Source organism: Phaseolus vulgaris, chromosome 1, assembly GCF_051622355.1.
Source record: "Phaseolus vulgaris cultivar YP4 chromosome 1, ASM5162235v1, whole genome shotgun sequence".
Classification (NCBI taxonomy): domain Eukaryota; kingdom Viridiplantae; phylum Streptophyta; class Magnoliopsida; order Fabales; family Fabaceae; genus Phaseolus; species Phaseolus vulgaris.
Genome location: NC_143498.1, coordinates 25002127 through 25074215, shown reverse-complemented (window position 1 = coordinate 25074215; position 72089 = coordinate 25002127). Strand labels below are relative to the sequence as shown.

General features: G+C 35.0%; 1 protein-coding gene and 2 pseudogenes across 7 annotated transcripts; all 3 read right to left on the bottom strand.

The window, feature by feature from the left end:
• Nucleotides 1-14027: 14027 nt before the first annotated feature.
• Nucleotides 14028-44434, bottom strand: LOC137813774 (uncharacterized). Of its 7 annotated transcripts, none has more exons than XM_068616195.2 (9): nt 44218-44401; nt 43894-43989; nt 39394-39511; nt 37295-37542; nt 28518-28670; nt 28257-28413; nt 16763-16914; nt 16649-16684; nt 14028-15299 (listed from the first exon to the last, which is right to left on the bottom strand). In XM_068616195.2, the coding sequence occupies exons 3-9, from the start codon at nt 39470-39472 to the stop codon at nt 14523-14525; spliced, it is 1602 nt and encodes a 533-aa protein (XP_068472296.1). In that variant the 5' UTR covers nt 39473-39511; nt 43894-43989; nt 44218-44401; the 3' UTR covers nt 14028-14522. The 7 variants fall into 7 exon arrangements, with proteins under 7 accessions (XP_068472296.1, XP_090157369.1, XP_068472298.1 ...); XM_090301243.1 differs by having other exon boundaries at nt 44163-44370; XM_068616197.2 differs by having other exon boundaries at nt 37295-37585; nt 44218-44370.
• A 2505-nt stretch (nt 44435-46939) lies between these two features.
• LOC137815665 (uncharacterized) lies at nt 46940-55631 on the bottom strand (annotated as a pseudogene).
• A 4999-nt stretch (nt 55632-60630) lies between these two features.
• LOC150029572 (uncharacterized) lies at nt 60631-62358 on the bottom strand (annotated as a pseudogene).
• Nucleotides 62359-72089: the final 9731 nt, after the last annotated feature.

The following is a 72089-nucleotide window of genomic DNA, read 5'->3' as shown; positions in this document are numbered from 1 at the left end:
TTTCCATGGTGTCTCTCAACAACGAGGTGGTGGACGGGAAGGTTGTTCCTTCTGAAGACTGATTGCTTCCCTCCATCCACGATTCTTATGCTTTCTCCTTTAGATATACCTACCTTGTAATAAGCTTTCTCTTTTCTTGTACTTGTATCTTGAACTGATTATACCTTATGATAAAGTCTTTATACTTCTTCTTATAACTTCTCTGTCTGCTTTATCTCTTCTTGTATAATTTACTTCAAAGAAATTAACTTAGTAACTTCGTAAGCGCAATTGTATACTTAACTGCTTCGAACCACCGACTTTCGAACAAAAACACTCTAACAATTTGTAACCTCAAGGTAATGAACCTTAGCGTGAAATCGCTCTTCAAATAACGAACTTCAACTCAACTAATGGCTTAAGACACCGCTCATCTGATCTGCCTTATCAAAACGGGTCTTGACTTTCTCGCTATTGCTTGAATTTCTCCTGGTCGCCAAAGACTCTTGGCGATATCAGCTTCCTCCTGGCTTCACAACTTGGCCATTGTTCCTTTATCTGGGGGTAGAGGCGCCTTTCGGATCCTTCTCTACCTCCCTGAGCTTCAGGACAAGAGACCGGGTGGCTAGGCGTTCTCTTCGAACCTACCTTAGCCACCCTCCAAACTTCTTCCGCCCTTTACACCATACCTGAACTCGTTCGAGACGAGAAGGATTTTATCTTGCCTGAACTCGCTCATCGGCGAGAAGGTCTTTAACTCGCCTGAACTCGCTCATCGGCGAGAAGGTCTTTATCTCGTGCCTCTACATTGCCCCAGGGGTTACATCTCCTTTCCCCCAGAAACACTGAGGACTTTTTGCTGGTGCCTCTACATTGCCCCAGGGGCTACATCTTCTCTCCTCTGGAAGCACTGAGGACTTTTCACTGGTGCCTCTACATTGCCCCAGAGGCTACATCTTCTCTCCTCTGGAAGCACTGAGGACTTTTCACTGGTGCCTCTACATTGCCCCAGAGGCTACATCTTCTCTCCTCTGGAAGCACTGAGGACTTTTCACTGGTGCCTCTACATTGCCCCAGAGCCTACATCTTCTCTCCTCTGGAAGCACTGAGGACTTTTCACTCTTCCTCGCCTGCACTCGCTCGACGGCGAGGAGGTCTTTAACTTTAACTGATGCCGCCAGTCGCCGAAAGACGATGGAGACTTAGAAACTTTTTAGAAAGCATGCAATATATCTTTAACTTGCCTTAAATCACATATAAGTGACAAGGTCTTTCTTCAAAACTTTTGGAAAACAACAAGCATGCAATCTGAAACACCTTAAACTTCGAAAACTCTTCTTTATTGGGTGGCCTCATTAAAAACCCTCCTTAGGGAAAAAAGAGTGCCCCCTCCAAACTGTTTTAATAGAAACATTGTAATATAACTTTGTGTTCGTCTTTACTTACAAAGTTCTTAACTGTAATATAACTTGAGGTGCATGGCGTTCCAAGTGCGAGGAATCGCCCCTCCTTCCAATGTTTCTAAGCGGTAGGCGCCGTTCCCGAGCGCCTCGGTTATTCTGAACGGTCCCGTCCACTTAGGCGACAGCTTATTCTCCATCTCGTACTGGTGGGCCTTCCTCATCACCAGGTCGCCCTCTCTAAACTGTCTTGGCATCACCTTCGAGTTATATCTTCGTTCAATCCTTCTCTTCACCGCCTCAGCTTTTAATCTCGCCTCTTCCCTGACCTCATCCAATAGGTCCAGTTTCAACCTTCTCTCCTCATTCGAGTCTTCCTCCACGAAGTTTTGGAATCTCGGCGAGCTCTCCTGGATCTCTACTAGAATCATTGCGTCGCATCCATAGACCAAGCTGAACGGGGTCTCATGGGTTCCTGACTGCTCGGTGGTGTGGTACGCCCAGACTATACGGGGTACCTCCTCAGCCCAACTTCCTTTGGCTTTCTCTAGTCTTCTCTTCAAACCTCTTAGCAACACCCGATTGGCTGACTCTACTTGGCCATTTGTCTGAGGGTGCTCGACGGATGCAAACACTTGTTGAATTCCCACCCCTTCGCACAGCTTCTTCAACAGGTGACTTGCAAACTGAGTCCCATTGTCCGACACCAGGCGCTTGGGCACACCAAACCGGCACACAATGTTCTTCCACACGAAACCTTCGATCTTGTGTGCGGTGATCTGGGCCACTGGTTCTGCTTCGATCCACTTGGTGAAATATTCAATCGCCACCACCAAGTACTTCATCTGCCTGATCGCCAGCGGGAATGGTCCCAGGATGTCGATTCCCCATGTATGAAACGGCCAAGGGCTGTAAATCGACTTCAACTCCTCAGGAGGCGCCTTGTGCCAATCGGCGTGCTGCTGGCATTGTTTGCAGCATTGCGCATACCTCTTGCAATCTTCTCTCATTGTTGGCCAATAGTAACCTGCACGGAGAGTCCTTGCGGCCAGAGCTCGACCCCCGACGTGGCTTCCGCATATCCCTTCATGGAGCTCTGCCATAATTCTTGTACATTTTTCCCCGTGCACACATTCCAGGAGTGGGTGAGTGAACCCAAACCTGTACAACTCGCCATCAATCATTGTGAACTTGCTAGAATTCTTCTTTATCTTCCTAGCCTCCGTTGGATCCAGCGGGAGAAGGCCATCCGCCAGGCATCGCTTGTACTGTGTTACCCAGGTGTCTGGCTCATGGGTCGTGCAGACCTGCGTCATGTTCACCTTCTCTCCCCGACATGCTCTTATTCTTGGCGACCTCAAGGTCTCTTGAGTCAGGGATCTGTGACTCCTCGCCGCTTTCTCCGTCGACTTGCTTATCTGAAGAACCAGGTGGTCTGCTACAAATGCTCTCGGCGTCTTCAGAGTTTCTTGAATCACCGTCCTCTGCCTACCCCCCTTGCCTGAACTGGCGAGCTTAGCTAGCAAGTCAGCTCGGGCATTCTGCTCTCTGGGCACATGCACCACTTCAAAGGAGGCAAAGGAACTCTTCAATTCCTGTACATACTCCAGGTAAGCCGCCATTTGTGGATCTTTAGCCTGGAACTCGCCTGTTACTTGCCCCGTGACTAACAGCGAGTCACTCTTAGCCATCAGCACCCTAGCTCCCATCTCCTTGGCCAGCAGGATACCGGCGATCAGCGCCTCATATTCTGCTTGATTGTTGCTGGCCTTGAAGGCAAACCTCAAAGATTGTTCAATCAGCACGCCGTTGGGCCCCTCCAAGATGACCCCAGCACCGCTACCCTGCTGGTTCGACGATCCATCCACTGAAAGCACCCAACGAAAGTCATCCCCCTCAACTCGTGTCGCCTCAGACGAGAGCTCGACCACGAAATCTGCGAAGATCTGCCCCTTAATCGGACCTCGGGGCTCATACTTAATGTCAAACTCCGACAGCTCCATTGCCCACTTCACCATCCTCCCAGCAACGTCAGGCTTCTTGAAAACCTTCTGGATGGGCAAGTCGGTCATCACTAGTATCGTGAAGCTATGGAAATAGTGGCGTAACCTCCTTGCCGAAAAGACTACTGCCAGTGCAGCCTTCTCCAGGGCCTGATACCTCGTTTCGGGGCCCTGCAGTACCTTACTAACAAAATAAATAGGCTTTTGAGCCTGATCTTGGTCCTGGGCGAGCACCGCACTCACCGCCCTCTCAGTTACAGCAAAATACAACCTGAGAGGGGTTCCCACCAGCGGTTTGCACAAAACCGACGGGCTCGCCAGATACTCCTTAAGCTTGACGAGGGCTTCCTCACACTCCTTCGTCCATGCAAATTTGTTATTCCGCCTTAAGCACTGGAAATACGGATGGCCCTTCTCTCCACTAGCTGACACGAAACGAGACAGGGCGGCCATCCGACCGGTAAGCTGCTGCACTTCCTTCACGGTAGTCGGGCTCCTCATCGCCAAGATGGCGGCGCACTTATCAGGGTTGGCTTCTATTCCTCTCTCAGTTAAGAAGAAACCCAAGAACTTTCCAGCCTCCACGCCAAAGATGCACTTCTCAGGATTCAGCTTCAACCTACACTTGGCGATCGTAGTGAACAACTCCTCCAAGTCCGCAACGTACTTGCTTTTCTCTGGCGAGGTCACGACCATGTCATCCACGTACGCTTGCACATTCCTTCCCAGCATCGGTGCAAGTACTCGATCCATCAACCTCTGGTACGTGGCCCCCGCGTTCTTCAGCCCAAAAGGCATCACCTTGTAGCAGTAGCACGATCTCTCGGTCATGAAGGCAGTCTTCTCTTCATCCATGGGATGCATCTTGATCTGGTTATACCCCGAGAAGGCATCCAGGAAACTCAACAACTTACACCCTGCCGCACTGTCCACCAGGGCGTCTATGCTTGGCAAAGGATACGAATCCTTTGGGCAGGCCTTGTTTAGATCGGTGAAATCGACGCACATGCGCCATTTCCCATTGCTCTTCTTCACCAGCACAACGTTTGCCAGCCACTCAGGGTACTGGACTTCCTCGATATGGCTTGCAGCGAGGAGCTTCTAGGTTTCGTCTCTAATCGCCTGCCTCCTCTCCTCGTTGAACTTTCTTCTCCTCTGCCGCACTGGTCTCACCAAGTTGTCCATCGCCAAATGATGGCACAAGAAGTCGGGATCGATCCCGGGCATGTCCGAAGCGGACCATGCAAACGCATCCAGATGCCGCTCTATCACCTTGGCGATCTGGTCCTGGAGCTCGACCTCCAGAGATCTTCCCAGCTTGAAGATCTTTCCTCCGATCTCTCTCTCGAGCCACTGCTCGACAGGTTTTGGCCTGGTTTCTCTGGCGATCACCGCCCTGGCGATTCCCAGCTCCCTCGCTTCCTCAGGGCGATTCCTTGCCTCTTCTTCCTCTAAACCGGCGTTTCCCTCCCCCAGCTCAGCATCCACCATCACCACATCTTTTCCGGCGGTCTCTTCTATTACCGTCGATCTGGGCTTCACACCAGGAGGCGGGGTGGTTGTCACGTAACTCACCGACCTCTTGTTCTTCAGGCTATTCTCATAGCACTTCTTCGCTTCTTTCTGGTCGTATTTGATGGTGATCACCACCCCCTCCATAGACGGCAACTTCACCTTCATGTGCCGGGTCGACGGTATAGCGCCTATTCTGTTGAGCGTGGGTCTTCCCAGCAGAATGTTGTATGCTGAAGGGGCATTTACGACAAGGTATTTGATTTTTTCTGTTCTCGAACCCGCCTCATCAGTAAACGTAGTCCTCAACTCGATGTACCCCCTGACCTCCACCTGGTCACCAGCGAAACCATACAAACACCCTCCATAGGGCCTCAGCTGGTCAAGGGGTAACTTCAACTGCGTGAAAGTCGGCCAGAACATCACGTCTGCCGAGCTCCCTTGGTCCACCAGAACCCTGTGGACCTTCCTTCCTGCTGTGATCAGCGAGATGACTATGGGGTCGTTGTCATGAGGCACAACGTCCCGAAGATCTTGCTTTGTGAACGTAATGTCCACATCCGGCGAGTGGTCTTCAAACATATCCACCGTCATCACAGACCTCGCGTACTTCTTCCTTTGTGACGCGGTGCATCCACCACCCGAGAAACCCCCCGCAATGGTGTGGATTTCCCCGTGTGTAGGCATCTCGTGCTGCTGGGCCTCTCCACCTGCTGGTTGGGAGCTCGACGCGCCCCCCGTCCTTCTGTCCAGCAAGTAGTCGTTTAGGAACCCGCTCTTGACCAGATCGTCGAGCTGGTATCCTAAAGCCAAGCATGAATCCACGGTGTGGCCAAAGCCCTGGTGAAACTCACACCAGGCGTCTGGCTTTGGTCCCAGCACCTTGTCGCCCACCTTCTCGGGCGCTTTCAACCTAGCTGATATATTGGGAATGGCGATCAGGTCCGCCAATCCCATGACAAACTTGTGCTTTGGCGGGCGATTGTACTCCCGGCGTGCTGGTTGCGGGCGCCCTGGGCCCCTGCCCTTGTTCTTCCTTGGATCATAAGGGTGGCGAGTCCTCTGATCCCTCCTGGCCGCCGCTGTCTCCAGCACCCTCTGTGGCTGGATCCTGGTCTGGGCACGTGGCCTAGCGGGAGCCACGCTTCCCCTCTTCTCGGCGACCTCACTTTCATCGGCGATGTGGGCCACCGAAAGTCGCCTGACCTCAGCAAATGTGGCAGGGTGAGCCCTGATCAATGCCTCGCAGAATGGTCCCGGCAGCACGCCCTTCTTGAATGCGTAGACCAGCATCTCTTCATCTTTGGCTGGCAATCGGACCATCTGCGCCCCAAAACGATTCGGGTAGTCCCTGAGGGACTCTCCCTGATACTGCCTTATGTCAAACAAATCATAAGACACCCTGGGCGGTGCCTTGTTCACGATGTACTGCTCGACGAAGATCTTTGAAAACTGTTGGAAGTTGGTTATGTGACCTGTAGGCAGGCTCACAAACCATTCCAGCGTCGTTCCCTGGAGTGTGCTTACAAACATCTTGCAGTACACGGCGTCTGATCCTCCTGACAGCATCATCTGCGTATGGAACGTGGTGAGATGAGCTTCAGGATCCTCCACGCCGGTAAAAACAGCCTTAACAGGTACCACACTCGCAAGGATAGGCATGTCAGTAATCGCCTGAGCGAAAGGCATAGGAAAAACGCGAGGCGGCGTCGACGGCGCGACCTCTTCAGCGACTGGGCGCCCTCGCTGCTCCTGAAGAGCTTGACGCAGTTCTTCAGTCACTCTGCTAAGCTCATCATTCCTGGCCCGAGAGGCGACCAGGTCCTCGTGCATTCTCGCCTGCTCTATGCGCGAGGCTTCCACATTCGCCTGCAGCGAACGCATGATTTCCACCATCTGCGCCATAGTCATGGCGCCTTCAGCAGCAACGGGCGCAACTGGACTTGAACGGTTGCTTCTCATTTTTCTCATGAAAACTTGACGAATCACAGAGTGCAATGAACAACACCTTCTTCAGCGACGATCGATTCAGCGATCAATCGGTCAGAACTTTGCGAAACTTCGAAAGAAACCTCAAGAACACAGAAAACCTCCACAGAAACCCGCACCTCCACCAAAAACCAACGCTTCTTCCACGAAAAACCGAACGAACCAAAGAACTCAGATCTCACCGAACAAAACTCGCGTAAGCAGCAGAAAACTTCACCTCACCAAACAAAAACCGAAACGAACGGTGGAAAACGCGAAATTACCGAACAAAACCTAGATGAACAGCGGACAATGGTTGCTCCAGCACACAACCACACAGAAAATTGCAAAAACCTCCAAGAACTCACGCTGTGGATAGGAACAGGTTTTACACGGCCCCACGGTGGGCGCCTGATGATCCTGCCTGTTGACCAAAACGCTGGAGCTTTGCCTCGTCAAACTTGGATCGACGTATGCACCGTGTTTACCTCCGTCCTTCTCCGCGATCCACCTCAAGAACCTGCAAAAGACGAAACGGCGCCGCTGCGGCCGATCGCACTCCAACGCCCAAGTCAGTGACTGAACCACCAATTACTAAGAGTAACACTCAAGAACTAAATTTTGTGCTCACAGATCAGTGTGGAGCATTCTAATCCATGTATGTCTTCAAATCAGTTTGGAGCTTATGTTGCATGGCCTGGGGACATGTACTATAATTCGGGGGGTAGGTCGAGCAGATAAAGTAAGACCATCTAAAGTCGTAGATGAAAAAATTTAATACAAAAGCTTGTTGAATTGCTAAGAAGAGAAGATTGAGCATAAAAGAAAAACAAAACAGATATGACACTTATCTGATACACATTTAGGTTTTAGGAAATCTGAGAAGAATTTTTTGGAGGGTTATGTGATAATAGGGAACGATATTTGGATTTTGAAGGAAAAGATGAAATGATTAAAATGAGACCTAAAAATATGGAATAATGAGGTCTTTGGAGACAAACAAAAGCAAGCATACGAAATTGTTAAACATAAGTCATCTAGATAGAATAAATGAAAAGAGGGGTTTACACCAAGATGAGAGAGGGGAGAAAAGAAACTTGTTTGCAAAATTAAGACAAATCAATTTTTGCCAGGAGGCTCTAGCAAAACAAAAAGCAAGATATAAATGGTTAGAGGTAGGGTATATCAACACAAAATACTTCCATAGGGTAATCAAATGGAAAAGAACGAAAGACACAATTAAAGAACTACATATATAATATGTAGTGTGAGGAGTCGATTAAGGTTAAAGAGGAAATTAAATATCAATATGAAAATAGGTTCATTGACCACAAAAGGGTTATAGTTAGGATGGATAACATAGAGTTTCCTAGAATAAGTGAGAAGGAAATGAAGGACTTATTAGGAGAATATCATAAGAAAATGTTAAAGACGTTCTGTGGGATTGTGATGGAAGTAAGATTTCAGGACCAAATGATTTTAACTTTAATTTAAAAAAACAAGTCCTAGAAAGTAGTGAACGAGGATGTAATGAGAGAAATAAAGAAATTTTATAGTTATGGAAGTTGACTAATAAGTGTCATATTTCAGTAACATTTCGTATTAAAATACAGACACTTATGGATATTAATTAATAAAATAACTATAATATATCCCATAATTTATGAATTTAAACCTTTTTATATATTTTGTGATTATAATTTGAAAAAGAACGATTTATTCCCAAATTTGTGTTAATTTCAAGATTCTAGGGAAGAATAGAGATGAAAGGACAAAAGGAGAATAAAAAAAGATAAAAAGGGAAAGTTGGAACACTCCAACACTCGCCCAAGCCAGAAGCTCCCAGAAGATCTCTCCCAGGCGAGATCACTCAAGAGACATTAGGTCTATTTTCGTCCAACTCGCCCAGGCAAGCCAAATCATGTCTAGGCAAGAAGTCACTTAGCCAAAGCCCAACTAGGTTAATAATGAGGCATGAGGAACAACCCTAGACATCAATTGGGAGAATAGAAGGTGTTAGAAAACCCTAGAGGAGGCAATCGTCAAGTAGAAACATCCTAGATCTTCTTTTCTTGCTTACCATGCTTGTAATGGCCAACATTAGTGGCTAATTCTACCCTTTGGGATTAGGAGTAATATGTTCAAAATCTTATGTATTGAGGTGATATTTAAATATAATAATTTGTTTTTGATTGATGATTGGTATTTTCATTTTATTTGTAATGCTTGTTTATCATGATCTAGATCCTTAGATTTGACTAAAAAGTATCTATAGGTTTCTGACTCAAATGATAATGCTTAATATATTTGAATGCTAGGAGTATATTTGAAATGTAAATTGCTATCAACATTTAATCGTAATGCTAAAGAGTTTTATAAATATGCGAGGAATCGATATTTAGGAGACTCTTTTAATTATTTTATATGCAAGGAATCGATATAAATAACTTTTATATGGGTATCAACATCAATAAAATGATAGAATATTACTATGCTTTTCAAAATACAAAAGAGTAAGAAGGATGAATCTCAATCCCAATTTTCCGAATTGAACCAACAAACTCTTTGACTTGCTTTCTTTATAATTCTTGCAATCATTATAATAAACTCCCAACAAACTTTATTATTTTGTTTTCTATTTAGTGAATCTTATACTTGATAATTCAAATGTTTTTTGTATGTTCGATATTCGCCCTTAAAGACAAATTATTACTTCTGACGCGGTACACTTGCCATAAATTGTTGAACAAGATGCTTTTATGCCTCCAAATCTGTATGGAAAGCTTGAAGACCTTGTTGATGTGTGTGTATGTTGTCTAGTAGTTTTTAACTTGTTAATTCACTCCTTGAAATGATCCAAGCTCATTTTAATTTTATCTCTTTTAAAAGAAATGTTTCTTAAAAACTAAGAAATTTTTATTCAGTTGTTTTTCAAATCAACCAGTTGAAAAAGCTGTTACTCAAGGATTTGAGGCTAAGGCAAGTTTTTCAACCTGTTGAATTGTCAAAACAACCTTTTATTTGACACTTAGTGGTTTTATAATGATTTGGAAAAGCTTTCCTTATTTTGTCTTTGCTGTCAAGCAGAAAAAATTGGTTATTTCGATAAAACAACTGGTTGTTTTTATCAAAACCTTAACAGAAAAGTTATTTCAATCCATTGTTTTGGAAAACAACTTGTTTTTATAAAAAAATTATGTAAAGTGGTTTAAACTGGTTTTAAATGATTCCAACCACTTCTGGTTTTTGATCTAACAACTTTGACCACTTCCTTGAGTTTATATAAAGACTCCTTTATGTTCTTTTAAAGACACTAAGAAAGAGAGATTACTTACAACGTTTTTCCAGAATTCAAGAGCTTTGGATAATCTCAAGTGTGTGGAATAGGATTGGGTTTTGTATAATCTCCTTGAACATTGTATTTCTGTGTGTTCTTGTATAAGGCAGTTTCAGAAAAGTGTTTATGGAAATTGTAGTGTTGCCAAGGGGTGGTGTGTGTTCTTGAGGGGTTCAAGATCATCACTCTTGGTGTGTGTTTTATAATCTAGGTTTGATTACATAGTGGTTAGTTGAGGACTGGATGTAGCTTTTGGTTAAGAGTGAACCTATATAAACCACTTGTGTGATTCTCTCTATCTCTCCTCTTATAAACTGTTTTAATTTGGTTTTATATTCTATTGGTATAAACAACTGGTTGTTTCGTGAAAACAACAAGTTGATTTTCTATAAATAACCTTAAAACATAATTTTATTGAGTTGAACAAAAAATCAATTCGTTGATTTTTCAAAACATTTCACTATACTTCCAAACTTTGTGAAAATTTTGTGAAAACAATTCACCTCCCTTTTGTTTAGGCCATTAATTCTAACAATTGGCATCAGGAGCTGAGTTCTTGAAAATTACTCAAGTTTCGATCCTAAAACCTTTTTAAAATGACTGAAAAACTACCCTTTGGGGAGGGTGCTTCTAAAAATAGGCGACCTTTGTTTTATGGACTGAACTATCAATTTTGAAAGGTAAGAATGAAAATTTTTGTCGAATCAATTAATAGAGGAATATGGAATTCTATCACAAATGGCCCTTTTGTACCTAAGCTTGAAAAAGATTATGTTTTCATTGAAAAACCTTAAACCAAATGGACTGAGATTGAAAATAAAAAGGCTCCATATGATTACACTTTACTTCCAAACTTTGCGAAAATCTTGTGAAAACAATTCACCCCCTATTGTTTAGGCCACTAATTCTAACATAAAATCGTCATCAATTGTCGGGGAACAATTTAATTTAGAGTACAAATTCCCAAATATTGTGAATATTTTAATTGTTTTTAATTTTTGTTTATTGATTTAATATTATTTTATTTTATTTTAATTGGAGATTTGTTTTATTTTTTTAGATTTTTTTTTATTTTATTTTATTTTATTTATTTTCAATTTTCAATTTAAAAACTTTTATTTTTTTACTACTAGTGAAATTTTGTGTTGACCCTTGATTTAGTTGTCTTATATGATATTAAAAGGTCAAATTTTCAAAGACCAATTATTGTTTAAATTGAAGATTGAAAGGGAAACTAAGAGAAACAGGAAGACAAAGAAAAAAGAAAGACAAAGAGACACTAGAGCAGAATCCTCAACCACTTCTTCCCTTCCCATTAATATTTTTCAGGAGGAAAGCAACATCATAGAAGAGCAAACACCACCTCCTAGGAGAACACTTGGATATTATGCCATGCTTCAGGGGCGAAGGCCTTTTTTTAGTATTGCAATACCTACTACCACCAAGGCCTTGGAGATGAAACTTGTTTTCCTCAATCTTGTCAGTACCCATCAATTTACAGCAATGGACCATGAGGACCCATATACACATTTTTTCACATTTTATGAATTGGTGGGAAAGGCTAAAGAATGACTCAAATAACATCTAAATAAGAACCTCACTAGCTGGAAGGATGTAGAGGAGAAATTTCTACAAAGACTTTTTCCAATATCTCACTACATCAAAGCAAAGTTTGATATTTATATGTTTAGACAAAGAGCAGATGAAGCCTTCTGCAAGACATGGGAGAGATTTAAAACAATGTTGAGAAAATGCCCAAACCATGGGTTTGAAGACATTTCTCAACTGAGCCTTTTTCATAATGGTCTCAGATCTAATACCAAGATGCTCCTAAATGCTGCAGTTTGTGGAACAATGATAGTTGTTGATGTGAAACAAGTGACAAAGATTATTGATGCATTGCCATCAACAGATTATCAAGCCTAAGATGATAGACAAGATATTCAGAAGAAAGGGTTGTTAGAGTTGAATACTTGAGATGCACTATTGGCTCAAAATAAAATTCTGACACAACATATTGAAGCATTAACTACACAAATGGCTAAATTTTCCCAACATTTATTATGTGATTTTATTTTTAGATATTTTCATTTAGGTGACACTTTACTTTAAGATTGAGATTTTAGGAGTCAATGGTGATGACCTTAGGAAAATTCCTACTAGACACTAACTTAACCAAATGGTTAAGTAGGTGTGAAGGTGCATTTCACAAAGGCAAAGATAAAAAGACATTATATGGTGACATGTATGCAATTGTCGAAATAAAGAAGAAAACTAGAAAACATGAAGGAAATGGAAGAAGAAACTTTGGAGATGGTGGTGGGTGATCACGCCACTTGATGGGTGGAAACCACCAAGATAAGTGTTAGGCCAACGGTACACCGTAAATAATAACAAATAAATTTGTAAAATTAAAAAATTAATAATAAAAAAATTAATGATAATAAAACTAATAACATTAAATTTATAAAACAATAATAAAAAAAATAAACTTATAAATTAATAATAATAAATTATTATTTGATATTAATTAAAATTAATTTTTATTAGTAAGAGTAATTTGATCAGTCATAAATATATCAAGCTATAATTTTTTAAATATATTATCAATAAAATTATTCATAAATTTTCTTTTCAGTCTTCTCAACTTTCCCCTCTCTTTCTTTTAATCTAAATAATTCTACTCTTCACTTTTTCTTTTCTTTTCATTTTCTTTTTTTTTCTATTCCTTCAAATTTACTCCATAGCCATGCGAAATGGAGGAAACATATAGATAATTTATCTCATTTGCCATTATGTTTGTTTGGTCAATAGATGCCTTGTATGTAGAAAAAATTAATAGATAGAGGAGTTGACCCCTTATCACCTTTAGTGTTTCATATTTCTGCACAAAGTTTCAATATGATTTTTAATGAGGCAATGGAGAGAAAATGTTTTGTAGGGTTTTATTGATTAAAGTTAAGTAGGGTTGTTTAACAAGTTTTGCCGTTAGAGTAAATGTCTTAGTATTGATAGCATGTTATGAGAAAAAGGTTGAATAAACACTAATAATGTGAGAAAACTATATCCTACTAACATTGAAAAGTTTTGTAACAAGTAACTGGCAAAGCACATGCAAAGAATTTCTTAACATAGATTTTGAGATTTTGAATTAGAAATGATAAAGGTCTACTCTGTTTAGCTTGCATTAACTCATCAGACTCTTTTTGTCATATAAAAGTTCAAAATCTAGTTGTTTAATAAAAGTTTCAAACTTTCAAAATTATTCAAAAATATGAGAATACATTTTTTAATTGATAAAAGAGTTTTAATATTTTAAAATATCACGTTACACTTATTACATCGTTTAATGTATAAAAAAATATTTAGCAAGAATTAAACATTAATCATTCATAAAAAAACATAATTATTGAAATTTATGACTAATAAAAGTCATGACTATCATATAAAAAAAATCTTCTATCAAATGCACCCTTGATGAAAGATTTAATTCTCAGTCGTATTTTTTACCACTAATTTGATAGACATTTTTAGATATTTTCTAATTTTTTAAAACTTACTTTTAAAGTGGGGATACGCTCATTTACAATTAACTATAAAAAACAATTAATAATATTGATAAAACTATATATATAAATATAAAATACACTTCCATACGGGAAAAAAAAAATCAAATCCATATTCTCTACAACTTAATCTCAACTTTTATATTTCATTTCTATTTGTTGAAATCATGACTCACTAGTTTAGGCCGCACCAAATAAATCACTCATAACTAGTCTAACGTGAATTTGGTCTAACAGGACTGAGGGAATAAGGAAGGGAATATTAAAGTGTCAATAAATTTTCTCTAGCATAAACAAAGATCCTAACACACCAATCAGACACTAGCGGACAATAACAATATCAACATTTGTCAATTGGTATTAATCTACATAAACATTTCAACCTCCAAGGCGTTAGAAAGGTGAAGCTCTGGAAAATCATCTGCTAATGTTTATCCCCATGGGCAGCTTCATACAAACAAGATGTCCACATGCACAGTAACAAGGGCTCCGTGATGTTTCAGATAATACTCGAGGCCCCAAGAGGTTCTTCCTCTTAACAGTTAACACTGCTGAGGTAGATCTCAACTATTGCTATCAAAGACTACTAATACTCATACTTTAAACAGTAGGCGCAAAAGGGCAGAGGTGTAAAGACTACAGATTAATTCTGGCCAAATCTAATTCTAACAATTTACATTATTACACAGCAATTTCCCAGGGATGATCTTGCTACAAGGTTATGCAACAATGTTGGCCCAAGATCTTCAAATCATGCTCACTGCCTAGGTACTGGTGGCGGTGGTGTTGATGGGTGGCTTTGCCCATAAAACCCTATGCCAGGTGGCCTGTAATATCCCCCAGGAGGAGACTGCTGTTGCTGCTGTGCCGATTGATTACCAGGCACTGACAACCCTATTGCCACATGTGGAGGCAAAGGAGGTGGAGGTGGTAGGCTATTTGGTCCATATCCATAAGGAATTCCCCCAGCCATCAAACCCGTTGATTGGACATATTGGTTTGATGGTTGATTTGCTGAAGAATGAGGCGGGGGAGGGGGTGCTGAAGCAAATGCAGCTTGCAACTGATTGGGTTGAGACCCAGTTTGCATGCCAACTGACGGTGCAAGTGGTACATTAGCCAGTGATGGCTGTTGTATAGTGGCAGCATAAAAGGAAGAGCTGGTCATATCAGAATTGTTAACATCAAGCACAGGCGTTGGTTTTTCAAGTTTGGGTCTTTTCTCTGGGTTGAAAATAGGCAATCCTGATGACAATCCTGTAGAATTTAAGCTACCATTCAAGGAGGCAGCTTCTTCAGCAACAAAAGAACAAAAAACAGATGTAAGCATCTGGGCAGAGGATGCAGAGGCAGCAAGCTTAGCAGCAACAGCAGCTGCTGCTTCCTTCGCCTTCTTGTTATCATCTTCAGTAGTTTGGAAAGGTGCAAATGGTACTGATTGAGCGAATGCAGGCTGAGATGGATCTGCAGCTTCTGCTGCTTGGTTAAGCCGTTTCTTTATACCAACTGCTTTCTCGATCTGCCCTCGTGCAACCTTCAGAATATTAAAACCATCAATTTATATTAAATAAAATACACGTGAATCAGTTCATAGATAGTAAAAGTTCAACACATTTAAGCATCCGATACACCCTTTCGATGAGTAATTAATCTGTTGTGCTCTATCTTAGAGAATGACTAACTCTGTTTACTTTTCAGATACAAAATCTAACGCATCAGATGTTAACCATCTACAATTCTTTTTTGATTGATTTATCTACAAACAAACCAGCCACAAATAGCTGAACAGAAAAAGTTTCAAAACTAGCAGAACATAGAACCTCAAACAATTGTGAGAGGTAAAATATATTCAAAAAGGAAGATTAGTTTATCAATTTGTGATTTTTGTTTTTTCTTTATATATAGGAACCAGGAATCCAAAACTAATTTCACGAGCCACTTATTCAAATAATAATTTCACAACAAAAGTTTGACATTCCTTCGGACACATTTTCTGTTACAGTTAATATACAATTTGGTCTCTAAAAGTGGCAATTTGTGTTAATTTAGTCCCCAAAAGTGCATACTTATACAGTCTGGTCCTAAAAAGTGCCACTCAACAAAAAGTCAAATGGTATAAAACTAGGAAAGTTGAACATCCTATAAATGTATCTCAATGATATTTATCTCCCTTAGATTTTCCTAACAGAATTTAAATAGATTGGCTCAATAAACCCACCGACTGTAATAATCTTTATAAAAAAAGTATTTTTTATTTTGGTCCTTAGAAAAAAATGTTTCTCTTCCTTTTAAAATTTAAAACAATTGTTTTTATTTTCCTATAAAATGTCTAAATTTTGGTTTTTTTTCCTATATATATTTTTCTTTGACTTTTGTCATTCCAAAATATGAAATTACTTCTGTTCTATAAAATTTCTTTTCATTTTAGGGATCTATAAAAAAATGTAAAGTATTACATGTTGACATCATTTCAAAAACACTAACTCGTGTAAGGTGGATAGTCACCTAAATTTTCATCAAACACGTAAACATATAACTACTACATAATAGTAGGAACCAAAGTTTTTTGAGAAATGAAAACTATAGAAAACATATTTAAACCTATATATTTTTCATCATCTCTTGCTAATAAATTAATTGTGTTATGTCAGTTACCAATTGACCATATTGATGAAATCTACATGTCTTCAGTTGAAAATTGAACAAATGTTCACCTTTCTTAATCAGTGTAATATACTAGCCAAATAAAACGGAAATCTTATGAATGCTCAAAATGAATGTTATTAAGTGGCAACAAACACTTAAAATTATATTATAATTAGGCAAAGTAATACTGATAGACACCGAGAAGGCAAATACAGATTAAAGTCAGGTTGTTCTTACAAGCAGCTGGGCATGAACAAGCTCTTGCCTTGATTCCTGAAAAAGCAGTTTAGATTAGTGAACATTCATCAATTTCAGTCTTTAACATAAGCATACTTGTAGAAACAATTATACTTGTTCCTGAAGTGCATGTTTAAGCTGAGAAAGCAATGAATCCCTTGCAGCCTCAGCATTTTCTAGTTGCTCCATATACTGCTTAAGCTTTTTTTCCTGCTCTTGTAAGTCATTGAGAAAGTCATTCACCAAAGTGGATCCTAGCTGGTTTCCTGATGTGATATCCAACTAATTGTCAGCATAACTAAATTTAATAAAGTATTATTGCTTCGGTATAGCAGTAGAAATAATAAAAAATCTATACTGCTCTGCTTAAAGTACAGAAGTGTCATCAAGTAGAATTGACCATGCAAGTCTTCACATGCCTTAAAAACCAGGTCTTGCAATATACTAGCACAAATTGAATCCTTTATATTAAGTGTTATAATGACAATACACTCATGAGAAAATCCATATTCACAATCCAACACTTGCAAGATATCCATACTTGTAATTGTAATGATCCTTCCAAGGAATAACTCCTGGACACCAATGATGGATATCTAAAATAATATCTAAAATCCCCAAGCCATGAGGAATAGGAAATCGATAGTGTTTCAGGTGGCGGCATGATAAAAAAATAATATCCCACATTCAACCCAAACAAGTTTTTTTTTTTTACGTCTTGCATGCTGATATATAACCCAAAGCTACTAATTGTTGCTTCAACTTTTTCAATTCTTCAACATGATTTAAGGGACTAGATATCAATTCTCCAAACACAAAATGATAAAAGAACTACAGGTAAAAGCATAAAGAAAGATTAAGAGCACAAGCTATGATGTCCAGATACCTACAGACATAACACGAATAATGTATAACAAAAATTTATAAAATGGTTTATATAGATGCAAAATATTGATAATTTCTTATCAGAAGTGTTATAAATAGCAAAGTATTAGGATAAAATAACCTCAATATCTCCAAATTGATTAGGAAATATCTTTAGAATTGTCCTATTCATATACATATATTTATATTTCCTTATTCTAAAGAGTTGATTGTTACAAATGGAGGTGATGAAAATGTAATTAATGTAATTGTTATTAATAAAATAACTTTTTATTGTCATACATAGTTCAAGTTCATATTAGAGTATTTGATCTTGAGAGCTTTATTTCCGGTACAACATAAACAACTGCCATCACCATGCCATTGAGGTCCGTAATCGGGTAGTAAGGTGCACCTTGCATCAACCGATCACAACTCTAAGAGTTGCGTCACTAATGGAGTTACCACATGCGACCACTAGCACTTGTGCATGTAGCCCACACACCTACCTCCAACAAAGCAGAGGTTTTGCCCACCACAAACAAGGTCATGAAGACCTCCCGAGACCATTCCAAGGGGCAATAACGTCTCATTTGACTATGATTTGGATAAATATGAGTTTTTTGCCAAAATGATGTTAACTTATAAGAACTTTCTTCACATACAAGGTGCACTTTATTACTTTCTTCACATACAAGGTGCACTTTATTACTTTCTTCAAATTTAAGCTCTTTAAGTTGTTTTAGTCACGAGTTAACAAGTGACTAATGTCATTGCCCTTTATTTTGCTTTACCACCCCATTTTGTTTCTTACTTTTACATGATATTAGATTACCCCTAACAAGAACATGGTACCATGAAGTGGAGTGTCTATCACTTGGTGACCATGTCCAAAAAGTTGTTTTAGTCACGAGTTAACAAGTGACTAATGTCATTGCCCTTTATTTTGCTTTACCACCCCATTTTATTTCTTACTTTTACATGATATTAGATTACCCCTAACAAGAACATGGTACCATGAAGTGGAGTGTCTATCACTTGGTGACCATGTCCAAAAAGCATCAGAATAACTACAATTTTTATATTTCCCACACATTCATAAATGAGGCCACTTAATATACTTTAGGATCTGTTCAATTGCATTGCATTGGTCTTGACAAGGAGAATTTAAAAATTGACTTACTATACCATTGCAAAGGCAATGTCAAGACGACTCACAATGAGATAATTAAGCTTATTGTATCTCCCAAGATTAGCATAAGTTCTCATTGGTCAGGAACAAGTTTGACATTTCGATCCATTGATGTTTCCATAGTCTTAGCATTTATCATCCTTGTGTCGTTTATGAGAGCATATTTTCTTTTATATAAGATCAAACCATCCTTAGATGACTCCCCCTTGACAACAAATCCAGGAGAAAACCCCATGTAAACTTTTTTACCGTGGTCACCATGTAGAAATGCACTTTTGATGTCAGTATAATCTTGGTCTTTCATTTGTACATATTCTTTGGCAACTACTTGAGCTTTATAATGACCAATACCATCAAGTCATATATTAAAAGGAACGAACTTTCAAGGGCACATATAACATCAATCATTGTTTGTTGCCACTCTAGATGTGATAAAGTTTCACTTGGAGAGTTAGGAATAGGAATAGGAGATAACAAAAGGCAAACAAATATATTGTATGGTGGAATGTCTATGATGACTGAGATTTGTATGGCAGGGAAAAGGATCATGGGTAGAACAAGTACCTTTTCGAATAGTTATAGGTAAATCATTTTCAAATGAGATTGGATTTGTTACGAGAGATGGTGTTGGGAAAGGATCGAGCATGAACACTACTATATCATCATTTATCAAGGATAGACTTTATGGTTCAATATCAATAGGTCAAGAACAACATTGATAAACGTTAATTGGTGTAAGAGAAGCATCCCCAATACTTGATCAGTAAGGATAGATAATGGCATTGGTTAATGAGATAACATGTTGTAAGGACAACATCTCGCCAAAAATGAAGAGGATGACTTGAAAGTGTCCACATAGTTTCGATAAAAATTCTATTTTGTGTTCGGTACACCATTCTTTTTAGTAGAAGGATACGAAGTTTGATGAAGGATACTATTGGCTGTCATTAAGTGTTGAAATTGGTTAAACAAATATTTAAGAGCATTGTCACTATGAAAAACATGTATAAATATACTAGATTGTGTTTTTATTTCATTAAAATATGTTTGAAATATAGAAAACACTTTTTATCAATTCTTCATTAATGAAATCTAAGTACATTTAGAATGATTATCAACAAACATTACTATATTTAAACCAAAAGGAGTAGTACCCGGAAAGACCCCAAATATCAGGGTGAACAAAAGAAAAAGGAGAGAAAACTCATTTATCAAAACACTTTGAGAAAACCATTGACAAACATGTTTTCCTAATCAGCATGACTCACAATTCAAAGTAGACAAATGTTTTAAACTTGGCACCATCTTCTGCAATTTTGCTAACTTGCATTGTCCTAATTGTTCATGGCTCATCCAACATCAACCATCTGACTCGATATCCAATCCTATAAGTAACATTAACTTTAGTAAAGGTGATGGGATTGGATTATTGAAAGGGAAATTAAGGACATAAACAATAAGGAATGAGAGGAGTTAGATAGTACTAATGTTGTAAGCTTGTATTAGCAAACCATTAGAAACAATTATAAAAGGCAAATTGGTAACAATAGTAAAAGGGTAGCAAAAAGAACGATTATGTAATCAATTGCACCAGAGTAAATAACTCAAGGACCAAGAGAAAGAGATTGGGAGAGATAGGCAGATAAATTACTAGTGTGTGCAACTGAAGCAATGTTACTTATGGATTAGCTTGTTGCACACCATTTTATAAAGTCTTCAAATTTTTATTTTTTTTATTAGCATAAAGTCTTCAAATGTTGTTAGAGATAGATCAACTAGTAACGTAGGAGTCACATGTGACTTAACAATAGATGTCTGAACAATATTGTATGGATAAGGGGGTTTCCCATGTAGCTTCCAACACCTGTCAATTGTACATCTAATGTGGTGGCAATGTTCGCATTTGGACGACTTTTAAAATTACTTGTGCAAGAGCATTATTACTCTATAATGCAAATGCAATGTTTCAACTTGTAGATGAATTATGTCTTTGTTTTTTTGAGGAATACAAAGTAATGTAGATGATATGGAAGTCATAGTAGGGTTTATTGTTGATCCCAAAATCTGATCACAAGTAACAACATACTATTGTTGCAAGTCACAAGCCCAAGGTCATAAACAACATATTGTGGTTCTCAAGTTCCCTTCTTCACATCTGCAAATGGTTGAAGAAGCTCATTAAAATCATGTAAGGTAGCATGAAGCCACCCAATATAAGCAAACATAGGACCCTCAAAACGTCGTGCAAAAGGAAATGCTAAGAGATCCTACGCATGTTGTTTAGATGTTGTGTGTCAAAGGTATATCATGCACGAGCCTCACTACAAACTGATGCACCCATCTAATGGGGATGGAAAATAGGTTTAAGTGAGGTGTGGATAATCGTTTTAGTAACATAGCTCATGGGATTAGTAGTCCAACTTATTTAACTATAACTGTACTTCAAAAGCCAAGTGGAATAGTTAGACCCATCCATTTTATCAATTCTAATAATATGGTTACAAAGAGGTTCATATGGTCCTCGAAAACAATTTTTTTGGAAAGTTGGAATTAAAAGAAAAGAAAAAACTAAAAGGGGAAAGTAGATCAAGCCTCCAAACAAACTTTGATGGAGCCATAACAAGTGTAGAAGCGCACAGAGTGGGCGATCTAGGAGAAAATGGGTGGTCAACCATCAGGAGCCGTCACACATTAGTCAGAGTTAAGGTAGTCAATGTTTGGACAGTTGCATAGATCAGCGCACAATCCCAACCCTACAAGAGAAAAAGGTGGCTGCTTGAAATTTGCGAAAAACTTGCTAGAGGTACACAAAAAAAGTGCTTTAGAGATGGTGGGTCTACCAAATCAACACAGTTTTGAAGAAGTATCTAGATACCATGCTAAACTCTAGAGAAGAGAGAAAGATTTAGCTAAAACCTTGTGTTTCTAAGACCACAGGGGTAGGGATGCCAACCAAGCGAGGCGGGTATGGATTTGACTAGCCTCATTCCCATCCCAAAAGTAAAAATTCATCCATATCCCTATACCTAACATGGTAAGAAATTTGTCTCATTCCCATCCCCATACGAAACAGATATGAAACTTTTGCCTTATGTAATCCCTGTCAAGTTACGGGTATATCCATACCCATGTCCACCCCTTTATTGTTCCAAAAATTAATTAAGTAATTTTTTACATAAAGAATTCAGTAAAGTAAACATGATATTATACTTGAGAATAATACAAAGGAATTAGAAATTTAGAGAGGGTTTTAGGATCTCATATTTATAACAACTTTAGATATATCAGATACAATGTATAAGAGGGAAGAGAAGAGAATTTGAAAAGATACATCTAGTAACTAGGTGTAACACAAAGCACACAACACCTTTATAATGAATTCAATTGAAAATTATTTAATCTAACAATTACGAAAGACTCAATGTCAAAAAGATGCATTTTCTTTTCTTCAATATCAAATATAAAGAAAGAAATATTGCATAAATCCCAAAACAAAGAACCAAAGGATTTGAACACTAAATTGACAGTTAGAGATTCTCATGTGAAAAAGACAAACAATAAATAAAAATAGGTTAAATACAGTTTCTAATTATCATGCTTTTTTCAATTTCGTTCCACTATGTTGGTTGTTCCCAATTTGGTCAGACTTTTTTTAAAAATTTAATCAATGCAGTTTCTTTTGCCAAATTAATAATAATGAAGTTACAACAAAGACACGTGGCATGAACAATGAATGACACGTCATCAGTCATAGTTGACTTGTTCACAAAAGTTAAGCATGGCATGAGCAACAACTGTCACGTGGCATTGCACGAACATTGTCACTATGAACTTGCTAGAAGGGATTATATTGACTCATTTCTAAAAAAAGGGGGAACAAATTAAGAACATTCAAAATAGGGGGGACAAAAATTGAAAAAATTGTCATAATACTTCAAAAAGCCTATTTAACCATAAAAATATTAAAAAGAACTAGAAATAATATACATGTGTCCTAAAAACTATTTGATTCAATGAAATTGAGGTTTGTTTTCCTGAATTCCAATACACCATTTGATCAAAACCACAAAGGGAAAAATGTGTAATCAATGTTGTTATAAGAGGGAAACTACTTTAGGGATCTGAGCAAACTTTGTAGATATTGACCAAGTCGAATAGTTGAAAGAGAGTGAAAAGTTGAGTAGAAAAAGAAAGCAAAAGAGTTTTCCGAATGAAAAGAAATTAAGGACCAAAGAGAACAACGAAGAAATTCCTTTTAAGTTACATAATAAACTATGGGTGTAAGAACAGGCACGGGCCAGATATGTATATACCATTACCATATCCATAATTGTAGCCGATCAATGTAAGGATTTCCCATCAAAATCAAAACAGGTTTATTTGTCATCCCTACGCAAAGGTGCTTTATTTATATTGAGAAAAGAGAACCAGTACAACAAATAGAAGACATTCAATATCATCTAATAACAAAGATATGATACGAAATAAACAAAAAAGTTTAAAATAATACATTTATAATTTAGATATTCCATATTATATATAGAATCATGTCCTTATTTATATAATTAAAAGAACTTCATGATAGAAGACGTAGATATCCCTCATTCAACCCTTTCAATCTTTGTTCCCTCATTCCAAGTCTTTCAAATATTATAGTTGTCAACTATAGAAGCATCATGATGCGTCTTATCCTACTAGTAATAAAGAGTACTTTCCTATTTCGGAACCTGTTTTAGAATCTATTTTTGGAGCAAAATGGTTTGTTACTTTCATTGACAATTGTACCCATATCATATGGACATATGTCATGAAAAGTAAATCTGAGGTCTTTCAACTCTTTGTTAACTTTTTTTGCCTTGTCCAAAATCAATTTGGAAAAAGCATTGATAGAATTAGATCTAATAACGGTACTGAATATGTGAATCATGATTCTACAAATTTGCTTCATAATAGTATTGTTCATGAAACTAACGTGAAAACATTCCACAACAAAACAGGGTTACAGAAAGCATGAATTATCATCTTCTAGAGGTAACAAGAGTTCTCTCTGCCACAAACCACACTAACAACTTACCCACACAGGTATTAATGCAATTGAATCCATTTTGTCTTTTTTGTTTCCATTTCTCCCCTAGTGTTACGTCTACCTACTTGAGTCTTTGGGTGTGTGTCATTCCTGTTCACTCACAAACTAATAACATTAAACTAGATCCTAGAACTCTTAAAAATGTCTCTATTAGTTATCCTTCTAACAAATAGGAGTGCAAATATTATCATCCTTAGAGTCATCGTGTCTTTACCACCATGGATATCACCTTCCAAAAAACAAAATCTTTTTTGTCAACCCTCCACTTCAAGGGGAGAAAGCACTTGAAGCAGTGAACTCTTTTTCCTATCATTTGTCTTTTCAAAATGTCCAAGATCAAAGTGATAAAGACACAACAAATGTGATAAAATCAGCCCACAATGAGGAAAAAAGATGAAACAGACAAATTCTTTAGCAAAATATATCAAAAAGGGAAGCAACCCACTTTGTCTTGAAAGCAAGAGTTGTATTAAATGAGGACCCCTAAGCATAATAGTGAAAGGTAAAAAGATAGTGTATTAAATCCTATTTCTCAACAAGTCTGCACAAATAATCTCTCGAATAAATATTGAAATTTTATTGCCAATGATGCCACAAAAAAAACATACCATAGTCTAAGATGCCAAGAAAAATGAACATTAGATTCAAGCCATGGGAGAGAAGATGAGTGCATTAGATATAAATTCAACATGGAAGATTGTTGACAAACCAAGAGACAAAAAGGTTGTCCAGTGCAATTGGATATTTAAGCTGAAATATGATGCAGATGGGTAAATAAATATAAAGTCAGATTGGTTGCAAAGAGATATACTCCAACTTATGAAATTGACTATTAGAAGACACCTTCTCATACAATAGAGATGAATATAATTCGATTTGTTTTAGCTCTACCAGATAATTTTAGTTGAAATCTACAACAGATCAATGTGAAGAAGGCATTCCTTCATGAATTCAAAGGTGGATTTGTAATTTCATTTGGACTAGTAGTATACAAATAAGAGGTTTCATTACGTTGAAATGGACCAAGGTTTGTTGTGCCAAGGAGGTAGCGGTCTAGGGAGCAATCAATCTTGCTTAGGACTTCAAATTCAGTGTAAGGTTGTGGGCTATTTTTATGAGAGGGAGGTTCTATAATAGCAGGGGTGGTGTGTTGGTGAAGTACATACATTGCTTCAACAGTTTGGCCAGATATTAAGATATGGTTAGACACGGTTCAGGATAATGAAGTGGGTTTTGGTAGATGGTTGTGGTATTATCTTTTGGAAGGATGCTGGTGTACTGCTGACCAACCTATTAGGGTGTTCCCCCAAATTTAAACATGCAAGCAAGAGTCCATGATGCATGGAATGGTGATTGGAATATCCCAGTAGAGGTGATGCAGCACCTACCTCAGTTATTCAAGCTGTTAGATAACATGACTCTCTTGGAATGTGTTGATGAGCATGTGAGCATGGTTGTTAAAGATGGCATTTTATCTCATAAATCTGCAAAATGTTATTTGCATGAATGACAAAACGAACCAGCATGAGCTAGGATCGTTTGGAATCAATTTATCCACCTGCATGTACTCTGGTGGTTTGGAAGAAGGTTCTGCTAGATAAGCTGCCAAGTGGATAAGAGAATGCAGCAGGTGGGGATCTAGATGTGCTCCGTCTCTAGTTTATGTAGGGCACACCAAGAGACTTTACAACATTCTGGGCTAGTTGGCTGGTTGCTTTTAACAGCCAGTTTAACACAACTTCTTTTATGGATCTTACAAATTTTCTTTTTTATAGGTGTAGCTCTCAGTTGAAGGTTTGTTAACATTTTCTAGATAATATGGAAGTTGCACAATTCTTGCAGGTTTGATAAAGCTCTTATTTTAATTCAGACATAGCTTTGGTCATTGCAAATTGAATGTTAACTGGTAATTTGACCAAGGGGGTTATGGACAACCATGTTCAGGAGCTACTTATTCACAAAAACTTTAATATTAATATTCATGCTAAAAAAGTAATGTGGATGGTATTTGGAGAATGCCACAGGTGGGTGTGATTAAATGTAATGTGAATGCAGAAGAAAAGAGAGAACCTGGTTTGGCAGCATGTGGTGGTATTTTTCGTGGAAATATGGGGAAATATTGGGGCAGTTTTACTTCTTACATTAGTATATCTTTTGCTATCAAAGCTGAATTAATGAGGGCAGTTCTTACTGAGGAAGTTGTCATTGCTCATGGTTTGTCAAATAAATGGCTCGAATGTGATTCAACACTTGTTCTTAAAGCCTAATATTGTTTCTTGGTCTAGTAAAAATCTTTGGAATTGTTGTCAAGCTGTACGTAATGTTATTGATTGTAATGTTGTTGATTTTTCTATTACTCATTTTTTGGAAAGGAAATAAGTGTGCTGATAAGTTGGCAAATCCGAGAGTTGATTCTAAGAACGACTTTATGTGGTTTCATACTTCAGCAAATTGTGTTCAGGAAGATTTCTTTAAAAATAAGTATAGTTTGCCAGAGTTTAGATGTTGTTGAGGTACATAAGCTTTGGTTTGGTCATTCCATGTTGTATTTCTCTTGTTACTTTTTTAATAATACTTAATCCCTCTTGGCAACAAGTGATTGTTGAGCTTTAGGGTGCCAACCTAGTTAGGATCTCACAGTTCATAGTGATGCTTTCAGATGGATAGCCTTTATATAACAAAAAAAAAGCTTTAGAAGATGGGTATATGGATATTCCTCCTAGATTTGAAACTTAGAGTGGGAGGAATAAAGTCTGCCACCTAACGAAGGCCTTATATGGTCTTAAGAAATCTCTAAAGGAAGGTTTGGAAGATTTACAAAAGCAATTGTCTCCTTAAGATACAAGCAAAGACAAGTAGATCATATTTTATTTATAAAGCACTCACTCAAAGCTAAACTCACTATACTATTGGTCTCCGCGGATGTATAAGTCTTGGAATGATAATTAAACAAACAAATTGAATTTAAAGGAAAAATTGGCATCCTAATTTGAAATTAGACTTAGGAAAACTCAAGTATTTCAATGGAATAAAGGTTGCTTATTCCAAATGGCTCCGAAAGAAAATATGTCGTTGATCTCTTCAAAGAAATAAATAAGCTAGGATTTAAAACTTCAGGTGTTCCTATTGGACATAATCATAAAATTGGAATGGAAGGGGAGTTTTCCTACAGAAAAAACTCAATCTTAAATGTTGGTAGGAAAATTTACTTATCTATCACACATGAGACCAAAGATTGTTTATGCAGTCTGGTGAGTAAATTTTTGCATTTGTCCAAGAGAAAGACACATGCAAGCAGTTGACAAAATTCTTACGTACTTGAAGTCAAGCCCAATAAAGGAGCTACTGTTCAAGAAATAAGGCACTTTAATCCTAAAAATATATATAGATGCAGACTATACAGGTTCAATTACTATCAAAACATTTACCTATAGATATTGTATTTGTAATCTAGTAACTTAAAAGACGTAAAAAACAGGATAAAGTATTTTGCTCAAGTGTGAAGGACTCTAGATGAAAATCATACTAGATGACCTTAAAATAAAGGTTGACATCCTATGCAATTGTACTATGATAACAAGGTAGCCACGAGCATTGCCCATGATCCAGTACAACATGAGAGAACTAAACATATTGAAAGTGGTGGGAACTTCTTCAAAGATAAAGGTCTTGTAGTTGCAACTCACGCTTTGACAAGACTTCGACTTAGGGGGAGTGTTAAAATAGTTGTTTATTACTATTTGTTGTACAGTATTTATAAAGCAGTTTTTTAGTGTACCTAGATTAAGGGTTTAAGTATCCCAGGCTGTAGCCTTTTTTCAGCTTGTAGGTGTACTCACCAAAATGTTGGACATATACATACATAATATATATATATATAATATGAATAAAATTTGATTTTTATCTTAGTAATTAGGAAATTTGTATAGCTGATAATTAGAGACATTCTCCATTATTAGTCATAATTAAGTCTCCCCATAATATACTTTGAATGAATGATTATAAATAAAGGATTTACTTGTGTGATTAAACACACAATAACAAGCAATCCTTTCAATGCAGTATACATCAAATGAGAAAAAAACTCACCAATCTTCGGTCATCATTAAATTAAAGTGTTAGAAGGGATATTTTAATCTAAACTGAAACTTTTATAAAATCAATAGTGAGATCATCACACTTAAGAATCTCTTTTTTTTAACATTAGGGAAACCATTCCACTACAAGACCTATTACTTCTAATTTTATTTATTCTTTCAGTCACAAGTATGACCAAGAATTCAAATTTTCTACATAATATTTTTACACTTTAAAATTGGTGTTTCGGTTACAATAACCATTCCTCCAAAACCATCTACAGTTAGTCCTGCAGAACTATACTTAGAAAATACAAATAAAAAGATTCATGATCAGTCAAGCTAGGGTAGAAGGCAGAACATATTGAGTCCCTTTAGAAATATTCTTACCTTGAGCCAATGTATTTTCAACATCTTCCACAACTTTACCCACACCAAGCACAGCAGCACTGCAGTTGTTTAAAGCAGCTTCCTCATTAAGATGTTCATCAAGAACAGGCTGAAATGCAGATAGTATTTTCTCTGGCAAACACCCAACAGCCAGTTTCTGCATTGAAGAGGACCAAGCATTGACTCATCTCAAAATCAGAAATATCAAAATATCAAACAGGCAACAGATCATAATCAGACAAGCTATTGCAACTTGCTTACTATTCTCACGTGGGCATCCCTCTTTGCTATCTTGATAGAATTTGAACTCTTTCCATTGCTTGCAGATGGAGGGGGGATCTTACCCATTATTATTTCATCCTTAAGTCCTTGAACTCGTGAACCAAAAACCTTCCTCTCCTCCCATATTGCAACCTATTAACAATCCAATCCAACACGCCAAACCCAAATTCAAACCAAAAGGAAATGAAAAAGAAGGAAAGGTCAGCTTAGAAAATACTAATAGATAAAACAAATGACATAAGAAAAAAAAAGGTAAGTAACGTATAGCTAACAAAAATGGATCTCTATGTAAAAACAACCCAGCAATGTAGCCCCATCCCACTAATGGGTGTTCAGTTCAAAAGTGGATTCTCTAGTATAACACTTTTCTTTGCACTTAAGTTGATTTAAGGATTAATAATACACGCACAAACCCTTTCCATGACCAAACTAGACATTTCTTTTACATTACTAAATAACCTAGAAATACAATACACGTTAATGAATTTGTAGATATGATATGGCATAACACAGGCATAGGAATAAAACAAATTTTAAAAATGGATAGTGATATACAAATTAGTAGAGTTCAATTGATATAAAGATTAAGAACACACACAAACCCCCAACTTGACCGAAAAGACTCTTCTTTTGTTATTATCTTATGACAACCTAGGAAGCACAGATAGAGTATGTGATATAGATATAGTATATGATACAACTCAGACCCAGGAATATGGAAAATTTTAAAAATCGATATAATATATAAAACTAGTACAAAGTTATCATAAATAAAAAATTTAAAACATAAGAAAATTCATGTTTTACATGATATTATAAACATAATCTAATACAAAATGTATCCAATCATTGTGGTATTCTAATCAGAATTGGTATAGAAGTCTAAAAATTAAAAGTATTCAAAGTGCTCATGCCCTAGTTGCCAAACGAATAATGCACTATCTCCAACAATCGTTGTCATCGTCCACCACAGTAGTTCGTCGTTGTCTACCATCCTCACTATTGTCCACAACAAAGTCAAGGTTAGGTGTGCCTCGAGGAGCGCAACCCAACCCCGGTGGTTGCTTGTTCAAAAGCTCTTCGACATGCCACATAATGTTGCATGCCAACCCCTCACCAAGTGTGTGTCTAACACACCACCATCTCGATGCCAGAATCACATTAAATTGCCATTGTTCATCTTTTCAACGCCTTCTAGGCACCTTTCTACCCTTGATTCGTTGAACGTAGCTCACGGGCTAGGATCTTTCCTTCTCTCCAAAAAGTTGTAGTCTTTGTCTTTGGAATAGACTCAACTTTTTTTGCTACTCCTATTGTGACCACAACAAAGCTAAACTAGAAAAACTAATTATCTTGGTCTGCATCCGTGGATTTACAATTCCTTGGTCAAGGATACCATGACCATTTGGAGAAGGATTTGACTAAGGTTTTGAATGAAGAAAAACCTTAGTGGTAGAAATTGCATTTCCAATAATGTGTTGTTTTATGGCAACCAATTGAATAAAACATCCAAGAAATTATCATATTGTTTAAGGCATCTTCTTCCTTTGGAAAATGGTGCAAGATATTTTTCTTAGTGACATTCAATGTCTCTTTGATGCAACTCAAAGTGCAGTCTCTCTCATGCAAACCAATCATGATAAAATCTAATATGTAGCAAAGACTTGAGCTAGAATAGAAGAATTGAAGAGATTTTTGGTAGTTGATCCATTGGAGGATATAAAAAAAACATGATAAGTTATATATGGTCCTAATTCTAAGAAGTCTACACTCAGATTTTAATCATGTATATGAGCAAATTTTAGTTGGTGATTAGCTTCCTTTAATGAACAGCTTAGTCACCAGACTTCTTTGGATGCCTACCTTCTTAAAAGATGAAAACTTAGTGGAAATTATTGAAACATCAACACTGGCAGAATGGTAGTCAAAATCACGAGTTGCGTCATAAGATCGTGATTTTATGATATATAGTCATGTTGCCGATCTATAATCACCAAAAAAGTACGATTTTGACGGATCATGTGGGATCGTCTCTCTCACAGTTCTCGTGGCAGTTTTTGCAGCGGCACACCTTGCACTGACGCCTCTCGCGGCGTTCCTCACAGCAGCTCGTCTACATGCAGTGCTTCTTACAACGGCGCGGCAATGCTTACAGTGTCGTGACGACGTGCGGCACGGTGGCTGAAAGGTGGATGTGGTGTGGTAGCTTCACAGATACACATGGTGTAGTTGATTTAAGGGTTTCTTTCTGTTTAAGATGGAGGCAACAGCAGCAGATGGGACCAATTAAATAAAAAGCCCAAATAAGTGAAACAAACCCACTTACTTAGTATAGTGAAACAAAATCACTTACTTACTACACAGTGAACGAAACCACTTACTGCTGAGTGAAATGAAACAAAACCAAATAAGTGAAAGTGGAACACAACTTCTCCAACGATAATTAGATTTTAATTAATTGCCATAACTTCCCCACTGCAATGATTGGATTCAATCAAAAGTCATGATACTGTCCAAAGGTATTATTAGGGGGTTTATCGATAGAAGCACCACTTGGTTGGTGTTAGATATTATAAGATATAATTAGATATTATGAGATATAGATATTGTTAGATATATCATATTTATGTAATGGGCTTAGCTCATATGTTTCTTTTCCTATATAAACATAACCCTATGTGTTCAATACACAAGGGATTTACCCTATTCTTTCTTCAAAAGGATGTTGGAGCATGCAAGGATGCTCCTGATGAAGTTAAAAAGGGAATATGGAAAATTGTTGTTGGTTTGCAACAAAAATTAAATTAGTATGGATGATGAGGAAATGGCAAAAGTTGGTGAGAAAAGAAAAAATAGTGAGGAGGAGTCCACTCGGTCTAGCAACAACCTAGTGACAGAAATATTTTTTAAGAATATACAAACTACCAACAACAACATGTTTAAGAAAGGTCTTACTGAGGAGCCATATCAAGCAATTGACAGGTTCTTTTAAAACAATTGTACCTTTCAATGTGGCAAAGAGTGGAGAATTCATTGCTATGTTTCAAGACATGGTCTTGGATTTAGACCTCCATCCTATCATGAGATTAGAGTCAAATATTTGAAGGGGGAAGTTACAAATGCATCACTTGCTCTACAATCACATAGGGATAAATGGAAGAAAACGGGATGTACGATTATGAATGATGGTTGAACTTATAAGAAAGGAAGGACAATAATAAACCTCTTGGTGAAGAGCTCAAAGGGAACTGTATTTCTAAAATCCATAGATGCATCTGCTATATCTAAAACAGTTGAGAAAGTTTTTCAGATGATGGATAACATTGTTGAAGAGGTGGGGGAAGACAATGTCATTCAAGTTGTGACTGATAATGTAGCAAACTACAAAGTTGTTGGTCAAATGTTGATGACAAAGAGAAAAAAAGTTATTTTGGACACCTTGTGTTGAACATTGTGTTGACTTAATGTTGGAGAATTATGAGAAGAAAATCTCAATACATGAGGAGACCATTCCAATAGGTAAAATAATCACTACCTTTATCTATTCAAGATCTTTTCTAATATCTCTACTTCATTTCACAGAGAGAAGAGATTTGGTAAGGTCAAGTATTACTCGCTTTGCTACATCTTACTTCACAATTAGGGTGCCTCCATGAGAATAAGGGAGCTTTAGTTAGAATGTTTACTAGTGATGAATGGAAGTCTAGCAGGTTTGCTAAAACAAATGATGAAAAAATACTTGGATGTGGTTTTAGACCAAAATTTTGGAAGAATATCATAACGTGTTTGAAGGGTGCATTGCCTCATTGAAGTGCTTCGATTGGTTGATTCCGATCAAAAGCCAGTCATGGGTTTCATTTATGAAGCAATGGACCAAGCTAAAGAGAAGATACAAAAGGCTTTCGATTGTGTCAAAAAAGATGTATTTTATGTTTGTTGAGATAGTGATTTTGAAATTCAAAACAAAAACTAACTCAATGTAACATATTTTAGTTAGCTATTTGCCTTTGTGGAACATCATTGATGAAAGGTTGGACAAGAAACTCCATAGGCTTTGCATGTTGCAGGCGATTTTCTTAACCCTCAAATGCATTATCATCCTGGGTTTAAAGCAGATTTGGAAGTGAAACAAGGTCTAATGGAATGCATAACTAGAATGGTGGAGGATGAGGATGAACAAACCCTCATTGATGTTCAAATTGATGATTTCAAAAAACGAGCAAAACATTTTGGTTGTCCCTTGGCTACTAGGTCAATCAATTTAAAGACTCTAGCAGATTGGTGGGAGTCTTATGGTGATGAGTATCCAGGAGCTTGACAAGTAGCTCTTCCGGATCTTAGCGTAACAGTATTTCCTTTAAGATGGTAAGTTAATGTTAAAATATATCTCTAGAATAACATTAGTCTACTAATCCACTAATTGCTTATAATACTTGTCTTTGCATTTGTATAGGTCCACACAGAGAGTAAATAGGCTAAAGCAAAGCACAACGAATGATGTTGTTTTTGTTATGGCTAATTCAAAATTAGCTAAGAAGCAAACAAGAAAACCAACTCAAATTAATATTGATGATTATTCATCTGATGACGAGTGGATTATGGAAGATGGGCATGAGCATAATGAAACATTTGATTTGGATGAAAACTTGGTTCCAATCGAAGTAGAGGATGATGAATCTTTACATGGTCATGACTTAGACATGATTGATTTGAATGATGAAGGAGATGGAAATCATGAAGCTAAATATGAATTTAACTAACAAGATTATTATTTTCTCACTATTTTGTAACTAGTACATAGTTACTCTTATCATAGGATGTGGTGTTTACACCTAATTATGTACTCTTTTATATAGTATCAAAATTCAATTATGAATTTTGAATAATAAAATGATTTTATGTATGTATATAAGTTTTCATAAAATTTGTAGGATGTTACGATCCGTGTTACGGTCTTCCGATTGACTATTCATGTTTATCTTTTCGATCCTAAGACTACCTTGAGTGGTAGCATCACGAGGAAGAGGAGGAAATCGTAACAATTGAGGATGAAGACGCTATGAAGTCACCACAAATGGGATCGAACCAACTCACAATGAGGAACAAGATAAAATTATTTGGCAAAAAATATCAAAGGAAACAACACACTTCGACTGTAGAACAAGAATTGCCTAACTCAGAGGTGAGGATCCTTATATATACAAGTGAAGAGGTAAGTGTTATTGAGAATTTATCTATTTCTATGAGAAAGGGAAAAAGATCATGCATTGAATGTCTTATTTCTCAATATATATGTGTTGACGATCTTTCTAATAAATATCAAACCTTTATTGTTGCCATTGACACTACATAAATTCCAACCTCAGTCCATGAAGCCAAGAAAGATGAACATTAGACTCAAGCCATAAAAGAGGAAATGAATGCATTATAAAGAAACTCATGAAGTGACTTTTTTGACAAACCAAGAGACAACATGTTGCAGCGTGCAAATGAATATTTACAGTGAAATAAAAGGAAAATGGGACAACAAACAAATATAAAGCCAGATTGATTACTAAAGGGATACACTCAAACTTACAAAACTGACTATGAGGAGATATTTTCTTTTGTAGCTAAGATGAATACAAGTTGTTCTTGCTTTAGCAACTCATTTTGATTGGAACTTGGACTAGTTGGATGTCTAAAATTTCTTTCTTAATAGAGCTTAAGAAGAAGTGTACATGGATATCCAAAATTTGAAACTCAGTGGAAGAAATAAGGTATGTCTCCTAGAAAAGACTTTATAAACTCTTAAGCAATCTCCAAGAACATGATTCGGGAGATTTACCGGAGCAATGGTTTTCTAAGAACACAAGCCAAAACCAAGAAGATCATACTTCATTCATGAAGCAGTTTGTTACCGTAAACTCATTATACTTCTGTCCATTTGCATGATATCATTATTTCAAGAGAGGATGAAATTGGCTTTTAAGGAAAAAAAATGGCATCCCAATCTGAATTAGAAAGACTTAGGAAAACTCAGGTATTTCCTTAGAATAAAGGTTTTTATTCCAAAAAGGAAATTTTCATTTCACAAAGAAAACATGTACTTCATCTCCTTAAAGAAACAAATAAGCTAGGGTGTAGAATTTCAAGAGTTCCTACTGAATACAACAATAAAATTGAAACTGAAGAGGGCTCCGTTGTAGAAAAGACCCATTATCAAATATTTGTACGAACAATTATTTATCTAACTCACACAAGAACAAACATTTCTTACATAATTATTCTAGTAAGCCAGTATGTGCATGATCCAAGAGAAAATAGATAAAAGTAGTTCACCAAATTATTTTAGTACTAGAAGTCAACCCCAAGAAAATTAGTGTTTTTCAAGAAAGAAGACTTTTTGACCCTGATGTTACTAACAAAAATTTCCTTTGGATACTATATACTTCTTGGTCTAATAACTTGGAGAAGTTCTGGTAACTTAGAGAAGCAAAAAACAAGATAGAGTATATTGTTCTAGGGCAGAAGCTAAATTTCAAGCCCTTGCTCAAGATGTATGTGTGTGAAGGACTTTGTTTGAAAATCATGCTTGGGTGACCTTAAAATAAAGGTTAAAATCCGTGGCCATTGTCCATAATCCAATACATGATAAAACAAAACATATTGAAATTGGCAAACACTTCATCAAAGATAATCTTAACAAGGGTATTATCGTTACAACCCACCTTTGTACAAGACTTCAAATAGCATACACTTTCACTAAAGGGCTCCCTCGTAGTAGAATCCTGTAGGCAAATTGGGAATGATATTTATTTACCAACTTGATGGGGAGTGTTGTAAATAGCAGAGTATAAGGATAATTGGAATTCTCAAGTTTATCTGTAATGGAATTTGGAAAAAACTAGGATGGGGATGGAAGGGGAGCTCTAATTGACCATTGTGGAAAATTTATTGGCTCATGATGCCTTATTAGAACGTGATATGTAGGAAATAAAGAAAAGCTTTACAAACAAGAACTGGATATTATTTTCACTCATTGACAAAGAGTACGAAAAGAGAGTCTATATATAGACTAGAAAGAGGTTACCTAACCATAACAAAAACAACAAAAACACCAATAGCTTACATCTAGTTGAATATCTAAATGTTTATGTCAATGTTGTCAAGTTTGCGAGTAAAATTGCAAACTCTCACGATTCTGGGAGTATGCGATGCTGCTAGCTTAATAAAGGATCATTGGGTCATGTCGATCCTATAAGAGGAAGTGGAATTAGAGCAAGGACTAATCCTATATGGAGTCATTGCATTTCTATTGATGGGAAAGCAAGAAATGTAAAATGTAAGTATTAATAGGACGGATTTATTGATTGAAGCATCATCTAGTTGGGACTTCAAGGATGTTGGAACACATCCAAAATTTCAAAGATTTGCAATTAGAGTATTGAGTTTGACTTCGGTTGTGAGCATAATTGGAGTGCTTTAGAAATAGTAAGAATTTAAATTTATGAAATTGATTTTATAATTATTTTTAAGAGGTATAGTATGATGTGTTAATCAATTTTATACTTATTTAGGTTCACACCAAGAAAATAAATCATTTATAGCAAAAGATCATGAATGATGTGAAGTTTGTGATGACTAATTCGAGATTGAAGAAAAAGAACGATGTAGGAAAACAAAAAACTATAACATTGATGATCTTGCTTTTGATGATGAATGGACTTGGAGGCTATAGTATGATGTGTTAATCAATTTTATACTTATTTAGGTTCACACCAAGAAAATAAATCATTTAAAGCAAAAGATCATGAATGATGTCAAGTTTATGATGACTAATTCAAAATTGAAGAAGGATGTAGGAAAACAAAAAACTATAACATTGATGATCTTGCTTTTGATGATGAATGGACTTGGAGGAGAATGAAGCAAATTCAAGTTTTAGATGCTTTAGATGAAGACAACTTTGAAATTGGAGAAGATGAAAAAGATGCTAGTTGAGGTGGTGTTGTTGCACCTATGGATGATTTGGAGGTACCTTCAATTGTTGATAATGATGAAGGTCATGGAAGAGATGACATCAATGAAGGTGAAGATCAAGTGGAGGAGGACGATGATTATCGTGCGTTTAATATAAGAATTTTCTTGGATAGTTTGTTTGTATTAAAAATTTATGTTTATTAATTGTTTTATGCATTAACATTTTATGAATTATGAACCTATTTTAAGTTTTGTTATGTATTAAATCTTACTACTTAAGGACTTATTATTATGTATGAGTTATTTTTATCATCTATATTATTTTTATATGGAGGCACATGTTTATGAATATAATTTTTCATATATTAGTAACTTCGAGTTACGATTTTTTATCCCCTCCTCAAGTTTCATAGCATTGGTCTACATTAGTAATAAGTATAAATGAAATTCCCACAAAAGAAACCCACACCTAGAAGGATAAATGTCTGACATATGATGCAGGAAAAATCTATATCAATTACAAAATTGAATTAAAAACTACAGCACAATTTAGATACTTTAACCTAAACAGTTTTAACATTTTAAGCAATATACCATTCAGTTCAGTGTACTCATTCTAATAAAAAGGGGAAATGCCCAGAAAAATAGAAAGGGACAAGAAGATATCAACCAAACCAGGCCCCCACAATTCTACACCATTACAATATAAGCAAAGTATAAAAGGTTGAATATAATGATTATACTGTGTTTTTAATACAATTAATTCAGAGAATTTGTAGAGTAATGAGACTTACTAGTCTGGCCACTGCATTCCTTCCAGAGTCATCACTACTTTCACAAACACGCCTTAGAGCCTCTGGAAGAACTTTCCAGAATTCGTTGACAAACTCACTACCCTTTCGTCTACTATTTTGCAGGATGTCATTAGCCAGGTATAGAAAAGTGATACACTGCTCTTTCTGGGAAGCATTGAATAATTTATCCCAAGTTTCAACTATTTCTTTTGCTCTTTTCCGATGAGAAATACACCAACGGGACAAGGCTGAATTATTGCTTAAGAAATACAGATAGCAACACAAATCCCACTAATAGATAACCAAAAGGAGGAAGGAGGAAGGAGGAATAATGTGAAGGAAATTAGATTGAACAAGTGAAGTAAAATGAGCAAAATGCTATTATCATTTACCAACAGTATAAATGCAACTAGCTTATTTATAACTCTGGTACAACATACATCTCAAAAAACCTTTTAAACAAGTTGTGTTTAGCTTCCCTATACCATATGCTAGCTGTCTCTTAGGATGGGTGGGAAGGGCCCTCTCTGAAGGATTTGCAAAAGGGACAAAACAAATCATTTGTTACAAATAATCTTTTGTTGGGTTCCTTTGCTTTGATGATTTAGTTCGTTTTACAGCATTCACTGTCGCCATGCTTCATACACATTTCTTTCTCTAACTAAAAACTCTTCATATTCATCAAAATGATAGCTGAAACTTAAAATGTTACTGAAAATTTTAAGAGATTGACAAGCAAAATGAATTTGTTATTGTGAGCTATTAAAATAACTAAATAATGTGAAGAAAAAGTGAAAAACAATGGGAAGGGGACGAAACTTCTACATAAGCAAAAAATAAAGAGCCAACAGGGCAAAATTACTACAACCCAATTCCATAACAGTATTAGCAAGTCCATCAAAAGAACCATAAACAAAACTTGAGTTGAGTAATTAATAGAAGAAAAAAGATATTTATGTCCCACCATAATAAATAACAAGGAAGAGCAAAGAGGCATTTTCAAAAATAAATTACTCCCATCAAAAATTCACCATATAACAGCATAAACAACAAATACTAAAAAATCTTCATAAACATGTTACCAAGAAAAGAACTAAGACGAGAGGACATCCCCCAATTTTCACCCCTCCACCCGAAGAGGTTATTCAATAAAAAATTTGATGAAAAATTAGTGTACCATATAGAGTAGCTATAGTATTATGAAGAATATTCTTTACACGTTTATCCCGGGGATGATTTCAGCAACCTGAAAAGATATGACTATAACCTTCAAAATTCTTTCATCTAGTCCCCCTAACTCTTTACTTCAGTTTCAGTTGATCAAATAAATACCATCATTGTCAGTATCGACAAAATTTTCCGTATAAAAGGATATTAGAAACTACTATATTTGAAAATGGGTAGTTGTTTCATGGTACTTAAGTAAACAAGTAAATAAAGGATATATTTGGATAAATTTCTCCAATAAAAATTTGAAGAAACTAAAATAAACAGAAAAAAAATTAAATAACATTCTCCATAAGCAAAAATTGTTTATGCATATTAATTTCTAGAAACTCTTCCATATAGTTTCTCTAAAATCTTATTTTTTTTGTGTATAAGTTAATTTTAGGGGGGAAAAAATCATCTTATTTTTTTCTCCTAGAGGTGCATATGGAGAAATTTTTCGAAGCAGGCCCAAAGTGTAATGGGCATTTTTAATATATAAATAAATTCATAGCATATAAAAAAAAATAACAATGTATAGGTACTGCAAGTCAAAACTATAGCAAAGTAAGATCACATCCATTGTCTGCCCAAATTTAGACATATCCTAATTCAAAAAGAAATATTAACTCTACATGGGCAACATTTCAACTATCAAAAAACAGATTTTACATCAAGATCATATAGACCACATTTCTTTACATCTATTTTTCTAAATCCAAAAAAGCCACAGTGAGGTGTTGTTGCAATTGCACTTCGTGTAAAGAATGAATCATGTCATAGAAAGTTTGCATGAATAATGTATTGGCAAACTGATAAGGCATATATAACCCAACAGAAAATTGTCATTAAAAACAAAAACAATAAAGAAAATAGGGATCAGTGATGGATACATTGAATGCTATGTTGTGAATTGTTGACATTCAACAACTTCTCAGAAAACAACTGTCCATCAAATATGTCGTTGCTCATACTGCCTTTTGCCAAGTTTCACATATCCTGGAGATTCTCCTATAATTTACATGAGTGAGATGTCAGTAACACGCAAAACTTGATGTATATATGGAAACAAAAAAAAGAACATTCAAAATCGGACAAATCAATCATTAAGGAAAGCCAATCATCTTTGTTAAACTAGAGAACATAGAGACATTGGACTAAATACTATGTTTGCAAATACAGAACAGATATAAGTTGTTTATACAGACTCATACATTTACAATATGAAAAGGGCATTGTACATGCTAAAAATAAAGATTACGAGACTCTGATAATAAACAAAATACATTATTCTCATTTTCAACACCCTCCCTCAAGCTGCAGCATATAAATTGTATGCAACAACTAATCATAGAATTGACGAAGCTTGTGACAATATTTCCAAACTTGATCTTTTCCTTGATGAAATGACAATCAACCTCTATATCTTTAGTCCTCTTGTGAAATATTGGATTAGAAGCAATATGCAAAGTTGCTTAAATATCACAAATCATAGTCATTAGTTTAGCTCCATAAAACTTGGGTTCTTTAAGGAGTTGTTTTAGCCATTTCAGTTCACAAGTTACCATAGACATGGCATTGTATCCTACTTCAACATTTGATCTTGCTACAACATTTTTGCTTCATACTTTTCTATGATATTAAATTTCCTCCAATAACACAATACCCAAAATTGGATTAGCCTATCACTAGGTGAACCATTCCAATCAGCAGTTGAGTATCCAACTACCTGAGTGTTTCCCTTGATTTAGTAAACAAGACCCTTGCCTAAAGCACTCTTTATGTACTTCAATATCAAAATCCCTAAATCTCAATGGTCTTGACAAGGAGAGTTCAAAAATTGACTCACCTCACTCACAAAAAATAAAATATAAGGATGAGTGAATGTAAGATGGTTTATTAAGTGGGATGAGTTCAATGACCTGGGTTGGAAGTATTCTCATTTGTCGGATGAATTAGACTTGAACATTATAGTCAGTCATTATTGTGGACAATTTATGAAACAGGAAATTACTAGAGCCAAAGAACATCTAAAGGCAAAGAACAATGTTGCATCTTGGACCAAGACTTCCAAAAACATCGAAGAGTTTTGGAAATTATTTAGAGAAAAAAAAAGTCACGTATGTAAATCCAATAGATGATGTGATTGATGATATTGACTGAAGATGAAATTGAAATTTCCATACCTAATAATGTCGGGAGAAAGAATGAAAAAAGGGCCAACAAGTATGTTTTGCAAAAATCCAATTATAGCAATAGCGAAAAAGAAAAGGACAAACTAAGACAAACAAATACCAAAGAAGCATGTGACAAAATTTTGAAGGCACTAGTGCACCAACATATTGCTCGTTTTAGCAAACAGGTTTGTCATTAGATTGAAAAGCTTTCAAGATATGATTGATGTCATCAGTGCTTATGGGCCAAATTTATCGACTCCTACTTATCATGAAAGTAGAGTTTCACTCCTCAAGAAGGAGATGGACTACGATAATGGGTTATTGAAAGATCATAAATTGTAGTGGAACAAACTTGGTTGTTCTATTATGTTAGATACATGTTTGTAATCGAAAGAGATGATGTTAGATTAATCTTTTGGTGAACTCTTCCACTGAGATAATGTTTGTGAACTTTATTGATAGCTCTAATGTTGTGAAGAGAAGTGAAAAACTATTTGAGATGTTTGATGTCCTCGTGGAGAAGATTGAAGATAATGTTGTTCAAGTTATCACAAATAATGGAAGCAATTACATGTTAGCTAATAAGTTGTCCAACTTTTTTATCTCATTTAATAAGTCAACTTCCAAGAACATATTAAATTCCTCAAGTGCATATTGAGCTTCAACAATAGAAGACAACATGTCATTATCAAATTGCTTGAGAGAACCCAATCACTTAGCAAAATCGTAGAGGCATTGGGTACCATTTTCAAAAATATTTTGGGTAATTTTCCAAAAGGAATCACAGGTTTTGAATGACTTGAAAAGGTCAAAATATTGGGTTGTACCGATTGCCAAAGCAAAGCACAAAGCTGAAAATTAGTTATTATCCATGGTTGAACTTGATCTGGTGGTACTCTACTCCTATCTTCATTTAACTAATCATGAAAACCTTGGTCAAGGAACCAAAGTTGAACTATAAGCACGATAGGTATTTTTCCATTTAATTTCTCATAAGTTATAGAAGGAGTCCCAAAAAAGAGGAGATAGTCCTGAAGACATGTTCAAACAAGGTAGAGGCAGGGATACAGTCTCGCAGTGCAACAGAGAAAGAACAGAGGACAACCCTAGGCTTTGAAGAGCAAGAAACAATAAGCAACTCTAGACAAGCCACCCAATGGTACCAAAATGAAGAACAAAGGACGAAAATGAGCTCAAAACACTTTGACAAGTTGAACCATGATGGTCTGAAAGGATTCCTACCACTCGAAGGTGGCACGTGAGACACACCTTCCTAAGGCAACCGTGATAGTGTTGGGACGTCGCACAAAATTTGGATGCGTGGTGACCGAGGTTGGGTTGAACTCCTCAAGGCGCATTAGACCCAAACATCAACAAACAAAACTCCAACGATGGACTGCAACGAACAACTATGGAAGGTTGCAAACAATGACAGAATGACAATTTCTAGCCGAACAAAGATAGGCACAGCATGATCGACTCGCTTTGATACCAACTTGAGAAAAATACGAAATAGTAGAAGATGAATTTGAGAGAGTGAATTTCCTTCTCTTAGGATCTCATTTATAATAACCTTGGACATATCAGATACAACGTATAAGAGAGAAGAAAAAAGAATATGAAAAGATATATACAGGAACTTTATAATAATTTCTATCTAAGACTATTCATTATAACAATAATTTTCTCCTCTAGTGACACTGAATTGAACCAAGCATCAAAAGGACATTATCTTCATTCCTGTCTTGCTCATCTACATATTCTAACACATTTTCTCAATAAAGAAGATCGCATCAATGGTGTCATCAATTTTGAATACCAAACCGAGGAGTAGCAAGATCTATTACTCTTGTCATGGCTTCTTTTTTTCTTTTTCTTTTTCTTTTTTTGATCAGCTGCATGGCTTCAATCTACCAAAAAAAGTGCAACTCTCACTCCATCCATGAACAGAGAGGAACAACAACCAATAACACCAAAAAGTGATGTGAACACTCATGAATGAACATAAATAGTGAGCAATTGTAATTAGAAGAAGTGTCATGAACAGTGCAAGCAGCCACAATAAACAGCAAACAACAACAGACTGCGTCCAAAACTTGACCACAAGAGCATACAGACCAAAGCAAGATCAAACCCACTCTAATACAAAGTTGAACAATAATATTTAGTGAATTGCTAAAGTGAAAAAGTACTCAAGAACCTTATATTTATATTGAATTCAAGAGTTTTACATTTAATAGTAGTAAAGGTCACTCAATACATTTTCCTAAGAGCTATATGAATCTCATCAATCATGTAACTTATTAGACCCATTTCCAACATATGTGAAGTTGTAAACCAGACTTTGCCTAAGTAAGTTGGTAGCATGTAGTTAATTGCCTCTAAAGAATAACCCAAGAACATTGACCACTCAAAACAATAATTTCAATAAGCAGATGAATCTTCACTTTCTCCCACTTCAACAACAGTAACAACAATTAAGCTTTTTTCCTACTAGGTGAAATTGGATACATGAATCAAATGACACTTTAATGTTCTATAGTCAATCATGTCTATAGACAAAACCAATTAGATCTAGAATTTCCTCATTATCTCCTATTGCCTTTAAGCAACCTGGAAAAAGAACCATAACATATATCCATAACAAAGAGGATTTCAGGACAACCACACATCACCAAGATTAACCATCAACCTGCTGTGAAAAAATAAATTAATTAATTAAAAAAACATTTCAATTATTAGTGCTTCAATATCATTTGCTGTTTGGACCAGGATCATGGCACTTAACACAACTCATGGTCGAGGGATTACCACCAGGAACTTCAAAATAAGCAAGTAATTACAAATCTGGCACACAGATAAAGATACGAGGGAAGGAATATTAGGAGGGTCTACATGTAATTAATGAACAGGGAAAAGGATATTCAAAAATTTAGTACAACACAGTTGACTCTTCCAGAAATACGATTTTGTCATCAACACACTGCATAAGCAAGATGCCACAACCTCCTCCAATCTCACTCCCACGCCCTAGTAAAGCCCTATCAACTACAACCACAAACCAGCCAACATAGCACATCCACAACAACTATAGCGGTAAAATAGTCAATAAATTATAATAATTTCTAAATCGAACAAAACAATTGAGAACCGCAACTGACAGAAACACCAGTTGTCTTTCTTGATGCATTTAGAGTCAGAAGACAGTGCAATAACCTTATATGGCTTGTGAATGCATCGCATACAACGTAGCACTGACCAAATAGGACCCATATTTCTCCATGGCGAAAGCAATAAGACTAATTTGGGTCTCTGCTTTGTCATAATGTCGGAAGAAAGGGGGAAACAAAACGGTTTGGTCAAAATCAAGAAATGCAAAACTTGGTTAAAGAAAAGCGAAAATACACGAGAAACTTTGTCGATTCAATTTAGTTAAAGAAATCGAAACCTAGCATGCGATAAATAAATTAAGAGAAGTAGCGCACGATGAAGAGTTAGAAGGGGAGTTCTCCGAAGCGTTGATAGATCCGAAATACTCACAGATGAGAGAATTAGAGAAGGTGAAGCACCGCCGTACACGGCCGCCGCCTCCGCCGCCGAGAGGGAAGAGGTTTGGATGTTGGGGTTTTATTTTTCTTTTGGATAGTTTTTATTTATTTTTAACACAAACTTATTGCTGTTGCAGTGTTGGATACTGGAATTGACAGCAAATTGGATATAAGGTTCCGTTCCCTCTGTTTTTTCCGATCTTATCATCATATTTTTTTAATTTAAATATTTTTATAGTTAAATATCTAAACAATACTGAGACATTCTGTGCTTATTTCAAAAAAATTCAAAAGTGTTTTTGAAAATGCAGTTTGTTATTTATTTTTATTTTTAATAAATATTTATTTTAATTAAATATTAAAATTAAATTTTGTTGGATTTAATTTTGATAAATTTAAATTAAACCAAATTATTGTTTTATAATTCGATTTGAATAAGTTTCTATAGTTTTTATTATTAAAATTTTAAATATTATTATTACTATATTCATACTTTCGTTTATATCTATAAACATATTATATAAAACTACCTTTAAAAGATATATTAATTAATGTTATATTTAAATATAATAATTAGTAAATTTCGAATCAGACTATTTGTTGAGAAAAAATAATTTAAAGAGATGGATTGGTTTTCGCAAGACCCAACAAAACTTAATCCACAATCTAATTAACCCAATACTTGTAATTTTTAATTTTAATTAAACTTAACTTGACTTGATTTCCAAACCTATTTACCATAAGGCTTATAAAAAAGTGATAGGCTTTTTAGTAAAAGTAGTTTTCACTCTTAAAAGAAAAAAAATGAATGATTAATTTTGTTGTTTTTAGTTGGGAAAGTATGTCTAAACCTATTAGTTGATCTAATTTATCACAGTTTTGAATTAAGTTGGGTAAAAAAATTATTAATTTTAATATTAAAAACGAAAGAATCCAATTTAATAAGAATATATTTGTTAATTTTTAAAATAATAGAGTTAAATTTAATTTTGTCTCTGTACTACAATAAGAGATTAGTTTTCTTTTTTTTGGCAAACTTTAGACTATTCATATAACTAAGTAGTATTTAAAAAAAATCAAAATTATTATCTTAAATTGAATCAATTTTATATATAAAATAATTTATCATTATTATTTTCATATTACAAGTAATAAATAGTATCAAATTTGAATAGAGACAAAAACTATACTGAAAAAAAAAATATTTAACTCAAAATAATAATAAATATGTCTTAATTTAAGGGGTTTCATTTTTTTCTCTAACTCTACTTTTTCCTCAGTTCTTTTTCTCTTAAGATTGATGCCATTTTTTAATCTAACAGGTAACATTATTATTTATTATTATTTAAATATAATTTAATTATCTATTAATTAATCTTTCACTGTTATTAGTTAACATATTTTAGATAAATATGTTTTAGATTTATCTATTTAAGACTCCAACTTTAATGTTATAGAAGGGTAGGAGCCATCAATGACTTCATGTTGAACATAAATTTGTATTTTTATGGGTTTGAATTGTATTGTTAGAGTAAGATAATTTTGGATAGTATTTTTTCTATTTGAAATTTAAGTTTTAAGATAAATACTTGAATTGATATTTGAAAGTATTTAGAATTTATTTAATGTTATTTAGAATTGTCATTTAATTTGTATTTAGTAGCGTAAATTAATATAATATTTAGAATTATCATTACATGTATTATTTTATATATATTAAGATACGTCATTATCATATATTAATATGATATGATATTCTTTGTGATGGCTATTCTGATAATTTAGATTTGATTTTAGTCTTCATCATATTAGAAAAATAATATATTGAAAAAAAACTTTAATTTTTTTAATTGAGTTAGCTCATTTAAACTATGATGAACTGAACTGAACACATTTTTTTAAAATTTAACTAAGTTTTGAATTGTCCCACCAGTTAATCAATCCATAATGACGCGAGAGGGTTAATAATTCTACCATTTTAAATTATTATTCATCTAAAACATTGCATTTAACATTCTTTTAGTTTCTAAACCTTTTTAAAAAAATTGTTTTAGTCTAATGTATGTATCTTTTTTTTTCATCATCACTTTTACTGTCATTTAATTTTGTTATTATGTTATGACTTTCTTTAAGAGTTTAACATTTAATCCTAATTTTTTATAATTCTAATGAAAAAATTAAAAACAAAATTTTTAAAAACTTAGGACAAATAAATAATAAGTCTTTTTTAATTATTTATGACCTTTTTAGTACTTTAATTTTACAGTGTGAAGATGCCAAAATTTATTTGAGTAAGGTGCTTTACAAATATTTAATATTTTTAGTGATTAAAAACGGTGAGAAATTGTTAAGAAAAAGACATTTTAAACTAATAGTTTTTAGTGTAATGACTATTCAAAACAAACAAACAAAATTGTGAAATTGTCACACAATTTCATAACCAGTGAATAAAACATTATTAAAACGAGGTAAAGCAAATATTTTATTCTTACATGAATAACATTGGTATGCAATTACAGAAAATCTTTTAATAAGAACTAATTTACATCTATAAAGCATGGATACGATACGGATGTGAATACGGAGAATTGTTAAATTAAAAAATATAGGATTTTATATATATATATATATATATTAATATACTTTCTAATTAAAAAAATTTAAAACAAAAATCTAACCAAAGATAAATATATTTAAATTATAATGTTTGAATTTTATATTTGTTCATTCTCATTGAAAAATACAACTTCTAATTGTGGTTCATCAAGAGATAAATTAGCAATCTCAAGAATTCAATTTTCATCCAATGAAAAATCATCTCCCGGAATATCCCATAATTTAGTTTCCTCTTCTTTGTATTTTGAAGAATTTCTTGATAGAAGACGAAGATTACTATGGATAAATACTAGATCCTCTACCCTTTTTGGTGTCATCTTATTTCTTTTCAGAGAATGTATGAAAGAGTAGGTACTCCAATTTCTTTCACAAGAAGAAGAAGAACATGGTTGTCCAAGTAGCTTAAGAGTTATCTTCTGAAGTGTTGGTGCATGATTTCCATGAACAATCCACCATGATTTTGCATCCATTTTACTTCTATCCCTTAAAGAGTCAACATCATTAAAATCTTCTCTTCCATCTGAAAAGTTTGCAAACTGTATATTTACATGTGTCCTTATGTCTGCATCATCAAAGTATCTCATAAAACCTTTTTTTCTTTCCTGAGTAATTTCGTGATCTGGACGTGGGGCAAGTCTTTTTGAATCTTCATTTAACCATTCATGACTACAGTATCTACAAAATTAAAAAAATATAAACATAAATCAATATAATATTATAAATTTATGATATTATAAATAATATGTACACAACAAAGTATAATTATGAAATAATTTAACTATATAATGACCTTGGATTTAAAGAATGAGCCAGAAAATGAAGAGGTGTGCTATCTTAGTCCAATGATCAATTAATATTAACTCTACTACCTTGAAAAATGATGAATATTCAGCTTCTATCTTCATTTCATGTTGGTATATGACCTTTTTCACATTTTCAATCATTGAATCCCACATTCCATACACTAAGTGAAGAGATGCCATATTCGTATCTATTATTTTGAGAACATCATAAATAGGGGCAGTAAAAGCAAGTTTATAATCAACCTTCATCCACCAATTATTAGTCAACAAAGTTTCTTTCACAAATTGTCCACTATCCACATTATCCTTTTTGTAAAAAGACCATTCATCACTGATAATCATCTCTTGGAGTCCTTTTTTCAAACTTCTAAACCTTTTTAACATGACTATGGTTGAAGCAAATCTTCTTGGAGCAACAAAGAGCAACTTCAATGAGTTGAAATTATTGAACATTGATAATCTCATAGTGTCCCATAATAAAGTTTTTAACAAAGGTAACATCATCAGCAATTTGTGAGATCCAAGTGTTAGAATAGATGGCTTTAAACTAGAGGGGGTGAATTGTTTAAAGAGGGTTTTCGCAAATATTTAAGCCAAGAATGAAATTACTTCAAGAAACAATTGATAAGGAATTCAGTTTGCCAAAACACAAAGCAAAAGGCACAGCACCAGAGAAACAATCGGTTGTTTCGCAGAAACAATCGGTTGTTTATACCAGTTTGCAAATATTAAAACTGAATTTGAAGAGATTAAGGATAGAGAGAATGCACACAAATGTTTATACCGGTTCACTCTAAACCCAGAGCTACGTCCAGTCTTCTCAGAAACCACTGAGGAATTCCACTATGCAATCAAACCTAGATCACTTACACCACAACCAAGAAAGTGACCTTGATCCCCTCAAGACACACACTTCTCTTGGCCAACACACCAACACTAAGAATGCAGATCTTGATCCCCTCAAGAACACACAACACTTCTCAGCAAAACACACAAAGGTTTTTGTTCAACAGAAACAAGGATTACACTTGTTACAGAATGAAATCTGAAATCAATACAAGAGAAATCCTATCTCACACTCTTTGATCAAACTCAATCTTTAAGCAATCTCAACTCTTTCAAAATCAGTAAGTTGTGAAAAACCCAAATCCGTTTTTCTATTTGTAAAACAAAGTTGTTTGTTATCAACTCTTAACAAACTATTCATTGCATTTAAAGATTGGTCAAAACATTAAAAACTGGAGCGTAAACAGTTAGAAAATCATTTAATGCTTAGTCAAAGCACAAAACAGATTTTTTGTTATGTTACCAAAACAAACAATCGGTTGTTTCCACGAATCAATCGGTTGTTTTGGTTTTGACAGCTCAACCATTTGAAAAACAGTTTTCAACCTTTTCTAAAAACACCTAAGTATAAAACAATCGGTTGTTTCGATAAAACAATCGGTTGTTTTTCACTTAGTTTGAAAAACACTTTTCTTTTAAAAAGATTGAGAATGCCTATGCTTTAGATTCAATCAATAGTGGATTACATATACAATCTACCCCAGATCCTATCTAAGACAGCTCAGCAACAACAAGCACATCCTAGCCTTCAACATCCTTTAAAGGGTTAGGATTCTTCAAAGCTTGACCACTTGGTTCAACAATCTCCCCCTATTTGATGAAGACAAATCCCCGATGCTTGTGTTGTACCTGGTTGAATCTGAAGCAGTTCCTGCAAAACACAGTTTTAAGCAAAGCATAGAACTTCTGATATTTGGTTAGCACAGAAACAAATATAGAAATTCAGAGCATAATATCAGAGCAAACAACAAACAAATATTGGAACAAAAACCTATGAGGTTTCACTCATACAAACTGTTTTGCAGAATTTTGAAAAACTGAAACCAAACACAAACACAACATACATCTCCCCCTATTTGTCTTCACAAATAGACAAAAAGAAGAGATGAAAAAGATAATTGTTCTTAATACATCAGATTTAAAACAGCAAAAGTAGAAAAAAAATAGAAAAATTGATACAACCATAAAAAACAATCGGTTGTTTCGATACATCAACCGGTTGTTTTCTCTTCATTCATCATCATCAGCATATTGAAGATCAAATATCTGGTTCTGTATTGCCTCAATCTGTTTATCTAAGGTCATGAAGCGTGCATCCATGTTGTCAAACCTGTTATCAAAGCTCTGGAAATTGCTGACACATAGATCATGGAGATTTCTTTGGTTCTCCGCAAAGCCATCAAGCCTATTGATCATGTATCTCTGAAAAAAAGACATGGTTGGCATTCTTTCTTCTTGATTTCCAGCACCAGCACTTGGTTCAGCATCTTGATGTGCTTCAGGTAGATCTTCATGTTGAAAATCCATATTTGCAGCATGTCCATCTTCTTCATGATCAGCAGCAGCACAGGTTCCAAGGTCACCATCTTTGCTAATCCATTTGCCACCTACTTTGGTGAAACCCATTTTACTGAGAAATCGATTGTTCAACTCTTGAGTTAACTTGACCAACTCAGCTGTTTCATCCTCTAGGTTCACTTCAAAATAGAGTAGAAATTTAGAAACCAAAACAGCATATGGATAATGATAGTCACTTAACCTCATTGTATTTTGCATGTGCTCTTTGATGATGTGTATCCAATTAATTCTGATCTTCTTCATAATGCAGAAGATGTGCACCAGATCCTCTTCTATAAGCACAGAATGATTACTCCCCCTTGGAGTTAGAATCCAAGTTACAATGAGGGCTAGCAACCTTTCATCAAGTCTTAAGCCACCAACCGAGCAAGTCCTAACTTGTGCATTTTGGTTCTTCAAGCAGCTCTTGTAGTATTGAACTTTGTTGAAGTCCTCCACTACACCAAGGTTCCCTTTGTTAATTTTGAGGCCTGAGTACTTAAGACCAGCAACAGCAACCCACACTTCGTGTGTAATCTCCATATCTACACCTTTTACATGAGAAACAAGGTTGTTTCCCTCAAACTTGAGATTTGTGTAGAAAACTCTTATCAAATCTGGATAGATATTGCCTTTCATCTCCAAGAACTTTCTGAGGGACTGATCTTTGAGGATCCTTCTGACATTGTCTAGCTTTTGGCTTTTCAGCCAATCAAAGCAAACAACTTTAGGGTTGTTTATCACTTTGGTGCTAGTCTCAAATCTATATCTCTCAATTAGATCATTGTCTCCAGAAAACCATCCTTCTAGCCTTCCTCTATACCTTACTGCTCTAGTTTTGACTCTTCTTGAGGTGGGAGGAGTTGAGTCCATGATGGCAGAGAAGAAAACAGAGAAAAGCTCACACAAGATTTTGCAAGAGATGTTGCAATTGGTTGTTCTTGTGGAAGAGATCAGCTGCAACAAATTTTATAGCAATTATAGAATCAAAAAGCATTCAATGACATGAGTGGGTACCAGATTTTCAGAGAGAGAGGACTTGACCATGTCCTGCACAGAAAACGTCAGAAAAAGCAGAAAATCACATGGTCTTCACATGTGATCTTTGACTAGTCATTAAAAGCTCTTGAATTTCCAAGATTGTGGAATATATTCCTTTATGACTGTTGTAACTTCTTTCTGAGAGTAATCAGCTTTCAACATAGGTTCATTGACCAAGGATTCTTTCTTTAATTTGATCTACAACGGATAGAAATTCAAAAAAGAAATTAAATTGATTTCTTCACAGTGTTGTCAGACTCAAAACAATCGGTTGTTTCGAGAAAACAATCGGTTGTTTTTCTGCAGCAGTAAAACTCATTTTGATTTTTTAAGCATGAGCAGAAATAAATCAAAGGAGATGAATTTGAACACTTTAAAGAGGTTATTCAAACATGTAAAAGAACTAAAAAATAGAAATTAAGAACAAAGATAAGGAAGGTCTTATCCTTTATGTTGTTCTTTCAATGAGCCATGTTTTTTTGTGATCAAGAAGCCTTATTTTAACTGTTGAGGGCTTTTGGACAGATGCAGAACATTGATTCAGCTTCAATGTTAGTCTTTTTCTTCCAAGAACTTGATCAGATGACTCAGTCCTTCACACTTCTTTAGATTTCCTGCACAAGCATGAGTTCAAGCAACAAGATTTGGCCCCTTCACAAATGTGGGTCCAATAGATTTATTTTTCTGATTTGGAACCTCACATCCTTTAGGAATCCATTTCATGTAGCCTCTAGGAACAAAAAACTTTCATATTTTGCAGAATGTAACCGAATGGCCCTTTTTCATGCAATAAAAGCTTGTAACAACCAGTTGTTTCGACTTAACAATCAGTTGTTTTGATGGCTTTCTTAATTTTTTTTTTGAAAACTTATCTTGTTTGTTTTGTGGGTTAAAGCCTAAACTAGCCTTTCCAAAAACACAGCTTTGATATGCCAAGACATTCTCAAAGTTAGATTTCCCTTTTGAAAGCTTGTCCACAGTGTCAACAAGATCATGCACCTTTTTCTCAAGATTTTCACAATTTTCGCAAATGAGAGTGTCACACTTGCAAGAAGAATTTTTGAAATGATTTTCCAGATTTTTGAAATCCTTTTTAGATTTTTCAATCTCATCTTCAAGTGCTTTCACTCTCTTTCCCAGTCAACTGTTAAGTTCTTTCAATCGGTTGTTTGAAAGCACCAATCGATTAACTTCATCGTGAGTTTCTTGAAAAGCTTCAAGCAATTCACTATAATTTTGTTCATTTAAAGAAGCACATGAATTTACCTCACTTGAGCTACAGGATTCATCATCATCTTCAGCAATCAAGCAGATGTTTGCTTTCTCATCTTCACTTGATGAAGAACTTGATGATGATAGCTCATTCTCATCCCAAGCTATGTAGGCTCTCTTTGTCTTGCCCTTCTTTTCCTTGTAGCTAGGCTTTTTCTCCTTGCTTTTGTTTGGACAATCTGCCTTTATATGTCCTTGTTCACCACAACCAAAACAAGTATAATTATTGGAATTAAAATCATTGGATTTCTTGTTTCCATACCTATCTTTGTTGTTGTCCTTGTTGCGGTTCCTCTTCAAGAATTTGCTAAACTTTCTTGACAACAAGCTAAGGCTTTCCTCATCACTATCATCGCTGGATTCTTGTTTGCCTTTGTGCTTGGAAGCTTTTAAGGCTATGCTCCTTACGTGCTTGTCTTCGCTTTCTTGAACATTGAGACGATTCATCTCTAACTCATGTTCCCTAAGCTTGCCAAACAAAGAAGCCATTCTCAAGGATGCTAGATCTTTAGATTCGGAAATAGCAATTACCTTAGGTTGCCATGCTCTATCAAGACATTTCAAGATCTTGATGTTTAGCTCTTCCTTTTCAAAGGTCTTGTCAAGGCTCATGAGATGATTGGTGATGTGCGTGAATCTTTTCTGCACTTCAACAATTGTTTCACCTTTGAGCATTCTGAACATCTCATACTCTTGGATTAAAGTATGCTTCCTAGCTCTCTTCACCTCATTTGTACCTTCATGAGTTACCTCCAAGGTGTCCCACATTTCTTTTGATGATTTGCATTGAGAGACCCTGAAAAACTCATCTGAATTTAAAGCAGAGGTTATTATATTTTTGGCAATGCAATCGAATTTGGCCTTCTTGCTTTATGAATCAGTCCATTGAGACCAAGGCTTTTCAATGACAGATCCATCTTTTTCAAACTTTGGGATAAAAGGACCATTTTCAATTGCATCCCAAATTCCTTTGTCAAGTGATTCCATAAAGATTTTCATTCTCACTTTCCAAAATTGGTAATTCAAACAACAAAACAGAGGTGGTCTGTTGATTGAAGCACCTTCCCCAAAAGGTAGTCTATCAGCCATCAAAAATACAGTTTTAGGATCACACTTGAATAAATTTCAAGAACCAAGCTCTGATACCAATTGCTAGAAAGGATGACTTTAAACTAGAGGGGGGTGAATTGTTTAAAGAGGGTTTTCGCAAATATTTAAGCCAAGAATGAAATTACTTCAAGAAACAATTGATAAGGAATTCAGTTTTCCAAAACACAAAGCAAAAAGCACAGCACCAGAAAAAGAATCGGTTGTTTCGCAGAAACAATCAGTTGTTTATACCAGTTTGCAAATATTAAAACTGAATTTGAAGAGATTAAGGATAGAGAGAATGCACACAGATGTTTATACTGGTTCACTCTAAACCCAGAGCTACATCCAGTCTTCTTAGAAACCACTGAGGAATTCCACTAAGCAATCAAACCTAGATCACTTACACCACAACCAAGAAAGTGACCTTGATCCTCTCAAGACACACAATTCTCTTGGCCAACACACCAACACTAAGAATGTTGATCTTGATCCCCTCAAGAACACACAACACTTCTCAGCAAAACACACAAAGGTTTTTGTTCAACAGAAACAAGGATTACACTTGTTACAGAATGAAATCTGAAATCAATACAAGAGAAATCCTATCTCACACTCTTTGATCAAACTCAATCTCTAAGCAATCTCAACTCTTTCAAAATCAGTAAGTTGTGAAAAACCCAAATCTGTTTTTCTATTTGTAAAACAAAGTTGTTTGTTATCAAATCTTAACAAACTATTCATTACATTTAAAGATTGGTCAAAGCATTAAAAACTGGAGCGTAAACAGTTAGAAAATCATTTAATGCTTAGTCAAAGCACAAAACAGTTTTTTTGTTATGGTACCAAAACAAACAATCGGTTGTTTCCACGAATCAATCGGTTGTTTCCACGAATCAATCGGTTGTTTTGGTTTTGACAGCTCAACCATTTGAAAAACAATTTTCAACCTTTTCTTAAAACACCTAAGTATAAAACAAGGTTGTTTCGACAAAACAATCGGTTGTTTTTCACTTAGTTTGAAAAACACTTTTCTTTTAAAAAGATTGAGAATGCCTATGCTTTGGATTCAATCAAGACTGGATTACATATACAATCTACCCCAGATCCTATCTAAGACAATTCAGCAACAACAAGCACAACCTAGCCTTCAACATCCTTCAAAGGGTTTGGATTCTTCAAAGCTTGAACACCACTTGGTTCAACACCAAGAACATTGACGATAAATATCACTATTTTTATCAGTTTTTTTTGCTGCACAAATACTTTTCAATGCAAGATTCAAGGTGTGCACCACACAAGGAGTCCAATAGATTGAAGGAAATTCAGATTCTATGAGCATACTTGCTGCCTTGCATACAATTGCATTATCAGTTATAATTTGTTCCACATTGTTGTGCCCAACCTCCATAATTACATCTCTCATGTGTTTAGCGATAAATTCTTTGTCCTTTATCTCACCAGATCCATCTATTGACTTTAAAAACATTGGTCCACTCTCAGTGATACACCTTTATGAGTGGTCTTCTTTGAGGATCACTCCATCCATCACTAACAATTGTTACACCTTTATGATTCCACGAGTTTCGCATAGGTTGCAAAATATTTTTTACATGACTTCTTTCCTTTGAAAGTAAAGGACCTATCAGTTTATTAGATGTTGGCGGTACATATTCTCTAAGATTAGAAGTATTGGCTGCATAAGAAAATTCACTTCTATAATAAGGACTTCTTGTTAAATGAAACGGTAGTCCTTAAGAATAAAACATTCTCGCAATTTCACAATCAAGAGTATCTCTCGCTTGAATATTGAAAGCAGCTTGTAAAGAACCTTTGAATTTTGGGTTAACATCACTCCTAGTTTGATTTCCTTCATCAGATACAGGTGGTAGAGGGACCTTTTTTTTTTGTTTCAAACCCTCTATTTTCAATTTTGCTTCATTGTCTAATTTTTTAAACTTAACAAGTTTTGACGCAGTCACATACGAATAACTTCTAACTCTTACTCCCGTAAGTTTTAATGAGTTTTTACTCGAGTGTAAGATCCATTGAATGTAAAATTACAAAGACTACATTGGATCATATTATTTCCACCACCAGTTGTTTTTCTTAGCTTTGAAACATATCTCCACAAAGGTTTTGTTTCATCTTCTTGTTCGATAGCTTGATTAGGTATATTCATCTTAATTTCTTAACAAAAATAAATTAAATATAATAAATTTACTTAAATATAAAAATCAAATAAATTCATCTAATAAATATAATTTATGAATAAAAGAACAAAACATGTAGTAAATTAAAAATTAATTGTCGTATAATATATTATATTTTTTAAAATAAACATTTGAACCGGGTTAGAGATTGAGTCGTCCAAGGTGGTGAATCTGAGGTGATTAGGTAGACCAATCTCTGTCTTGATGAGTTGTCTCGTCGAGCTTTAGCAATGAAAATTGAGTGGAAGTTCATCTATCTGATGCTCAATAGTAAGAGTGTAAGATATATGATTAATAAGTAAATGTAAGTTAGAAGTACTCCTTCATTATTGTATTTATAGACTTGTATTTATCATTAAGTGGTTATATTTACATAACCATAAATATTTATCATGAAATGGTTATATCTACATAACCATAAATATTTATCATTAAGTGGTTATATTTGCATAATCATAATTAAGTGATTATATTTATATAAGCATAAATATTTATCATTAAGTAATTATATTTACATAATCATAAAATTGTTTATCAAGCTATCAAAATATTTATCATTAATTGGTTATATTTACATAATCATACAAATATTTATCTTTAAGTGGTTATATTTACATAATCATAAAAATATTTATCATCAAGTGATTATATTTACATAATCATAAATATTTATCATTAAGTGATTATATTTACATAATCATAAAAATAATTATTTGATTACATTTATATCATCATATAAATATTTATCAATAAGTAATTATATTTATTTTAAGTTATTTTTTAAATATAAAATATTGTGATTTAAAATATTTTATTTTTTTAAGTTAAAGTTTAATCTTATAATACTAATCTTTAATAAAACATTACTGTTTAAAAATTAATTTAAACTATAAAAAAAATTTATGTCAACTTGTCAAGCACTGTGTCACTGTCACATACTCATAGTGAAAGTAAATAAAGTATGGAAAAGTAGGCACACCATCTCAGTAACAATAAATTAATGAATTCTAATTTTCCACGGTCTTCACTTTCCTTTTTAAAAAAATTTTCTAACCCTTCATTTTCTTCTTCTTTCTTTCATCAGTGCCTTCACAGTCTTCGTCCCTATCCTTCATTTTCTCCGTTCTCCTCCACACTTAAAGGTATCCATCGTGTGTCCACACACTGGGCCATCTCTGGCTCAACTCAATGCATTTGACACGGTGTCGACCTCGTGTCCGATACGCGTTTGATGCGTGCAAGCGGGCATCACCAACCGTATCAGAGCTTCATAGATTTAGATACAAAAAATAATTAGTCATTATAATCACTAAGTTATATATTATTTTATAAAAAGTTATTGGTATATAAAATAGTTTCTACTATTAATAAAAAATTAGAAAATAATTTTTAAATTGATATCAAATATTAGTTACAAGTTTTTAGTTACTAACTAGTTTCTCTCTTTCTATTTATACTATTGAACTATCTAGTCCTAATTTAGTGTTTGTGCTTAGCGCCTTGCTCTTCAACTCTACGGATTGGGATTCTTTACCTAAAGGTTTCCTTTGCGCTTGAGTTTCTACATATTTGTGCTCAACGCTTTGAAGTATAATTTTGGGGTGTTCTCTACCTTAATTTCGCTCAGTGTCAACTCCACACGCTCAAGCAAAAATCCCTACACTTGTCAATTCCACTTAACGACATTATCCCACGCTCAACGCTTTGAAGTGATGTTTTGTGGTGCTCCCTACCTCAATTCCGCTTAGCAGCTCCTTGTGCTAAAAAAAAAAATCCCTACACTAGTCAATTCCGCTCAATCACATTATCCCACACTCAACACTTTAAAGTGCAATTTTTGGGATGCTTTTCCCTCAATTTTACTCAATTCCAGCTCCTTGCGCTCAAGTGAAAATCCCAATGCTGGTCAATTTTGCTTAGTTGCCTTTCGCTTATTTTCTGTAAAAAAAAGGAAAAAAATTCAATTAATTATAGGTCATGAAATTAAATATACTCTTTTGAAAATTAATCATTTTATAAATTCTAAGTGGGTACAACTTTCTAATGCCAATATTTGATTCAATTCATGCAGCTTAAGTGTCTAAATCAAGTAAATTTGACACTTATCAAAGCGTAAAGTGAATATTAGTTTGTATATGCAATTGATTTGTAATTTTTTTTAATTATATGTATTGTATGAAAATGATTACTGAGAATGATGGAATTTGTATGAAATTAAGGTCTTACATTTGGGATAATATGTGAGTCGTTGTTTGATTGTGTATTAAGTATTAACACCTATATTGTGACAAATATCCCCTTGTTTCACTGGTGTTCTAAGTCATATAGACTAAGATATCAAGTGGTGAGAAACTAATAAGGGAGTTTATGCACATTGTGACCACTTGTAGATGCATACTTGGGTTTTATTGAACTTACCATGATACCTACATTTAGGATCAATATTCAATGTAGTACAGTTTTTTCTAAAAAATCAGTTTGGTCCCTTTATTTTTTAAAAAGCACCCAAATTGGTCATTTCTATTAACTCCCTCCCAATGACGTCAATTACTATTTATGTGGCAGAGAGAATTGTTGATATGAATATTGAATTAAGAGACAAATGTGATCGGGTGTTGTGTGAGATGACAAGTGGAGGGGTTTGGCAAAGATTAGTAAAGTTCAACATTGATGGGTTAGGGTTTCTCCCATTCGTTAACGTTTTTGGAGGGTGGTCTATCAACGGATACCAGGGTCGTTTTTGGAGGTGGTTGGATTCTAGGGTGTTTGTTGGAGGTTGTGGTGGAGTTTAGTTTTGTAGATTTGTTCTTGGATTCGTTGTTCTTTGGTGTTTCCTTGAGTGAGCATGAATGTCTAGCTACAGGTTTGCATCTGCGTCATCATGCACCTGTAATTGGATGAGAGTGCAAAACTGGTCCAATTGTAGCCATGGTGATGGGCGCAAGAACACATTAGTTGCTTTTATTTGCGATTGTGGGGAATTTGCAGTTTTGAGAACATCCACAACTGTCAAAAACGGTGGGAGGCAATTTTTTGGGTGTCCAAAGTACAAGGTGAGATGTATTGAACTATGTTTTATGGGAAAATGTGCATATATGGTATTAATTGTTTTGGTTAATGTTTTTACCAATACAAAGTAGGAGTGACGTAAGTATGAGATGTAATTTCTTTAGATGGTGTATTGAAGACACTAGGGATGACAGAGATGGAATTATTGTTAGACAAATGATATGATTCCAATAACAAGATAGAGATGTTTCATAGACATGATATGGAATCAACTTGAGTTGGAATATGAATAGGCACTTTTCTAGAATTGGATCAATGTTCTTTCATTCAAGAACTCACCAAAACTTGAGCCACCAAACCAAAACTCATGTAGAAACCCATTTCTTTCCAAATGAACCGATTGAAATGCACAAGAAAGCAAAGGAACCGATTAAAACTTCCTAGAAAACAAATGAACCGAACAAAAGCAAGAAAGAAAGCTATTGAACCGATTAAAATGATTAACAAATGAAATGAACTGAACAAAATAGGAATTGAAGCAAATGAACCGAACAAAAGTGCAAGAAAGGCCTAAGACATGTTTCTAGAGTTTATAAGGACATGGAAATGGATGAAAAAGATGGAAAAGAGAAGGAAACTTATGTGGTTGGAGTTCTTGGAGGTGAACACGCCACTTGAAGGATGTAAGGCTTCAAGATGAGTGTAGATGCCGCCACTTGAGGTTCCAAGATGCACTCAAGATGAGACTAGAAGAAGAGAAGACAAATCTCACTCACTCAATAACCAATTTGGGAGAGTTTCGGTAGTTTCAATTTCAAATCTGTATTTAGAAGGACTCAAGCCCTCCTTATATAGGAGAAGGACCGGTCAAGTAAGTACAAGAAGCTTACACAAGAAGCTAACTAAAGGTCCCTTGAAATTCTCCCACATCTAGCGCCTAAAGTGAAGGAGGAAGGGATATCTACTAGAATGTTCTAAAACTAATATCTAAAGATGTTTTACATAAGAGGTATCTTTAGGTTTCCCTCTTAGCACCTACCTAAACACTATTCTATATTATTTACAAATTTAGACAAAAGAAACTATAAAGAGAGATATTAATTGAAGTCCATTCTTGAGTCTTCTTTTGGCTTTAGGCTTGGTCCTCTCTTTATTTTAATTCTTCTTTAATTTTTTAGAAGACTAGAAGGAAGAACTTTAAATGTTTGGGTGAATGATCTCTTCCTCCATTAGTAAAATCCTCCCTTATTTGATCTCTATCAACAAAGAAACAAGGTTTGTAGTTTAGGAAAACATCTGAAAGTGTCAAGAAAGTGGATTAAGATGTTGTTAGTAGGATTGTTTGTTGTTGGTGTAATAAACATTGTTATGTTGTCTATTTTCTTAAAATTCCCATGACGTATGTGTTTCTCTTGGGATTATGATTGAATGAGTTAATGTAATATGTATTAGTTCAATGTATCGAGGTTATCCTGAAATTTTAATTTGTATTTGAGTATCAAGTAATGCAAAATGAATATTAAACATATGAATTGTGTTTTGTAATAGAAAATTAATTAATGAACCAAATACTTGAATTTGATTTTAGTATCATGTCAAATATAGAATGAAATTTAATGATAGCAATGTGTTGTATAATATAAAATGAAACCATGAAACAAATCAAATAAGCAAAGTCATCTATAATGAACCAAAATTATATATCTTACAACAATATTCACTGTATGTAAATTAGAAATGTATTCTCCACCTAATAACATCAATGTACTTAAAAAATTATTAAACACATTGGTGACATGAACATGAACCTAAATGTCATTCCAAAATACATTAGCATGAGCCTACAATAATTTTTTTTTTTCAAAATACACAATTATATGAAATCAGTCATGGCTTCTAAAAGTGCCCTCTCCTAGACTGTAACTTAAGCCTCGTGTTGGGTTTGCCCAATTTTGCACTTTATCTTGTTGTCCTTAGAGCTGACTGGGATGGTTGACATGGTTGTGAATATGTTGGTTGAGTAGGGGGAGATGGTGGAGGGGGTTGGGTTGGAGCTGCCTCAGATGGACGTGGCTGAGATGGCCCTAGGTCAGATGGACCTACCTCACATGGAGCTTGCTGAAATGGTTTTTCAATGCAAGAGTTTTTGTTGTGGCCAAACTTATGACATATACCACATTTTTTCTTTAATCCAGTTTGGCCTAACTGAGTCTGCTCTTCATTACCTCCCATGCTTTCAACCTTATCTTCTCCTTTGGTCTTCTAGGCATCTTGTCTATGGGAAGTGACAAAACATTTGGCATTTTAGTTTTCTCCCACACTTGTTCACCGTTCAGTTGTACGCCTATGCATATATTGCCTTCTTGAACCAAAATGAAATTAAGTTAACTGCATCTAGATTCACAAATTTCATTGCACACAGTGCATGACAACAAGGTATTCCAGTCAGCATTCATTTCCAATAGTTGCACTCTTTTATGTCCAAGTTAACCACAATTTTTTCTCCAATGATAGAGATATGCCTGACCTCGAATACATGATCTGCGGAAGAGTTGTGATCATCCAATTGGTTAGACATATCTAACAACTAACACAATAAATTTTTAAAATAATGTATGAATGTTGTGATTTAACCTTGGTATCCAATATCGAGTTTGATGTGCTTCCTTTTGTAATCTGCTTAAAATCTTTAGACATATTGATCCTTCAAATGAGGCAATGTTCAATCTATTCTTTGCCCACCTCTGCATTATATAAGTCCTTATATCTTTTAACATGGTGATGACTAGTTTTGCTCGTGCAGCTACAAGCACACTATTAAACCCTTCACAAATGTTGTTGACAAGTGTGTCACATTTTGGAGTTAATGTAAACCTTGATCTGGATCAGAACCTAGTAAAAAAGGCAAACAAACATTAGTTAAATACTTGGAAAATAGAGATGAGTACAACTATGTGGGTTATGAATGCTTTCCTAGTTGGAAGTGCAATCATATGTTTGAAAGCCCCATCATTGACTTCCTTTATAGCCCTTATCTCTCTCTCCCATGCTGGGGGATATATGTTGTTGGTTGCCCTCCACATTAAACTTTTTAACTTTTTACCTGAGAATTTTTTTCTAAAGTTCGAGTATAGATGTCAAACACAAAAGTGTTAGACTGCTCCAGGTATCACATCTTGAATGGTAGGCAACAAACCATGTCAAAAGTCATATATAGAATAATTAAATGAAAAATATACACACAAAAACTTAAGAATGAACAACAAGGAATATTACTTTTGTTGGTCAGACATAAAAGTGATGCCTGCACATACTTCTAAACCCCCAATATCTTCAATTATAAGTTGCAAAAAACAACTCCAAGAATCCTTGAATTCAACATCAACCACAACATATACAGTGGTAGCATCTGACCATTTCCCTTCTAATTGCGGTCAATAATTCACCACCATAAAACCCTTTCAAGAAGCACCCATCCAAAGCAATTGTGGGCCTACAAGATATAAATCTATCCTTGCATGCCTTTAAGCAAACATAAAATCTGTTAAACACTTTGACCCCATTGTCTTCAACTTTTACTTTGATTGGGGAACCCGGATTTGAGCACGACAGCTCATGTGGATAGTCATAAATTTGTTTGTACTGCTCTTGGTATGAATCATTGACATTCTTTAATGCCATAACCATTTCCCGTTAAGCAGCCTCACTAATACCCTTACCACCATAACCTTCCTCACCACCAATAGCCTAAACATCAGGTTCCACACCATCATACTCACCAATATCCTCGCCATCATCATCCTCAACTTCACCTTACTTACCAACATCAACATCACCAACATCATCCTCACCCTCAACTTGACACTCAACCCCATCACCTAAAATCAACATAACTTCTGCCTCTGATAATAAATGCATTAAAAATAAGTGAACTTCAAAATATGTATTTACAACTTTCAGCGTATTTATTGCACCACCATCATCAACAAGAAGTTGCAATCTATTTTCCAACACTTCACAACCTCTATGTCAATACCACATCTTTTGTACTGTTAAAAAGTCCATCTCCTTCACAATGCCAACTATTTCAAAGTAACTCCATCTACTAGAGTCACGTGACCATGTTGATGTATCACCACCAACATATCTCACTCTATCACCATTAGAAAATCTCCTACTATGGTGGACCACAAGGTAAAGAAAAACCTTCAGACATGATATGGAGTTTATAAAAGTTATCCTTGTAAAATATACATATGGTCACATATACCAACCAAATTACAAATCAATCCGTCATTTAATTATGTTAGAAAATAAATGTTTGACCACAAAAAAAAAGTGTGCACATGGTGAGACCCTACATCATAAACTATGTAAATGTTCCCTTAAAGTAATCAAATATAGAACATACAACATATAAAATAAAAAAAAATCAATTAAACAACATTTAAAGACCCCAAAATCATTAAACCAACACAAAGTAAATGAAAAGACCTAACCTTAGAAAGGAGCAAACACAAAATTGCACCACAATCAACAATCGTTGCATGTCAAATTACTAAACACCAACACTGCACCAAATCGCACTTCACCAAATTGTACTTCACGAAATCACACTTCACCAATGTTCAACTATAAGCCCAATCGCCCAAACTCACTGATTGCAATTAAAAAAACTCTAACCCCAATGTTCAACTTTAACCCTAATCGCCCACTCACTGATTACAATTCAAAAACCTTAACCCTCAATGTTCAACTTTACTAATAAGTCAATGCCACCTCACACAACACTCAATCCCATTTCTCTTTACCACATAAGCAACACTTGATGTCGTTGGCAGAGGGAGTTAATAGAAACAATCAATGTGGGTACTATTTAAAAAACAAATGGACCAAATTGATTTGTTTAAAAACCATTGTACTATATTGAATATTGACCCTAAATGTAAGGATCAATAAAGTAATTATATCATATATATATATTAGAAATTTATTTCAATAGTTTACCCTTGTATGTCTTGTTTATTTTGTGAACTTCGATATGTATTACGTACACGAGTAGACACTGATGCAAGTGTAAAAGCATATGAAAGATCATAGACACATTATTACTTATAGGCGTATTATTACTTATTCTTGTAAATATCTTATATTTATCTAAGTTTCAGGTATGTACAAGTAGTCTTTTGAAATACTATATACCTTATATACGTCCTCAGTTAGATTCATAACATAATACTTGGTAAATATTTAGAGTGTTAGAATGATTTAAAAATGTGATAATTATATAATTAAAATAAAGTATATATATATATATATATATAATTGTAAAAAAAATGCAATATTTTTTTTCTTATGTAATAATTTTGATATTTTAATTTGTTGTTTGTTTGTACAAGTAATTAAGGTGAAAACCAAATAGTGTGATATGTATTTTTTTAGTTAACTCGAGAATTGTTTAGCATATTTATAAATTGGGTTTACCATACAAAAAATTGTGTTTTAAATATTTGTGTAAAAATTACAAATTTGGAATTAATCTCCATTAAAATAAGTAATAGACAATTTTATATATTTAAAAATTCAAAAATGATAAACACTTAAAGATATATATAAATAATGTCATAACCCTATATAATTATCTTTACTTCATTCCCGTGAAAAAACAGTACTAGTATTTTAAATATGTGTAAAAATTTGAAATTAATATATGTCAAAATAAATATTAGAAAATGTTAGATATTTACAATTTTTAAAAAATAGAATTCTTTAAATTATAATTTAAAATTGTATACTTTTTAATAATTAAAATATTTCTTTAAATTATAGAAATTTGAATTATTTTCTAATTTTTTCTATGTAATTATTTTTGTGTATCACTATAAATTTATTAAAAGCTAAATTATTCTTTTAAAATTCTTTATTAAATACGTTTTCAAATTCAAACTTGATAAACACTATAATTTGACGTTAAATATTTAGACATATATAAGTATTTGCTTAGTACCTATATGATTATCTTTAACTAGTAAAAAATATTATGTGATTCTATAATAAACATGTAATTTATGATGTATTGTGTTGAAGTGATTTAGAAATGCGATAATTATAGAATAAAATACAACAAATAAACTATACGAATAAAAACAAAATATATATATATATATAATCATAAATATTTTTTTATAATTAGTCTTCCATATATATTTTTTTAATATTTTTTTTTTCATGTGATGAAAAAAGAAATATTTTTTATAATTGATATAGAAATCAGACTTGAATTAAAAGAGTATATATTAATTTATTTAAAAGCTATTATCTAGGGATGACAAAGCGGGGCGTGCAGACTCACCTTTTCAATCCTTCAACCCGCTTTAGACCGCCCCGCATAACCCGCAGTCCGTGCGGGCTAGCAACGGGACGGGGCTAGCCCGCAAAAAAAAAAGTGTGTTGAGTTGGTAGTGGAGGAGGAGAGAAGAGTGCACTGCCAAAATGTTGTTCCAAAAAATAGGGTTTAATCCCTTCCAAACCAAAACGCTAGGTTTTCTGCAGTTTGAGTCACTCACTTAATACTTCATTCATATCCAATCTGCAACTCTGTTTCGCGGCCGTGTCGCCACTGCTGTCGCTTCATTGCTATTCCAAAAAAAAAAAAAAACGGGTTGGCCCTTACGTGGGACGAGATAGAAAATCCAACCCGCATCCACTACGTGGGAAAGACCTATGCGGGGCGGGCTGGCCCGCTTTGTCATCCCTACTATTATCTTAGCATTTTTATGTATTTACCATTTTATCCTAAATTGGAATTAAACCAATATCAATAATGTGTTGACTAAGTAATCAAGTGAGTTACATGTTTTTTTTTTAAAAATATCTATTTCGTTCAGGATTTATGTAATGAATTTAGTTCACCTTAGATTGTGCATCATGATTTTGTAACACCCACAAAATTTATTACACACTTTATTATAAAATCATTAAAGAGTATAATAATTCAAAATATAAACTTGCACATACACATTATATCTATACTTATAACATTTGAGGGAGCACAACCAGGAAACTTTCTACACGTGACGTTTTTACGTTTTTTTTAAAAAAAAACCAAAATTAATAGTTACTAAAAGAAGAAAGTTTGACACGTGTCGCAATGTGAGATTTTTTGATTTTTTTTAACAAAACGGGCCCTTGCTTCAGCTGGTGCAAAACCGGCCCAATGTTTTAAAACTCACTTTTTTTCCATTCTCTCTCTTTCCCTAATCTCTTTCATTTTGTTTTCGCAGTTCTCTCTCTCTCTCTCTTTGAAGCAACTAAATTAGGTGATGGAGATCAAGATCAAGAAGAAATAGAAGCCAACAATCAAGGACAAGAGGAGGTAGAGGCCCAAGCAGAAGACGCTCAAAGAGTCAATACCCCACCTCATAGGCTTACAAGAAGCAAATTTAAGGAATTAGGAAATAATGGAAGATTGTTTTCTCTTTTGATAATTTCTTGTGTATTAAAAGGTGCTTAAAGGGAAACATTAGACACCTCTTTTGTAAAAGCATCTTTAGGCTTTAGTTTAGGAAATTCTAGAAGCTTGGGAGTGAGCTTAGTAGGGGGCGTGAGCTTAGGAGCTTTTTGGGCAGCTTAGGGAATAAGCTATGTAAATGACCGACCCTTACTTCTATAAAAGGAGGGCTTAGGTCCTTCATAAATCAGATTTGAGAATTATAGTAGCAAAACTCTCCCAAATTGGTGATTGAGTGTGTGAAAACTTGTTTTCTCCTCTTCCTTGTCTCATCTTGAGTGCCTTGGTTCTCTCAAGTGGCGGCATTGCTCACTTATCTTGGAGCCTTCACACTTCAAGTGGCGTGACCATCAACCAAGCTCTTCATTCTCATAAGTTCCTCTCTTCTCCGTCTTTTCATTTCATTTCCAAGTTCATTCGATTTCAAAAACATGTCTAGGATCTTTCTATTCGGTGTTTTGAGCTTAAATTCATGTAGTGTTCGGTTCTTATGCTATTTTGCTGGATTCAATTGTTTCTTCTTCATTTCTTCTTAATTTGTTTGGTGCATTTCAGTTCTTAAGCTTTTTAAACGGTGCATTTGCTTTCTTGTTCAATTTAATCGGTTCAATTGGCAAGAAATGGGTCTTCCATGTGAGTTTGGTGTTTGGTGCAAGTTTTGGTGAGTTCTTGAAACATAGAACATTGATCCATTTCTATTAAAAGTGCCTATTCATTCTCCAACTCAAGTTGATTCCATAAAATGTCAAAGAATCATCTATATCTAGCTAGTGGAATCATATCATGTGGTATCTAGAGTTTAGGTTTGTTCTTGTTTAAATTTGAGTTGTGTTGTACTTTTAATTCAAGAGCTCTATAATTCTTGTTGTTTATCTTTCTGTTTTTAGGCTTAATTTTGAGTTTTATTGCTGTTTTCTTATTTGTGCCTATCATATGTTTGTGTCTTTTCCTTTTTGAATCCATACAAGTTTTGTCATAGTCATGTTTTTCCAAGAATGTCATCACTTCTTGTAGTCCTTTTATTGTATTTTTTTGTTTCTTGCTTTGATGTAATACAGTTTTTATGAACTTGTGTCTTGATCCTTTGTGCATTTTATTTTTAGTATTTAGTTCATACTTGTATTTTAGACCTATACAAGTTCCTATACATCATTTCTATTATGTCTTTGCTAGTTCTTAATTCTATTTTTCTTTCCTGTTAGGATTCCTCTGTTTTTCTAAAAACATGCTCACTGTTTCGATTTATTGCAATTGATTTACTCACTGGAAATTTCTGAAATTCTGGATTTGTGTTCTTTAAAGTGTTATAAAAGAGTAGAAAAAAGAAGTACTTCAAAATTCAAAGTACAAAAAAAATGATAAATCAAAAACAAAAAGTGTGCAATTCTGCCGAAAAAAATACGGTAATCTGGCAGCGATTTTGGAAAATTTATCTCAATTAATTGGCTTACTATTTTTAAGTAATTCCAGTGCCATTGTTGAGCTAAGATCTTGAACTTTTTGTGGTTACAATTTAATAATCCAGTTCGCTTTATATCATTCCAGATAAATCGGTGAACATCAAGCACAGTTTGCATAAAAAAAATTTCAGTAGTTCTGTTTTTTTTTTGTTTTCTCCATCTACTCTAGTGCTTTTCTTTAGGTATCTTTTGTGTGCCTTCTTTTTCATTGAGTACCTTATTTTCTTGCTTGTCTTTTGTTCATTAATCTTTGAGTTTGTCATATATCTAGTATTCCTTTTGTTATAGCCTTTTATTGTTTACACCTTTTCTTGTTTGTCTTTCATTGATTCTTTGGTTTTGTGGTGATTTGCTTTGAGATTGTGTGCTCTTGCTTTGACATCTTTCATTTGAGGATACTAAAGGCCTCAAGATCAGATTGGTAAAGAGGAGTATTCTTTCTTTGGAGTGATTTAAGTGACACTTCACTTCGGCATCTTGCTCCAATTTCTTTTTGCTAACCTTGATTTCTTAACATTGTTTGCTGTTTTCTTTTATAAATGGCTTCATATTCCAGCAGTGCTGCTTACAAACAACACTCTCCTAGTAAAGCTTCTGTTCTTGGTGAATTAAAAGAGGCAAAACGAACCATTACACTCCAAGATGAAGCTATTAGACGGTTGGAGGAAAAATTGCAAAGAGTTGAAATGAAGCAAGCTAGGTCCTCTCATTCTATCCATGAAGAGCGTCATTCTCATAGACCTTCATCTAGAGGCTCTTCCAATGATCATGGCCGTGAAGAGGAACATAGAAGAAGGAGGTCTCATCCCCACTTTCATGGATATAGACCTCATGCTCATGGAGATAGACATCACCGTGAAGATGGCCACTACCAAGACGCCAAGGCTAAGCTTCCTTTGGTCAAAATTCCTAGTTTCAATGGGGATAGTGATCCTAATGTGTACCTAGATTGGGAGGCTAAATGTGAACAAATTTTTGAGATCCATGAGGTCCAAGATGACCACAAATTTAAGCTAGCCACCTTAGAGTTTAGTGATTATGCCATGAAATGGTGGCATAGTGTTGTAAAGGACATTATCTATCACAAGGGTCCTCCCGTGGACTCTTGGAACTCTTTAAAGGATCAAATGCGCCTTAGATTTGTGCCACCACACTTTAGGAAAGACCTCATGTTGAGACTCCAACGGTTTCAACAAGGCACGCTAAGTGTGGATGCTTATTTCAAAGAATTAGAAATGCTTTTGCTTAAGGTAGATATGCGTGAGAGTGAGGAAGCTATGATAGCTAGGTTTGTGAGTGGTCTAAGGAAGGATATTCAAGATATTGTTGAGCTTCAAGAGTATTCATCATTGGGTTCTTTGGTTCATCTTGCAATGAAGGTGGAAGCCCAACTTGCTAAGAAAAATACTTTAAAAAATGCTCCCAATGATGGTTACTACAACAATTCTTGGAAGAACAAAAAGTCTTTTTCTAAATTTCCTTCTAAAGATTCTTCTTTCAAACCAAAGGAATCTAAGCCTTCTACTTCTATGCCTAAATCACCAACTAAATCGTCTAGTAAGAAATGCTTTAAGTGTATGGGTTATGGTCACATTGTGGCTAATTGTCCTTCTAAAAGGAATATGTTTGTGCATAATGGAATTGTCATGAGTGAGCATGATTTGGATTCACCTAGGCATTCTTCACATTCTAGAGCATCTAGTGAGAATGAGAGTGAGAGTCCACTTGAAGGAGATTTGTTAGTTGTGAGAAGACTTCTTGGCCAAGTTTCACAACCTTTTGATGAAAGTCAAAGGGAAAATATTTTCCATACAAGATGTCTTATTCAAAACAACATTTGTTCTTTAATAGTGGATGGGGGTAGTTGTGCTAATGTGGCTAGTACAAGAGTAGTAGATAAACTTGGATTGCCTACTATCTCTCATACAAAGCCCTACAAATTGCAATGGCTTAGTGAAGTAGGAGAAATTATTGTGAATAAACAAGTCCTCATCCATTTCTCTATTGGAAAATACAAAGATGAGGTATTATGTGATGTTGAGCCCATGGAAGCAACACATGTTCTTTTGGGAAGGCCTTGGCAATATGATAGAAAAGTTTTTCATGATGGCTTTACCAACAAACTTTCTTTTGATTTCCATGGTCACAAGGTTACTTTGAAATCTCTCTCTCCAAGAGAAGCCCATGAGGACCAAATTCTTATGAAGAAAAAGAGGGAGAGTGAAAAAGAAAAGAGTCCCAAGCCTACGCTTCTTGTGTCTAGTCATGAGGTCCAAAGGGAGATAGTGGCTCACAATCCTATAGTCTTAGCTATCCCTAGACCTCTTAAGTTAGAACCACTTGTTGATAGTCCTCATTGCTTGGATAATTTGGTAAAGGAGTTTCAAGATGTGTTTCAAGATCCTCCAAAAGGCCTTCCACCTTTGAGAGGGATTGAGCCCCAAATTGATTTGATTCCGGGATTTTCTTTACCTAATCGTCCGGCCTATAGGACCAATCCAAGTGAAACCAAGGAAATTCGCCAAGAAATTGAGGCTTTGATTGAAAAAGGTTGGGTCCAAGATAGCATGAGCCCTTGTGCTATGCCTATTATCCTTGTCCCTAAGAAAGATGGCACATGGAGAATGTGTTCGGATGGTAGGGCTATCAATAACATTACAATTAAGTATAGGCATCCCATACCTAGGCTTGATGATTTGTTGGATGAATTGCATGGTTCCAAAATTTTTACAAAGATTGATCTTAAAAGCGGCTACAATCAAATCCGTATCAAACCGGTGATGAATGGAAGACGGCTTTTAAGACCAACTTTGGTTTATATGAGTGGTTAGTTATGCCCTTTGGTTTAACTAGTGCTCCAAGTACTTTCATGCGCCTCATGCATCATGTTCTAAGACCTTTCATTGGTAAGTTTGTTGTTGTTTATTTTGATGATATCCTCATTTATAGCTTATCTTTGAATGACCATAGGATGCATGTTAGACAAGTTTTAGAAACCCTTAGGAAGGAACACTTGTATGCTAACCTTGCTAAATGTATGTTTGCACTTGATCATATAGAATTCCTAGGGTTAGTTGTGAGTAGCAAAGGGGTCCATGTGGATCAAGCTAAGGTGGTGGCCATTCAAAATTGGCCCACGCCTACTACTATGAATGAAGTCCGAAGTTTTCATGGACTTGCTTCTTTTTATAGAAGATTTGTACCTAACTTTGGTACAATAGCTGCACCTCTCAATGATATAGTAAAAAAGGATGTGGTTTTTCAATGGGGAGAAGCACAACAAAAAGCTTTTGATGTTTTAAAAGAAAAATTGACTAATTCTCCCATTTTAGCTCTTCCTAATTTTGCTAAAACATTTGAGATTGAGTGTGATGCTTCAAGTATAGGTATTGGGGCTGTTCTCCTTCAAGAGGGCCACCCCATAGCTTATTTTAGTGAGAAATTGAAGGGGAGTCATCTCAACTATTCCACTTATGATAAAGAATTATATGCACTTGTTAGAGCTTTTTTTACTTGGCAACATTATCTTTTTCCTAAAGAGTTTGTGATTCATAGTGATCATGAATATCTTAAATATTTGAAAAGCCAAAACAAACTTAACAAGAGGCATGCTAAGTGGGTGGAATTCCTTGAGCAATTTCCTTATGTGATAAAGCATAAGCAAGGCAAAATTAATATTGTGGCCGATGCACTTTCTAGACGATACGCCTTGCTAAATCTTTTGGGTTCTCAATATCTTGGCTTTGATCACATTAAGGATCTTTATCATGATGACCTTGATTTTTCTCTTATCTATCAAGAGTGTCTCAAAGGAGGACACAAAGATTTTTTTATACAAGAAGGCTTTCTTTTTAAAGGAAAACGTCTTTGTGTTCCTCAAAGCTCAATTAGATTATCTCTTGTTAGAGAAGCACATGAGGGAGGTTTAATGGGTCACTTTGGGGTTGCAAAAACTTTGGATGTGTTGCATGAACATTTCTATTGGCCTCATATGCATAAACATGTTCATAGTTTGTGTGAAAAATGCATAGCTTGCCGCAAAGCTAAATCTAGAATGCATCCCCATGGTTTATATACTCCTCTCCCTATCCCTTCAATGCCTTGGGTTGACATATTTATGGATTTCATCTTAGGATTACCCAAGACATCAAAGGGAAAGGATTCCATTTTTGTGGTAGTGGATCGTTTTTCAAAGATGGCTCACTTTATTCCTTGCCACAAAGTGGATGATGCATGTCATATTGCAAACCTCTTCTTTCAAGAAGTGGTTCGTTTGCATGGGATTCCTAGAACTATTGTGTCCGATAGAGATTCCAAGTTCTTGAGTCACTTTTGGAAGACCTTGTGGGGTAAGCTTGGTACTAAACTTTTATTTTCTACCACTTGTCACCCACAAACCGATGGTCAAACCGAAGTGGTAAATAGAACTTTAGGACAACTATTGAGAT

Coding starts and splice junctions, on each gene's coding strand:
- LOC137813774 (XM_068616194.1), bottom strand. CDS start 39,472: ATGAGCAACGACATATTTGATGGACAGTTGTTTTCTGAGAAGTTGTTG. Junction 16,915..28,256: donor TGAAAATACATTGGCTCAAG/GTAAGAATATTT, acceptor ATATCACATCAG/GAAACCAGCTAGGATCCACT. Junction 15,300..16,648: donor TTGTTCATGCCCAGCTGCTT/GTAAGAACAACC, acceptor AATATTCTGAAG/GTTGCACGAGGGCAGATCGA.